At 33.0% G+C, this 72,089-nt stretch overlaps 4 protein-coding genes across 5 annotated transcripts; 3 read left to right on the top strand and 1 right to left on the bottom strand.

Moving 5' to 3' along the window:
- Nucleotides 1-6,006: 6,006 nt before the first annotated feature.
- On the bottom strand, nt 6,007-6,705 carry LOC112795959 (uncharacterized). The gene has a single exon (XM_025838185.2). It carries the CDS (start codon nt 6,703-6,705, stop codon nt 6,007-6,009), a length of 699 nt encoding a protein of 232 aa, XP_025693970.1.
- Nucleotides 6,706-29,681: 22,976 nt separating this feature from the next.
- Nucleotides 29,682-32,087, top strand: LOC112795958 (light-induced protein, chloroplastic). Its single transcript, XM_025838184.3, has 3 exons — nt 29,682-30,824; nt 31,242-31,437; nt 31,518-32,087. The coding sequence occupies exons 1-3, from the start codon at nt 30,400-30,402 to the stop codon at nt 31,827-31,829; spliced, it is 933 nt and encodes a 310-aa protein (XP_025693969.1). The 5' UTR covers nt 29,682-30,399; the 3' UTR covers nt 31,830-32,087.
- A 746-nt stretch (nt 32,088-32,833) lies between these two features.
- LOC112795957 (uncharacterized) lies at nt 32,834-38,301 on the top strand. 2 transcript variants are annotated; one of them, XM_025838183.3, is made up of 6 exons: nt 32,835-33,536; nt 33,747-33,896; nt 33,996-34,103; nt 34,268-34,312; nt 36,669-37,237; nt 37,431-38,301. In XM_025838183.3, exons 1-6 carry the CDS (start codon nt 32,954-32,956, stop codon nt 38,121-38,123), a joined length of 2,148 nt encoding a protein of 715 aa, XP_025693968.1. In that variant the 5' UTR covers nt 32,835-32,953; the 3' UTR covers nt 38,124-38,301. The 2 variants fall into 2 exon arrangements, with proteins under 2 accessions (XP_072090994.1, XP_025693968.1); XM_072234893.1 differs by lacking the exon at nt 34,268-34,312 and having other exon boundaries at nt 32,834-33,536.
- A 248-nt stretch (nt 38,302-38,549) lies between these two features.
- LOC112795956 (pyrophosphate--fructose 6-phosphate 1-phosphotransferase subunit beta) lies at nt 38,550-43,224 on the top strand. The gene is made up of 16 exons (XM_025838182.3): nt 38,550-38,870; nt 38,959-39,114; nt 39,213-39,334; nt 39,615-39,668; nt 39,775-39,881; nt 40,113-40,218; nt 40,780-40,843; nt 41,074-41,162; nt 41,329-41,460; nt 41,603-41,773; nt 41,866-41,981; nt 42,176-42,287; nt 42,398-42,482; nt 42,604-42,648; nt 42,758-42,826; nt 42,934-43,224. Exons 1-16 carry the CDS (start codon nt 38,687-38,689, stop codon nt 43,008-43,010), a joined length of 1,689 nt encoding a protein of 562 aa, XP_025693967.1. The 5' UTR covers nt 38,550-38,686; the 3' UTR covers nt 43,011-43,224.
- Nucleotides 43,225-72,089: the final 28,865 nt, after the last annotated feature.

Below are 72,089 nucleotides of genomic sequence, written 5' to 3'. Positions count from 1 at the left end.
ACTTAAAATTTTTGCTAACTTAAGTATCAAAATCTCTTGCAGGTACCACTCCACCTCCTCACGAAAAATTTGAACAAACGACATCTCGATATTAACAAGTCGGACGCTGTCATACAAAAAGATTTAAACCTTACGTTCCGGTCCAAATCAACATTTTAAGTAATCTTTGAAACAAGTTGTGTCTTTGATTTGGTTGATAAATGTTGCAATAACTCCAAACGATGATATTCAAATACTATTATATGATTTGGTATATTTAATTAAATTAATTGATATAACATATGTTTACATTTCAATTATTCTATTATCTTGAGATGAAAATATCTCCATATGTGTAACCAATGATGCAAATGGATATCAACAACCATAGTGAATCAACAACGGTTGTAATAGAAATTTAAGGTGTATTTAGTTTGCGTTTTTATTTTTTATTTTTAAAATTTTATAAAAAATAAAAGATATTTTATTTTCTAAAATTTATCTCATATTTTTTAATTAAAAATAAAAATAAAAAATAAACCAAACACACCCTATACTTAGCAGCTAGTTGCTTTTTCTCGCACCCTCCTTCCCTTGTTGAAAGTTAAAATCCTTAGTTATTAAAAGTTAGAATAAGTATATGTAATTAATTTTTAATTAGTTAGTATTATATTTTGTTAAATTATAAAAAAATTTAACCCTCATATTTTAGAAAGATTTAAGATTTAGAATTAGAATTTATACTTAAAATTTAAAATTTCAACTCTTACACTGTAAAAAAAAAAATTTACATTTTTAATAGTACATTAGAATTAAATTCTTATTTTAAATACTAAAAAGAGAAAGTATAGAGAAAAATAGTGGAGGAAAAAGACCTCGCATAATTGAAAAGAGCCAAAAAGACTTTGAATGTCTCTCACACGTGTTTAGATACACCGATATAACATGCATGGAAGCTAATAATATGAGAAGATAGAGGCCATTAACTCGAAAGATAATATAATTAAAAGGCCACGACTCTGGTGGCTGAGGTAGTGGTGACTAGTGGTGACTATTGGTTGACTAACCAATAAGATGGTGACAGATGGAGTATGTAGTGATGTCTTTAACTTGTATTTAAATGTTTAAGTACAGTAATTATATTTTGTTTACTGGAAGGATATTTTTGTAAATAAGTAATGTTCCAAAGGATAAGAATGTCAATTTGTGAAATAACTTTGGAGAAGAAATGGCGTGGTCTGCATCGGCCAAAAATTGATGACGAGATGCCCAGCCGACATCGTTGGACAAAATTAGCTTTAAGTGGAGGAAGGATACGTTGGTTATGTGTCGAATGTTGTGACTTTATTCACAGTAGCCATGGCCGAAAGTGAAAGTTGATTTTATACTCAGTGTGTGTTAATGGTTGAAGAAGTGGAAGAAGGTGGCACTGGTCCTTCTGTGAAAGGCGTTTGATAGTTCTCTGTGTTGTAGGATCGGCGTCATCGAGTTTTTCCTGTCTGTTTGAATATCCGAAGCAAAGGGAATAATTGTTGAAAGTGACCGTGGTTGGAGCTCTGAAGTTGTTTTCAGGTTGAACAAGAGTGTCTCCTTTTTTTCTCTGGGACATGAAAGATGGATCTTTGTTGGTTCAAATGGGTTAAGTTTTTTTCTGTCAAAATAAATTTGGGTTTTGGCTTATAATTTGTGATTGATGAGGTATTTGTTTAAACTATTCGAAATAAAGTTGCCTACGCCGGACACGATCGGAAACAGAAAGTGCTATTCAAAACTTCAAGGGAATATCTCTGTGTTGCTTAATTTTTATTGATGATATTTTTTTAATTTTAATTTTCTCATTTTCTTTTTTCATCTAGTTTTTTAATTATTTTTTCATCAGAATAGTCACCATAGCCACAGAACACAACTAGGTACCATAGACAACACCTCTAGAACGCAACCAGGGGAATCGTATGCTCCTCCATGCTAACATGCTTATCTTCTTATGTTTCTCTCTCCATGTGTTCTTGCCCCATGGATTGCTAGCTATTAATTTCCTACAACTTTCAAAGTTTATTTTGAACCATGGGAAAAGTTAGAGTGTATTTGGTAAACACGTTTGAAGTACAAGAAGCACGTTTGATCTTTTTGAACGCTATAATTTTTGTTTGGCTAACTTTCTTTCTCTAAACGTGAACATGGGTTTGAACTCTCATTCACTACTAAAAGTAACAAATTGTAACTTTTGCGTTCACTTGATAAATTAAAAAATTAATTAGTATTCTACCAATTTTACCCATTCAATTTCATTTACAATATTACTTCAATAGATTAATTTGAACATATTTTTTTGTCATTTTTTTTGGACTGGATTGTTCACGTCATCTTAATGTAGATCATATACACATTAGGGGTCAAGTTGTGCATATTGCAATCCCTGAGTCACTGTTTTTGTTGAGAGAAATGATATTTGCGTAATTTTTTAAATTCACTTTTCTTTTACAGCTTTTTTATGGTGTAAAAAAAAGTTATCTTCTCCCACTTCTTATTAATTATTTGTAATACTAAAAATAAAATATATACAAGAGAGATGTTAGATGTATACAAAAGTAGTGTATATAACTTTCCTTTGATGAATGGCAAATGGAACCATTTATGAAAAATGAATACGGGGATTGTTGCATTACCATTATAAGTTTTTTTGTTATTGGTATTTGAGAGATCAAAGTTGATTATTTTTGGTAAGTAAAGTTCATTTTGTTATTTTGTACGTTCCTCTTTTTGGATCCAAATCAAACTATTATGAGGCCAATGTTTCTTTCACTGTTATGTACCGTTGGCCCAGTGTTTGGTTTCCTGCCATACAAAGAAAAGAAGTAGTGTCCCCCAAAAAACAGGAGGAAAAGAAATAGTTTGTGGCCATAAGGCTAAGGCCCAAGTCTTAGTAGTGGATATTGTAGCCTCAACAGAAGTGCACCTTCAGCCCAAGAAAAAAACAGAAGTTCACCTTCAGCCCAAGAAAATAACAGAAGTTCACTTTGGACCAAAACGCCTGTAAGATTAATAAGCAAGGTTATAACCAAAAAAAAAAAGGTAAGGTTTTGAAAACTAAACCGGTCATCAAATCAGTCTAATCACAAGTTTATTGGTTTATTGATTTATTGGTTCAACTGATCCAACCATAATTCAACCAAAAAAATTATTTTATAATAAAATAATAAATAAATTATAAATAAACATTCTAAAACATAATTATAGTCTAACATAAACCTTAAAATAACTTCTAAATTTAAAGCATTACATGAAATATTATCAACCAAAATCTTATATTCTTATAAAAGTACAAATTTAAAAATTAAATAACAAAAAATATCCAAATATAAAATGACAAATTATTCAAAATAACATGAACCTTGTGATTGACTATTGTTAGAATTAGGAGAATTAAGATTTGTAGAATTATTCAAAATAAGAAAATTAGCAATCAAATTATTATTCACAAATATATTATTGTCAACAAATACTTTTTGATTGATACTATTATTAATAACAAATCAATAAATTATCAAGACAGTCACAATCTAAGCATAATTAACTAAGAATGACAATGTTAAATGTTGGATAGTGTTTCTTCCTTACAACAAAGATACATTCACCAGAATGTAATGACAATGTTGAATTAGTTTATGTGTGTAACAATAATAATAATGCATATTGCAATTGCTTAGATACAATCTTTTAATTTTAACAAAATTTATTCAACCCATGAGAGGAACAATAAATTTTAAATCTTCCTCAACAAATTCAAATCATCTATAATATTAAATTGTATCTTCTGAATTTGCAAGTTCTTTAATAAGAACAGAAGTTAGAATAATAAAAAATGAAGAAAGATTAATAATTTTCAACCCAATTTCAACAAAATTCATCATAAAGATTAACAATAAAAAAATACTGAAAGAACAATGACTGAAATGCCATCAGTATGACTGAGACGAGACTCGAATGAGACTGAGAGGCAGAATCGAGCAAAACAACCACGGACGACGAGCAGCAACCATTAACGAGCATACTTAGGGTTAAGCTAGAACACAACAGAGTTGGCGAGGACAGTGGTTGGTAAGGTAGTGGTTGACGTGGTGAAACAGAGCTGGTACCGGCGAAAAGTAGTTGTGTGATGGAGATAGGAGGCTAGACCGGCGACAGTGGTTTCGATTTTCAAAACTTCAACGGCATTAGCTAGACGGCAACTGGATGGAAGTTGCGCCGGTGATTTCGATGACGATGAAAGGAAGGAGAACTGGAGATGCTCGAGGGAGTGCTGAGACTGGGAGATGTGGGACATTAAATAGACATCTGTCCCGTTAATGTAACGTAGACAAGCACCACTACCACAAGATAAACCACCATGAATTCATCCTGTTGCAAAGAACGGAAGACAAATGTCAAAATTCTTTTACCATGGAAGATGTACTTTGATGGTGTTGCTCATAAAAATGGAGTTGCAGTCCTCTTTCTTACTTTTGAAGGAGAAGTGCCACCACACTCCTTCACCTCGGTGCTTATCTTCAATCATAAGATGGTCATATGCCTTAAGCAACATCGGTTCACCATAGATATTAGGGTAAGTATTTTGTACTAGAGATTGAATTAGCACTAAGCGGCTTTTAAGGTGCGCGTTTGTAGACTTTGGAGTAGAGGATTGGATAATGGTTAAGGTTCCACAATGAAAACAACACCATTTCTGAAAATATCCAAAAAGTCGGCTAGTTTACAGTTCGATTTAACCGACTGATTTTCGGCTAGTTCGACGATCCAAGACTGATTTTTCGAATTTCTAATGTTGTCTTCTGTCCGAACCGCATTTTCTATCAATTTGCAGTTTGACTGATCGGTTCGAACTGATTTTCAGAACATTGTTAATAAAATAAATTATTAACCATCTTAGGTTGATTGAGTAGTCAACTTACTCATCCATTTAAATAAGTATTTAGAGTTCGAATCCCATTTATTGCATGCAGCAATTCATTAACCAACGAAAAATCCTTAAATAGGCGAACTATATTTTGAATAAACAAATTTACTATTGTTCATGCATATCATTTCCCATATATATATATATATATATATATATAAACCTTACACCTATAGCATTTCCATTATTTAGGCAATGACCCCATATTTTAAGAATTATCTATATAAGCTGTTATGTGAGGCTCATGCTAAAACTCACCCCAAAAGGCCAAAACAACCAACTCTGACGTCTTCTCCTTCTACCGATGCTACGCGATCCACGTTTTTGTTGACTATTGTGTTCAGAATAATATGCCAATTGCCACAAATGTTGACATTAGTTACATAACGACACGTTTTATTTCCGAATCATCAACATCACTACATCACTTGTATCTGCCATCAACACATTTTCTGCACCAACCATGGCATATAAACAGAATTTCGAAAACAAATTGCATTTTTAATATTCAGATGTTGAAAAGGGTTAGTACAGTAATAATACTTAAATAAATTAGTCACCTTCTCATTCTTATTTTTCCCCTATGTTACAAAATTAGTTTCCCCTAGCATGACCTTTCATATATATAGAATGATCCCAATAATTGAGGCATCATTATTTTCCCTTGAATTAAATACTTTTGTAGCATAGTAGTAGCATTCAATAAAGTATACATAATGCAACAGTTTGATTTGGAAACAATTGACTGAAATACTATTTTATTTTTACAAAAATACAAGAAAACTAATTAAATTGTGTGGAGCCACATCAAGTTTGCTGTCACAGTGCATATAGTATATACAGAAAGAAGAGAAAAAACAATGAGAGGCAACGCATTACACATGAAGAGAGGCTCATATAGCAGTAGTCGTATTACACGTGAAGTATCAAATGGTTTACCAGTTACAATTAATTAAGAAGTAAAAGAAAAAGAAAAAGAAAAAGAAGAAGCTAATAATTGTGATGAAAGAAGAAACTAGTATAGAGTATGGTGAATGATGAAATATGAAACAAGATGATTATGTTTATCTTTTTCAGAAAATGTCGAGAATCTCGAGAATGGAACGATTGCAAAGGGGACAAGAGCCTCGGTTGAGCCACAGCTCCCTTGAACAAACCCTGCAAAAAGTGTGACCACATGGTATGAACGCCGCGCCTTTCTTCCTCCCCATGCACACGCAGCACACCCAATCATTTCCCACACCACCACTTATCTTATCTTCATCCGATGTCTTCGCCGCCGAACTAACCTCTGCATCGCCGCCGTCGGTCTCCTCTAGCAGCCTCATCAGCGACACCCTCCACGGCGTCCTCGGCGCACCTCTTCTCTCACCTCCCTCCGCCTCCTGCGGCGTCCCCCGGAGCTGCCGCTCAGCCGCTAACGCCGCCGCAAGATTCATACCGGAACTGGCAGGAGTCGGAGACACGCAGTCAGGTCCAAAACGGTTCGGATCTCGAGCCTGATTCGTTTCAAGAAGAAGCGGTTGGTGCTGTTGACGCTGTTGCTGTGGTTGTTGCTGTTGTTCTTGGTCTTCGTGCCTGACCGTTATGGACTCAGAACGGAATCGCCACGTGGCACCGCAACAGCCGATGCCGATGAATCCTAAACGGTCCTTGAAGGTGCGCCTGGTCCTGGTGCGTGGCGGTCCATCGGCGGCGGCGTCCATTTGCTCCGTCAACAATCCGAGAATCGTCCTTGGCTCCGTCTGAAGAATATCGCCGAGTTGACTCATTATTGGACACGGCTCGCAAGGGGTAGGAGGCTACAAGAAGAAGAAAGAAAGCGTTCTTGAAGGAGGCATTTGAAGAAGAGTAGTTTGTTGATCGAGTTCAATAGACACAGGGTTCTCGTGAGGAGCTTGAAATTGAAGCGAGCATTTAAAATTGTGAATCAGTGAGTGGAAAAGAAGAAGAGAAAAAGCGTGCGCGATTTCAGAAGTGAAATGAAGTAAACGAGATTAGAGTAGAGGAGGACAAAATAGAAGAAATGAGGAACGGGTTTCTTTAATTCTTTTAATTTTTGTTATTTATTTATGAAAAAGTCTTGGAGTTTGAGACTTTGAGTGAGTGCACGGCTGGACGCACCACATTATTTTAACTCTTCTTGTAGGAAGAGATTAGCAATTACGAATTCAAAATGAAGCACAATTTGTTATATTATTGTATTGGTAGAGAAATACAAACATCTTTGACTTGATACATTTTTAACTATAAGCTAAGAGTGGAGATGAATTTTCACATCTTTACCACACTGAAATAGTGAAATCATGTGTTGTGTTGGTTGTTCATTTTTTAAAAACATAATTAATGGCTTTATGCAGAGTTGCTGGTTGCTGCGGTTATGTGTGCCGGCCTTAGAGACAGGTCAAACTCAAAAGCCGTTAAAGCCGGCACGACAATCAAGGGTTGGCCAAATGGCTCTTCCGCTGGTCTCACTCATTAGGTTTATATCTTACTTCTGTTGCTTACACTTTTGTTTCTTTCTAATTGTAACCAAACATTATATTAAATCACCTTGTTTATTTCATACTTCTTTTATACAGATAATCATTTTGAGTTGAAAAAATATATAGAACCAACTCTAAATCAGTTAAAAATAAAATAATTTAATTAATTATAAATATAATAATTAATTTTATTTATTTATGATTTATCACATTCAAATTAAAAATAAATATGTTTAGTATTATTGCAACTGTGACTGATTTTATTAATTTCCATCTCTTCATCTTTTTTTTCTTTCTAAATGTTTAAAATATGATAAATCAGAAAATAGATTCAGAATCATCCGATTTATAGAAAAAAAATATCCTAATACCTAGTATAAATACCATCTATATAAAAATTTTAAATTTACTTAAAAATATTTTACTAATTTTTTGTTGAAACCATCTTAATTTCCAGTATTATTATTTTGAGTTTATGTATTCTTTTCCTACATTCTCCAAAGGTCCAATCTCACATTTGAATAACTAATTTATCACTCATCTAATATTCACTTAAGAATTTGTGTACCCAATAGACTATTATATATACACAATACATAATTTACACAATACATATTTATTTAAGCAGATGAATTAATTAATTACTTAATCAATTAAAATTAGTTTTTTTTGTATATATATATATATATATATTAAATCAAAATAAATAATCAAATAAATTTTCTTTATATAAAAATAACAATTATGATATAAATATATATTATATTAAATAACTTAAATAAATATATTAAATTATTTAATAATTTTTAACTATTATTTTCACCTAAACATATTTTCATGTGAGGAATTAATATGATTCTTTTGTTATCCTTATTTTTCAATTTCATTCTTATACTCATGTAAATATTATATATAACTCTCTTTTATCTTGAATTTTAACAAAACAACTGTAACATTAGGAAATAACTTAATCATTGCAAAAATTATTTTTATGAACATCTAATCCTCTAAAACTTTTAGAGATCTTTAATTGAAATTCAATTTAGTCATTTTTAAAAGCTACATTTACTATTATGTTGTCGAAATCTCTATAAAAGGTTGTGTTAACTTGATGTTACCAAAAGTTAACTGTGCTTTGGTGTTTTGGAAGAATCATAACATCTTTCAACATGAAAAATCTGAGAGAAGATAAATATTTTTCCAAAAAAAAAAAGTAAAGTGAGGATTAAGTAAATATTCTATTATTCTTGAGATCAGAAGATGTATATCCAAAAGCAACATGGAAACGATGTATATAAATTTGTATAGTTCTAAGAGATTGGTAGGTATAGATAGAAATAAAAATTGAAATTGGAAGTCTTTATATATAGTTCATTCTCATCCTATCCCAGGCAGTGCAACAGCACCTAAATGTCACCTAAACTAAGATTAGGTTTGAAGATTCCAATACCCCGCCCTTCATTAATTAGTTGCACCAATATTACTTATATAATATTCCTTGCGTTATTAAATAGAAGTGAACCTTAGCACTCCTTCGTTGACATGACACCGATATTTATACATACGAGAAAAAAAAAAAAAAGACAATATCTCAATGTGTTGTATGTTCAAATGTATGTTATCGTGTCTATGCAATAATAAATTAGTTAGGATTAAATTTTTTAAATAGAGTTTAGATTTATATATAGTTATTTTTGTATAAAATTAATAGTCGAAAAATTATTAGATAATAATTTTGTTAAATATATCAAATTATCTAATAATTTTTAATTATTATTTTACATCAAGACAATTATATCTGAATTTTTATTTAAATTAATACTTGTTCTAACTAAATTGAGTTTGTTTATTAGTCTACTTAAATAAATTTCGAATGATTCGAATTTTGCTTTGTGCATACAAGAATTCATTAATCAGTGATAAATTTTTAAATAAAATTCAGATCTGCAATAAATTAACTTTTAAGTTGTCGGATTGAAAAATACTATCAATAAAAAAATTAATACTTGTTCTACTTAATTGGAGGATACACAAGAAATAAGAAAAATTGGAGGGCGTTTTATTCATTAAAATGATTCTAAGGATTCTTTACTCAAATGCAACATTTGTCATTCGTTTACATTAGTGTCCTAATTTATTATTATGTAAACCGTGGTAGGTAACCACAATTTTCAATTTATACATAAACCGTGGGAGGTTAGCACGGTTTACAGGCAGAAAACAATGAATATAAACCGCGGTTGCTTATCACGGATTATGCATGAAAAAGGTCGTTAGAAACTTTATGAGGAAAGCTTGTGAGCATAAAACCCTATTGGTTATCACGGTTTATGCTTGGAGTAATATAAATACATAGGAAAAGTATAGGGTACCAACATATTATTTGCCAACTTATTGCCAATAATGATTAGTTATTATATTTTAAACACATATATAAAGAGACACATCCAAAAAATATATCTTTAAAAACACTTTTATTAAACACAGCTATAAAAAAGATATTTTTATTAGACACTTCCATTAAACACAATTATAAATAAGAGTTGGTAGATGTTGGCAGAAATGGTGTTGGTAACGTAGCGGGATTGAAATACATAATCCACGTTAAGTCATCATGGATCTCATTTGTGGCAAACCAAAATTTTTGAAGCTGGGAGGTTAAGAGAGAATTGGGGGAGGCTTTGAGGTTTTGAACCATTTGAGTGGTGGAGCTATGGAGGATGAAGCTCGCATATACCAATTAAATAGCGTTGCGCACGTGACTGGATACATCGACCAAGAGGTTAGTTATACTACCTTATTATTGTTATTATCATTATTGTTATTATTGTTGTTATTACTATTATTGTTATTATTATGAGTTGTTATTATTATTATTATTATTATTATTATTATTATAATTATTATTATTATTATTATTATTATTATTAATGTGATTATTATCGTTATTATTGCTATTGTTAGTGTCGTTATTATTTTTGTTATTGTTTCATTATTGTTATTATTAGTATTAGAGAAAATACTAAACCAATGTGGGTGTATATAATGTTTTTAAATTATATTTGCTATTATTAATATTGCTCGTATGCTGAGGATTTTTTTATCCACATGTTGCAGCCTACTAGGGTTATTAGCGGTGTCAGGAGATAACAGAATATGCCTTTACATGATCGGATTATATCGTATCTGGAGACCGCAGGCTTGTATCACTTGGCTAGGCTGAACAGTCAGTGGTTCTGGATTGACGAGCCTCTACTTAGCGCATTCGTTGAGAGGTAGCGTCCTGAGACTCACACCTTTCACATGTTGTTTGGGGAGTGCACTATCACTTTGCAAGATGTGGCATATCAACTGGGTTTGCCCATCGATGGGGAGACCGTTAGTGGGTGCCTGACTTACTTTGAGAATTTGATGGAGAACGGAAGACCCGCATGGGCGTGGTTTTGCGAGTTGTTTGGCGAGTTGCATAGGCAGCATTCACCAGCATCCTCCTTGCATCTTTACCTTTGAAGCTAAGGCTAAAATTTGCGGCCACATGACGAATACAGAACGCTCGAAAAGCACGTGGAGGCAGCCAACCATTCTCGGGGCCTCAAGGGCATCCTTGATGCCATTATGCCTGTCAGAGATAACAAGAATATCCCCATGTGGCGTCACATGCAATCGTAGGTTGGACAAGAAGAATGACCATGACTCCGCATTCTCTCCCTCCACAAGGGCAAAGGCTATCGGGAGGATGTTCGAGTTCCCATCCTGCGCTATCGCCAACAGTAATGTGCCTCCATACTAGTCATACAAGTGGGTACCGTCAATACTCACCAGGGGCTTACAATGCCGGAAGGCTTCAATGCACGGTGAAAATATCCAGAAAAGACAATGAAAGTACACCGTGGACTCATCCACCTGATCCGTAAGTCAAACAGGAGAGGTCTTCAACACAGTAACTGTCCCGGCCATGGTCGACTGTACCCCTAGCATCCAACGTGATAACTCGGTATACGACTCTTCCCAATCTCTGTATACTTGTGCTACCGCCTTCTGTTTTTCCATCCAAACCTTCATGTAACTAGGCCTGAACTCGTAATTGGCTTCTGTTGCTTGTTGCAAGACCTTTACCGTAACCGCAGAATCCGCCCTAACCAACAGATAAATTCTTGTGCAGATAACGTGGTAATCAACCTGCCGGTGATCACTGGAAATAGAGGTGGCCATGCAAGTGTGTGGACCGTTGTACCTCCTAACCTCCCAAGTGCCCTTTCGTGCACGAAGCGATATGCGAATCAACCAACTACAACCCTTGCCGAACTCCTTACATTTTCCATGATACTTTAGATGATCCGATTCCAAGACTCTGTACTCAACACCTCGACGGATGCTATAGTCCTTCACACTCATAACAGCTTCATCTTTATTCTGGAATGATTGCCCAATCTGAAATTCTGTAGAAGAACCCCCAATTGTAGCACCTCCGTCTGCTTGTTGACCCAAAGCCTCCAAGTTTAGAGTGGAGAAGTGTGGAGGGTACTGCTGTGTGCCAGAACTTGAAGGGTCATGCTGTGTATGTGGATTGGCACCTGTGTCATCATCGCTGTCTCCAATGATATCTACAGGCTCCTGGTAAGAGTCATCATCTCGCATTGCATTCTCTACTCGATCAGGTTCCCCGAATCCGTGAACATCATGAATCATGCCACCACCGGTATCCACCTCAAATGCCTGCTGCCAGACCCCAGGATTGTCCAACGCTACAGAAGCAATTACCTCCGTTCGATCTAAATCAGCCGTAAAGGAAAGGGATGCGACCTGCGGAACAGATGGTCCGGTCGCAGGCATCGAACTATATGCACAGCCTGCGGCAGTCGAGCTATGAACTGGAGCTGATGCCCCAGAACTATCGACACCAACCTCCAACTTCGCATACAGCTCGTGTATTCTGACCTCCGAAAAACTCCTAACACAATGAAACAGAACCCGAATATCTTTCATCGGCCGCTATCACAAACGTATCATACTTAACACCGGTCGACATAACTGCGATGAAAATCTTGTAGAATAGCTTCTTCACCCACTTGCTCCCTAATACCCCAAGCTTCTGCAAGATGCTGTTCTTTACATCTGACAAAGTGCGTTGATGAACTGATAAATACACTCAACGGCAAGGTTCGAAAAACCGGATCGGTCATCAAACCGTTCTAGCTATTGGTTCACTAGTCCAACTGGTCTAACCGGTAGTTCAACCGAAAAAATCGTTTTAAAATAAAATAAATAAATTATAAATAAACATCCTAATGTATAATATAAATATTAAAATAGTTTTCAAATTTAAAAAACTATATTAAATGTCATCAATCAAATTCATACAATCTTATTAATATACAAACTCAAGTTAAATAGTATAAAGAAATTTCAAATATTAAATGTTAACATAAAGATTTATCAATCATCAAAATCTCAAGATGTTCTTGTGAGTTTCTTTTTTTGGGATAATTATTTAAACATATTATGTTATTATGATTGTGATTTCAACTATTGTGCTAAAGAAACCTTCAAGTAACAAGGATATGTTGATGGTGGTGGTGTCTTCTGAGGCATAAATGTCTCCTCATCCAGTCCCTCCAATTTCTTCAGCTAAAGCCATAACAAAAGGAATGGTACCAGAAAATGAGGTAGTTAATGGATCATCAAATGAGAAGCTTTTTGTTATTGCAAGTGAAGATGAATAGGCCAATGCACAAGTTTGAATATAGCAACTTAACAGAACTTAACAGCAACAAAAGTTAAATACCAGCAACAAATAATCACTCTAAACCCTGAAATGAATAACTATTTCAACAAAATTCAAAAACATCATACTTAAAAATTAAAAAAACGGCAACAGCAGCATAACAAATCCATTTTAATCAACAATTTCAACAACAACAAAAATCAATGATTTAATTAATTTCAGATTCAGAAATCACAAATCAGAGTATCAGACATTCAAAACACTAAACCTTCACCCAGAAATTACAAACAAAGCCAGCAAAACCAGCACAACCAGCAACTACAAATCAAAGCCATTAGCAAATTTGAACAAAAAAATTAGAAGCCATAAGCAAAACCAACAATTAAAAAACAAAGCCAGCAATTACAAAACATTAAACCTTCACCCAGCAATTACAATCAAAGCTAGCAAAACCAACACAACCAGCAACTACAAATCAAAGCAAAACCAGCAACTACAACACAATGAAAATAGATATAAAATTAAAAACAGCCCCACAACATAATGAACAATAACAAGTTAGGAGCCATCAGCAATTAAAAATAGGAGCCACAACACAATGATTAATCATATTCTTAACCTAAAGCAGGAGCCATCAGCAATTAAAAATAGGAGCCAAGACCCAAGAAGAGTAAGTTTTCAACATTAACAAAACAACAAAACAGAATAAGTTTTCAGCATTAAAAACAGATATGAAATTAACAAGACCATATCTAAATTCTGCCTACAACATTCAACAATATTGCAAAACATTACAAGTTTCCAGCATTAACAAAATAACAAAACACTAAAACAAAGTAACAGTTACATAATAGAGTAAGTTTTCAGCATATTAGGTGTTCTGGACCAAAACAGAGTAACAGGTAGAATTACAAAACAGCAAAACACTAAATCAGCAATATTAGCCTATTAGGTGTTCTAGATACAAATCACATAACAGAGACAGTTTCCAGAATTAGCAACCAATCTAAACATACATACAAGAAAGACCATAGATACAAGGAATTGAAGAACAAAGAACGAATTTCCACAGCAATCAAAACCATACATACAAGGAAACCGAAGAACAAAGAACGAAGAATGAAGACTGAAGTCTGAAGAACGAAGATTGAAGACCGAAGAAGAAGAAGAACCAAACTTCAAGCCAAGACCCAAGAAGAATTGAAGCAATATGGATAAAAAATTGAAGAAGAAGCTCAGAGAAGATGAAGGCGAGGAGCACTCACCTGGTTCGAGAAGCCAGCAAACACGAAGGGACCTGCTGACTTACTGGGTTCCTGAGGACTTGGGGAGGACGGCGGCGCTGACGACCTCTAAACAGCGGCGACGATGGATGGCTATAGTTCGGGGTTCCTATGGCTAGGGATCGGCGACGATGGAGTCCTTGGAGTGAGCTGTGAGGTGATTAGGTGAATCTGAATGAATAGGGAAAGGGGGGTTGGAGAACGAGTGTTATCGGTTTTTTTTTAAAGTAAAAAACGGCGTCGTTTTAAGGATCGGCCGGTTCTCCGGTTTTTGGACGGTTTTTTCCCAAGCGATTATAGTAGGAGTACTGGACCGCTTGCGTCGCCAGTTCTCAGTTGAACCGGTCTGATCGGCCGATCCAGTCCGGTTTTCAGAACCTTGCTCAACGATTCTCTGTTAGTGAACTTTACACCATATTTTTTGCTTCTTTGAATTTTTCCAGAGCAATGCACTAAGATAAGAAAACTTTCTTCTTCACTTGCCATTGTGATAATGCTCCTCTTCAACAGCTTGAATCTCACTCATATATATAGAATTCTTCTCCTCATAAACCGTGGCAGCTAACAAGGGTTTCTGCGTTTACACATCCCTTCATAAACCGTGGCAGGTTAGAGGATTTTATGGTTAAATTTCTGCCTTCGTAAACCGTGGTTACCTACCACAGTTTATGGTCATTGTTACTCACTCATAAACCGTCCCAACCTACAACGGTTTATGTATAAACTGTAAACCGTGGTTACTTATCACGGTTTACATAATAATAAATCAGGACACGCAGGTAAAAAAATTACAATTGTTACATCTCAGTAAATATTTCTCTCTTTTTATTTTATTCAAGTAAATTGTCTAGAATTGGATACTTTCTTTTTACTTCTTTATATTGATATATTGAAAGAAAAGAACAACTATGGCTTGTTTGATTTGTAAAATATTTATATTTATATCTTTAATATACTATTGTTGTTTTCAGGAGTTTATATTACGAAAAAAAATTTAAATTAAAATTAAAAAAATCATATTTTTATATTTTTTATTACTTATCTTAATAAAATTAGAAATATAACAGCACAAAATAATTTCATAAACCAAACAAATTAGATTTGCACACCGAATAAAATTTCATCTATTTAAAATAAACATAGATATAGAAAATAATTATGTAAAATCGATTGTTGTTGGGCCTGAAGATTTCATGAATTTCTCATTTCCCAATTCATGATAAGATTAAATAAGAATAACAAAACTATTTATGTGTATACTAAAAATTAGTTATCAACTAAATTAATTATTTATATAAAATATATATTAAACATAAAATATATATTAAAAATAAATTAAATAATACATATAATTATATATAAATTAATATAAATGATTTAGTGATAGATTTTTTAGATATTTATGGTATTTTCTTAATAAAATGATAGTATTAAAAAGACAAAAAAATTAGAATTTATTTTATTTAATATTTATTAATTATATTTATTAATTATGATGATAATTAATAATATTAATTATATTCATTAATTATTACAATAATTAATAAATATTAAATAAGATAAATTTTAGGAAAAAGCTCTGCATACAAGCCATTAGGGCTTGTATGCTTTACAAGTTCTTTAACGAATAAACTCGCAAAATGCACTGCAAGGTCTACGTTGAATACACGCGCTATATAAAGATCACGCGTATATATAACTACCAAATTTAAAAGATTTGTTTCCTTCTTCGTTCTCCTTATTTCTAGATTTGTTTCCTTCTTCGTTCTTCTTCTCGTTCTTCTTCTTCTCGTTCTTATCTCTTTGTAACTCCAGCTTCGTTTTCTATCGATTTTTTATTTTCTGAAATCAAAGTTTGAACTCGTTTTGAAGATAATAGATGATTCAACCTCAGATTCTCAGCTGAATCAGGGCGAAGTGGATTATGAATTTGAATCTAACGAAGTTCCTGATGTTTGATTTACATACGATTACTCTGAATTTTCTTGCAGTAATTTGTATAGTATTGTGTAGCTGAATAATTCGTGAACATTGACTGTGAGATTAACGCGTTAACATAAATCTGTGGATTGAATGTAATGTATTAGTTTTGATTGATTATGTGGAATTTATAGCAGACGCTCGGGTGTAGATCAGAACTTTTTTGGGTGTATTTGTTTCGGTGGTGTGGGTGTATTTACAGTTATGGCTTTTTCTGTTATTTTAGCTGAGTTGTTGTCATTCGGGTGTATTATATATCAGACATGATTGGGTGTGTTTTTAGTTTTTGTGATGGTGTATTCTGCAGCATGTGTGTTTACAGCTTATAGCTTTTAATGTCATTTTAGTTGAGTTGGTGTCGTTCGGGTGTATTATATTAGCAATGATTGGGTGTATTTATAGTTTTTGACATGGTGTATTCTGCAGCCTCTCTCTGTTGTTGATGACCAGTTTGTTCCAAAGGTTGGAATGACTTTACCACCCTTGAAGATGTTGAAAATTTTTACAGGAACTATACTAAAGCTGCAGGTTTTTCTATAAGAGTTCGGAGCACAAATAGGAAGGGAAACGAGATTAAGAATCAATTGATTACACGTAGCAGAGAGGGAAAATGGAAATCTAAAATATCTCTGACCGAGAAGACGAATCCGACAGCCGGTTTAAACTGTCCTGCAAGAATTTATATACACACATTGAAGGATGTTGGTGCTTAGATCATTTCAAAGGTTGTGTGGATCATTCACACCCTTGCTATCCAAGTAAAGCAGAGATGCTCAAACAGCACAGGGAACTAAGCATGTCCATTCGTCGTACAATAGAGAATAACGAGGAGGTTGGTATCAGACCAGCAAAACTTACCAATCATTTGTTGCGGCTGCCGGGGGTCACCGCGAGTTAAATTTTATTGAAAAGGATGTGAGGAATTACATTACCAGGGAAGTGCGGAATGTTTCCGAACAAGAAGATGCAAATAAATTCGGGAAATATTTGTTAAGAATGAAAGAGAAGAATCAGAATTTCTTTTTTAAGCATGAACTCGAGGAGGATCAATCGATTAAGTTTACTTTTTGGGCAGATGCAAGAAGTAGAGCTGCCTTTGAGTATTTCGGAGATGTTATTTCATTTGACACCACGTACAATACAAACAGGTAACAAACTGTCCCTTTTTATGATTCTAAATTAATGTGTTTTATGAATCTGCCGCAGAGGTATATATTTAGGTGTTTTTTGGGTGTATACAAAGCATTTGTTGGGTGCACGTATTGATTTTCCATTCTGCACTATGGTAATTTGTTTTAGATATAATTTGGTTTGTGGTTCTTTTGTCGGGGTGAATCACCACGATCAGTCAACACTTCTCGGATGCTCTTTGATGAAAAACGAAAAAATTGAATCATTCAAATGGTTGTTTCAATGTTGGCTTCGTTGCATGGGAGGAAATGCTCCGAAAGGGTTTCTCACCGATCAATGCGCATCAATGAAAATGGCTTTAGAGGCTTGTATGCCAACAACAATTTACCGTTGGTGTATTTGGCACATCATGAAGAAGATTCCAAGCAAATTAAACGGGTACAAGGGACATGCAGATATTGAACAACAAATGAGCGAAGTTGTTTGGAACTCTTATAGCAAAGACTCATTTGATAGGAATTGGAATGATTTTCTACTAAATTTTGGTCTTGTGGACAACAAGTGGCTTTTAGGTAGTGTTGGGTTAAAATCTGCAGCAGAGGTGTAAATTTAATCTTTATCCGGTGTATTTATAGTCTGTGTTTGGGTATATTATGCAGATCTCTATGCAGACCGTCATATATGGGTTCCAATCTATCTGGATCACCACTTCTGGGCAGGGATGAGAAGCACACAAAGGAGCGAGAGTATGCATTCATTTTTTAACAAGTTTATTACCCAGAACTGCTCGCTTATTCAATTTGTCAAACAATATGATAATTGCCTTGGAAGCAGGGAGCAAGCAGAGAGAGAATCAGATGCTGCAAATTTTTATACGGTCATACCGTGTGCAACCAAATCCTCCATTGAAGATCAGTTTAAAGATGTGTACACTCATCAAAAGTTTAGGGAAGTTCAAGCGCAATTCTGAGAAAAGGTGAATTGCATCACTAGATTAACGAATTCTGCTCTAGGCTATTCAGTATATGAGGTTGGAGAACAAGTTTCTAGCTCAATATTCAACAAGTTTGTGGTTACTTACGACTCAATTGCAGCCTAGATAAAATTCCAATGCTTATTATTCGAGTCGAGAGGGATATTGTGTCGTCACGCACTAAGCATGTTAAGCTTTGAACAAGTAAGCCAAGTGTCACCTAGATATATACTGGAACGATGGAGCAAGAAGGTAAAGAGGCGACACACACACATCAAGAGCAGCCACGACGAGCCACTGTTGGAGCCAAGAAGCAAGAGGTTTGACCAATTGATTTTTCGTTCGCAAAATATTTGCAAATTTGCATCCGAATCGGAGGAGCTGACTGCAATTCTGCACCATGCGTACGATAACGTCATGGCTGAGATGGAATCATTGAAAGCCAAAAGAAAGGGCACATCTTCTTTATCTCACGAAGACGCCAACTTGGATCCATTAACGAGCTTCAAAGCCCCCAAGGATTCGAACAAGAGGACGTCCAAAGAATAGGCTAGGTTCAAAGTTGGACAAACAGATTGCAAATGCCATAAAGAAGAAGAAAACGAAATTTTTAAGCGAGGTAAAAGTGATGTTCTTTAAATTTGTGGTGATTAAGTTTATTTTATTCGTTAATAGTTTAGCTAATATGTGAGTTTGTTATATTCAGATAAACATGTTTGATGTTGCATCAGTGGTGCATTCAAATTCCAGCCAATATTAAGGACATGTTATGAATTATCAGTTCAGGGTACCAGCAGTAGGGGACAACTCTTTGGGTGTATAGTTACAAAATATGGGTGTAAAATCAATATTATTTTGGGTGTATTTTTGTGAATTTTATTGTAATTCACATTTTACATATAGATACATATATATACTTCAGAATCTTCTGTTTGTTTTTTTTTTACAATGGTTTAATGGTTTTAGGTATTAGGGTTTAGGGTTTTAGGGTTTACAAGTTAGGGGGTAAGGATTTAGGTTTTAATTGTTTAGGGTTTAAGGTTTTAGGCACAAAGCATCAGGGGGGATAGATTTAAGGGTGTATATTCAACTTTCTTTGGGTGTAAAAAATGGCAGGTTATGGGTGTATATTTGATTTGATATTTTCCTTCATATTATGGTACCTGTAATTCATACATTTTGAACACAGCACACAGAGTTTAATAATTGAAAGAAATTTCACAATAAAATGCATTATAATTGTCAAATATTTACAACATGTCTTCCATTTGTTACAAGACTATATAAGATTTATATTAAGCAGTGTCAACATCCTGAGAATCTATTACATTAAGCAGTGTCAACATCCTCAGAATCTATCTGACAATATGGACTCAATAACAACGAGGATGGCTTGAACAGTCTTATTGCATTACTTCCCCTAATGGCTTCATGTTTGTCTAGATTCATGTCATGGAATAGAATCTGGGAAGCATATTCTACTCTAAAGTGGTCCACCTCATCCTACAGTAAAAAAGAATATTCTATTTAATCAACCATGTTAATTGAGTAATGTAATACAGAGTTATTTAGTTTTAAACATATTTACCTGAGTCCAATTGTCCCACTCATACTTTCGCTTCTTAATGTTTACGGGCTCAAATATCTCAAGCCACTTCATTACGTAGATAGCACAGTCATAGTTGAAAATAGAAAAATAAATTATAAATTACATATAGAAAAGTTTAATTTTCAGAGTGAAAGATTTATACCTTGTCTTTTGGCCCGAGATGTGAAGGTATGGTGCTACAATTTTCCTGTCCTTGTCCTTTGATTTCAGAGGTGCCCCCAACATATACTTTAATTCGTGATATTACGTATCCCTTAAAACACAAAATAAATGAATAATTTCAATAAAAGGATACACCCAAAGGAGTTAATAGTTACCCCTTATATTAAACAGAATACACCCAACTATATATATATATATACAGAACACAGAACCAACATACAACAAATGTATTCAGCACAGTTCTCTCTTCGGTAGGAGATTTGTTGTGTACTGGATCGACTATATAAAATTTCTTCTTTCTTGTATCAGCGATCCATAACCACCAATGGTCTGAATGGCAAACAGGTGCAAAAATCTGAAATATGTTCAGATTGAACACTGTTTTAATTTATTTGGCACATAAGTAAAAAATCGTAATAAGAAGTTTTTGAAATGAAAACTTACATAACGATGTGATGCTAATTTTTTAAGGTCCAAGAAGGGTATAAACATTGGGTAGTCTTCCACCCTGAATGGCCTATTAGTTTTAGCGTTTAAGAATACTCCCTTTGGATGATTTATAATCGCCATGTTCTGCAAAAATTGAGAACAATCAAATGAATCCAGAAAATACACCCAAACAAATAAACAACTCCCACCCAATTGAACACAGAAAATACACCCAAATGAATAAACAGAATACACCCAATTTAAGAAAAATAATATATCCTAAGGAATGCAGAAAATACACCCAAAATTTGTTGAAGCAACCCTTACCACAATATCAGGGGGGAGACAGTATACTTCTTCTTGAAACCTTTGAATATTTTGTTGGTTTACGATGAAGCACATGGCAGAGACAATCTAGAAAAACAGAATACACATCAATCAGGATTGTACTTAATTTTGATGATAAAAAATTAATATTGTTGTGATATTACCTCAGCTTCTATATGCGTTTTAGGCGCAAGTGATGCAAGGTGGAATTTTGACAGAGAGTATATATCTCCAGCTTGGAGTTTGCCGATGTCGTCAAACTCATTAGTTCGTTCATATGAGTAGGATTTCACTCGTATAGCCCAGTGGTAGCGTTTATGTTTCATGTCAGTAGTATCTAAATTCGGTCTGACAGGAGTTTCAAACTTCTCGAAACTCTCTGCCGCACTCTCCTTTGGAATTTGTGAACTTTTTTCTTCTTTTGTCACCCCACCACTTGCAATTTTATGTACCAGATTCTCTAATTGTTCTAGCAGTGTTAGGGTTTCTGGAGTTTTTGCCACGTGTTCATCTTGCGTTGACGCCCCCTCCTGCGTTGTTGTTTCTTCTTGGCTCGAATCAGTGAAGCCAAGGCTGAATGATGGCAACTGATCTTTTTTAGGAACGTACGATGCTGTCCGTGCCATCATCATCAACGCAGCAGCGTCTTCTGGGGCTGGATTACTGTGTGATCATGTATAACATATTATAAAAATAAGAATATACGGATGATAACCAAAACATTGATTTTACTCTAATGAACTTACATTTTAGATGGAGCTGGGGGAAGTGTGGGTGTGCTTTCTTCAAGTTCTTGGGGGGGTTCAGGAGTGCTGCACGGCACATAAAATTAATTATGACGTAAATAAAACTATTCAGGGGCAATATACACCCAAACTGTAACCCAATATACACCCAAACTGCAACCCAATATACACCCAATAATATTTCTTACGTTTTTGTAGTTTCTTCAATTTGTAGTAGAGGGGTTGGTTCCTATTTTGTCTCAGGTGTTTCTTCAAATTCCGGCACAGCGGTTGTTTGGGACACTGGTAGACAAACTTGAATCGGAACTCTAAACAAGAAGAAAAATGAAAGGTTAACAATGCCTTTGAAAATAAAAAGGTTATAAGAGTGAAATATTCTTGAAAAACTCACATTGCAAGAGCTTCGGACGGTGTCTCTTTCCTCACAACCATCATATTCAAATCAGCCGGCTCACTGGCTGACTCTTCAACCAGACTCATTCTAAAATACACCCAAAGAAAGTCAAAAATACACCCGAACAATTCAAAAGAAAAACAGGCTTTGTTTTTTGAGAACTTACATAATTGCAGTTTTTGGTTTTTTTTTCCTGCCTTTTTTTTCTCGAATAAAACAATAAAGGGCCTTTTTTTTCTAAAAAAAATATACAGAATTAGAAGTAGAAGGTAATAAAAGAACAAAAGTAATAGTTATTTGAAAGAGAAATTACATGCTGTCTGTCGGTCTGTTTACGCTACTTTGTATTGTATGTCCTTCAGAGGAAGGATCATCACTTCCCAAGTTTACGTCCGGTATTCTAAACAGAGTTCATGTTATTCAGACAAAATATCATACAGTTAAATCATGATAACAAGATTTTATTAAATAAAGCTTCTTACGTTTCAGAGGAGACATAGTGACCTTCCGTCGATCGCAGGTCAGCTTCATTCTCCCTGCGAAACAAGAAACAGTTATTAACAAAGAAAACACGCTAAAATCTGAAATATACACCCCAACAAGACATACTCCTATGCAGCAGAATTTTTATTGTTTTTCCTTAAGAATTCATCTAGATCTTCACTTCCTATTTCAAATCTGTCAGTACATTCATAAAAGAACATATTAACAAAATTAATAATGATGATAGACGGTAATATAGCTTACAAAGTACTGTACCCATGATAGGATTGATCTTCTTCAGGAGATGAATGCTCAACAACAACCTTTTTCTTTTTGGATTGTGTTCTGGGTGGAAAAAACAAGTATGAATCAGAAATAAAAAATTAATTTTATCACAAAATATTATCGAAAGAAGTGCTTACTTTTTTGGTGTTCTTTGGGTCTTTTTCTTTTCTTTTTTTTTGCTTCTTCACCGGTGATGATTCTTCGCTTCTATAAGTTTTTAAGAGACACTTCTGTTAATACATAATATTTTGATAATAAATCCAAAAGAGAGGAGTAATAATTTCAGAACATTACTCATCAGTTGATTCAGATTCTGCATTAGAATCTTCTTGACTCTTCTTTCTTTTTTTGGAGTTGATTCTCGAAGGCAAACAATCATTATTTAAAACATAGTAAAGATATAAAATACACCCAAATGAATGCACAAGATACACCCAAATGAATGCACAATATACACCCAACACAATAAACAAAATACACCCATTTTAATAAACAACATACACCCAACTTGATAAACAAAATACACCCAAATGGTTCAACAAAATACACCCAACTTGATAAAGAAAATACACCCAACTATGGTACTTACTTTTTTCCTTTTTTGCTGGGATGTTTTCTTGGTGAATCTTCTGAATCTTCTTGAGTCTCAGACTCAGAGGTAGAACTGTCACTATCAGTTGTTTCTGTCTCCGAAGACGATGTTGAACTTGCCTTCCTTTTTTGTTTTTTTATTTCTTGTTTTTTTTCTTTTTCTCTATTTTTTTCATTTTCTTTCTTGTTTCAGCCATCTTTACAATCCCCTGAAATATTAGAAATTTTAGTTAGCAGCACACAGGTAAATAAAATACACCCGACATATTATGTTCACTTACCATATTTTCCTCTATTTTCGCCCTCATTCTTTCGACTAACTGCTCCTTACTCCAGTTTGCAATCCAGGGTTTTGGAGGTCTTTCTGCCCTCTTCTTGTCCTTATTTTTAGAAAGATAAAAGTAAATTATCATCAGGGCAAAGAGGCAGCCATCAATTGCCTTTTTCTTTTTCTCCTTGTAATCAGTTATGCCCTTGATGATAAAACTCAAAATATGCCCTCCCCAGTTTCGCTCTGTTATGGTGTCCATCTCAAAAATTGGGGCCAGATGCACAGGTGAGATTTTGTTTATTGTCGTTGGTAAAAGGAATGCCATCTGTATATAGAGGATGAAAATCCTCTTGAACATTAGGCGATCCTGTTCGTTACCAACGCCAATATCCATCATCTCATCTGTAAGATTTTTGAGGGTCTTACCCTGAAATCTTCTAAAAATTTTTTTATCATCCTCAGAAAGTTTCTTATAATTGACTTTCTGAGGAAATAGATCCCCTACAAAAAGGAAAACAACATAGTATGAAAATCAGTTCAAATACACCCAAGCATAAACTTAAATACACCTAAGAATCAGTTAATATACACCTATAATTTTTAGTGAGTTACCTGATGCGTTGATGCCAAGCGCATCACCTATTATTTTTGGACTTATTTTAAAAGAACCGTATCCAGTTTTCAGTCTGTGCTCCCCTAATTTGAAGTTGTTAGCCAACTCCCTTAATACTTGGTGATGCACCCTTAGTGGCGGGATGTGCATCAAGCCACCGAATCCCAAATCCCTCACAATCGTTTTCTTCTCCTCACTCATGTTTCTGAATTTCTCACTTAATAAATGTGTTGCACACTTAAGGTCTTTGGTTTGCTGTAAACAAAAACAAAATTATAGTCAGATATATTTCTATTATATACAACTGATTTCATCTAAGACATATATTTGTTCTTACATTTTTTTCAGCTTGGTTTCTTGCTGCCATTTTTTCTGAAATGAAAAATACACCCATAGATATCAGTATGATACACCCATAGATATAAGTCAGATACAACCATAGATATCAGTAGGATACACCCATAGATATGATTCAGATACACCCATATATATCAGTAATATACACCCATAATTATGATTCAGATACACCCAACAATTTATGTCATATACACCTAACAAATTACTCCATATACACCCACTAAATTATGTCATATACACCCAAGGACAAGCAATATTACAAGGACAAGCAATATTAGAATAGTTGCAACAGTTGATTATATTACACTATATCAGTTCAGAAATTTACATCCAACAAATTATGTCATATACACCCAACAAATTATGCAATATACTCCTAAAAATCAGTTACGAGAAGAACTAGAACAAGAAGAACAGTAAAACCTAGGATAACTAAGAAGAACAGTAAAACCTAGAACCAAGAAGAACAGTAAAACGTAGAACAAAAAGAATATTAAAAACAGTAAAATGAGAGATAGAACAAGAACAACAGTAAAACCTAGAAGAACAGTAAAACCTAGTTCTTCGATTTCAAAATGTGAAAAATCTACAAGATGACTAAAATAGTAACGTACCTTGAGTAATATTTCTTCGTTTTTCTGAAAATTGTTGATAGAGAGTTCTATCTTTTGTTGATGGTTTTTGCTAATTTTCGCGACGAGTTCTATCTCTTCAGTTTGGAATGTTGCTCGAAGGTTGACGGTTTGTGTTTTCTTCGAAGGAGAAGTGGAAGAGTGCACCATAACGAGCGCTTTTTTGCGATGCGTAACGGTTGAGTGACACGTGTGACATTGACGCTCTATTCAATGGGAATAAGTGCGTGTGTAGTATTATTGGGTTGGGTCAACTTGTAACGCTTGTAAAGAATTTTTACTTGTATGTATAGCAGTTTAACTAGAATTTAATATTAAATAAGATAAATTTTAATTGATTTTAACTAGAATTTTTTAGTTATCAAACATTTTTGTTAATCTAACTATTATCAACGGAATGATATTTTGGACATTTAAAGGGAAAACCAACTATATCATAAATTAGAAGAAACATAGATGTAGAAAAGAAAATGAAAGGAGAGGACAAATAGAAACTGTGGTTTGGTGGTGGGTGGGACTAGTAGGTCCTAAGTCCTTACATCGTTACATGGTCACACCAATTATCTGATCAGTGTTCAGACCTAAATCAAAGTAGTTAACCATTCATGTTACGCTCATCATCATCACAATCATCCCCTCCGTGATTAAAGCTACAATTATTTAACTTATCAATTTCCATAAAAAAAAAAGCTTACGTAATACTGCGGAGATTTAAAATTATAAAAATTGATTTGGATTGAATCGTAATAATGAAAGTATATTTTGTTAATTATGAGTTTGATAGCATTTTAGTACTATTTTTCATGCAGCCTTTTTTTTAAAAAAAAGTTCAATGATTGGCACGAGTTGGTCAATGGAGTCCAACCAATCAATAACGTGGCTCAGAATGTGGACGCCATTAACAATATCTGGTCACTTCCAAGAATGCAATGTCACCATATTAGCGTATTTATGTTATAATAATCGATCATACAATTAATCTTTGTTAATTATTTGTGTATATAATTATACAAAAATACTATATGTACAAAAAAATTAATAACTAAATTAATTATTATATATTTATAAATATAAATATATATTATTTTATTTATTTTTTATGTACATTTTATATTAGACAAGTTAGGTATATAAAATGTTTGATTGTTTGAAAACTAAATTTACTAGATTATAAATTTTTAATTTTGTATACGTTTTTGTAATTTTTTTATATCTATAAAAATTATTACAGGGTACAGCAGTTTCACAATTTAACGTAACGCAGTTTAATGGGTTTTTATACTAAACAGAAAGTGTTACTGGGTGTAGCAGTTTTTGAAAAAACTGTAAGATGAAAAAATCGCAATTGACTATAGCGGTTCTTGAAGACTTGTAACTTTGCACTCTTGCAGGTGATGGTGAATTTCATTTAAATCTCTAACCAAAAGAGTATTTTTTTTTCTGTGCAAAAATCTGAGGATTACTTCAATTCAATTAGAATGGTTATGGTTTTAAAAAAGTTCTCACTCAAAAGTTTTTTTTAGTGTGTTTAATAAATTTCTAATGATAAAAATAAAAATACTAAAAGAATAAAAAAACATTTTTTTTAAAAAATTATAATTTATATTTTTTTAAAAAATTTTACTTAAAAAAAAGAATATTTTTTACATAATAAATGAACAAAAAAATATTTTTATCCAAATATAATTGATAAATTAAAAAATATTTTTATAAAAAATATCCAAACATAAAATTATTTTTATTTTTATAAAAAATCTTTTAAAAAAATATTATTTTAAAAAAATATTTTTTAAAAATAACATCCAAACAAGTCCTATATATAATTTAACTTTGATATCACATGTTAATAACTTAATAATTAATATATTACCTAAGATCTTAGGCTTCTGTAATATATTATAGAAAAAATTTTAAGTGTACTAATAATTTTAACTATTAATCTCAATTATAAAATATACATAATATATATTATTTAAAATCAACTATTGAGATTATTAGAATACCGAAATTTTGGATATGTTTGAAAACTTTTCATACTATACACAAGTATACATGAATTTTTTCTTTTTTTTGGTTATGATACAGTTATACATCATGAACATTTTAGATTCAATTTTCACATATTGGGCCTGTGTTAACGAAATTAAACCCCCTATCCTCTCCTCCTTTTTCGGCTGAACCAGATAAACAAAATACAATCCAAATTTAGGGCGAGAACATCAATAAGGAAATTCCCTTTTTTAGTTATCTGACTTTGACCCTTTTTTAAATTTTTTTGTTCAAGCTTGGTCCATTTTCTTTAGGTGGATACGTACCAATAATAGAATATCCTTTATTTCTTTTTTTATTTTGGACAGGGAATAATTGAATATCCTTGATCAATGTCAGGTATGCACGTGACTCTTGGGCTTGGCAGGAGCTTGATTCCAAATTTAAGGGCCCAAAATGCCTGTTTCATAGAAATTGACAACAGATTTTTGGGTCTAATCTCGCATAAGTCTTTCTTTATTGGATCAAACAATATTAGCAGAGTCACACGGAAAAAAGAAATGCTACGAATCGGAGTGAATGTTGATGTTGGATTGAGCATAATTGTTGTTTCTCTTTAATTTCTAGGATATTGTGTAATCTAAGTCTAAATATCTAATAAGACTACTACAAGATGAACATGAGCATTGCTTAATTTTGCCAGAAATCTCGGTTTCTCGATGCACGGACACGAATACGGATATAGAACATGATACGATACGGGATTATGTCAACACACAAATTTTAAAATCTTATATGACACCGGGATACGCATACATATAAAATATAAAATATTTTTTAGATAAATTATAATGATATTTTGATATTTTATTGATATTAAAATATAAATTAAAATTTTTAGTTATTTTTAATGCCTTATTTTAATTATATCAAGTATTTAAAATATTTTTTATTTTAATAAATAATAATATATATTATATCTAAATCTATTTTAAAAATATATGATAAGAATAAAACTGGACACGCTGACACGTGATGGTATTTAGATGTGTTTAGACATGTTCGAAAAAAAATTATATTTTGTAACACGTAAATAAATATCGTGTTCAAAATGTGTCCAACACGTAAACACGATAACTCAACAAAATATCCGTACTTCATAGTTTCCCTTCATGTCAACTCACTATCGTGGTGAGTGGTGACAATGATCGGAAAACATGTGAAACTATTAAAAACTAATGTGCCTATAATTATAGTCCGACCAAATTAAAGCAACAATGTGGAAGTAGCAGCAAAGGTCTATATTATTACTCTCTAAATTACATGAATATATTTCTTTTTAAGATATATACTCACAGCTCACAATGGCAAGTGAGGAAGAGTACATCACTTGAAACCAGAAAATATACACCAATTTCAAATACCCCTGCATTGAATAATCAAATCCCATTTATGAGTCTAAAGTTTGGTTGGACCTACTCAATTTAAATATATAAAGTGACTTGGATATATAATTTGGGAAACTAAAAATTAAAAATCTATATGATATTGTTTTAAGAGTTAGGTCGTCTATATAAAAAATACCACGATACAAAAGCATATTTTTTAAGTAGAAAAAATATAGAAATAAGTAGCACATTTTTATGTTTAAAAAATGTTCATTTGTATTCATTCAAAAATTAGAAATAGTAAAAAGGACTAATATACAGTAACATTAAAAAAAAATAGTTCATACTTCATAAAGTAGTATTGATGTCCAATAAAAAAAGTGAACCGTTATTCTTTCTTTTTGGTGTGTGAGAGAGATACATTACAGAATAGTACCAGAAGAGAAGTATTTTAAATTGTTATGAATTACATAAATTTGTGTCTCTAATTTTTTTGTATTGTTTTGTTTTTTAAATAAACAATCACAAATCGGACTATTCCATTTGTGTTTTTAAAAATTAAAAAAAATTTAATATTAAAATCAGACCGTCTAATTTTTATTTTTTTAAAAAAAGTAAAAGTATAAATCGGACATTTTGATTTGTAATTTATTTTTTTCTTTAAACATATTGGACCGTCCGATTTAAATAATACCAATTAAAAAATATCATATAAAAAAAACACATAATTTTTCAATAATAACGTATTAGACATATATTTAATCAATATAAAAAAAATTAAGCAAGTGAATTAGCACCGAAAGAAGATTCTAGAACAGAGGCATGCACGACGACAAATCCTTTTGCGTTGTTGTGTTTGTGTTAAGTGTCCATGGTTCCATGCACATTTGATAGAAAACGTAAACTAGCGGCCTATGTCACACACATGATCCCTATCAATCTCTCTTTTGTTTTGTTTTTGTCAGCCTCCTCCTCTTCTTCACTTGTCGCAGATTCAAATAACTCAAATATCCACCATTCTGCTTCCACCTGTAACATTTACGAAGGGACCAATTTATGTGACCGATAAAACGGCCTATTATGCATTATACACGTCTCTCTTTTCTGTCTTCTTTGCCTTTTATTCAAATGCCCATATTATCCTCCTTTGCCCATCCACTGTGAGTCAACCGCAACTACCAATACCATATGAGTGAATGGGAAAAGCTTTTGCCTAGCATAACATACACGATTTTTTTTCCCTAAAAATTAAAATGATAAATCGAATTTATGGTAGATAAATTTTTTTTTTTGGTTAAAACCTTGAATAAGAATAACCTTGCACAAGTAAATTATGAGGCAAAAAGGAAAATTAGGCAGGGAGAAAAATGTAATTTAAGAGGAAAGACACGCTCTTTTGGTTTGACAACTTTCCGTCTACTATTTGGGGTCAGACAAACGTCACCGAGTCTGATACTAATCAAAATCGTTGGTTGTGATTTCCTCTTTTAACTCCTCTTCCTTCTCTCCCTTTCTTATAACTCTTCCCTTCCTTCAATCTCTTCTCATCCAACAACAAACACTCCAAATTGAAACTCATCACTGAAAACCAACCAAAACAACAACAACAACAATGGCTTCTTCTTCCTCACTTTCTCAGCTTCGATGCAGAAACCTCTCCTGCTCCCTCGCCCCTATCCCCTCCTCCTCCTGCCTCGTTCCCACTCCTTCCATTCTCCATCTCGGAGTATTCACCAAGCCCGTCGGAAAGCCCATCGTCGGGGTCTCTTCGGATGCCCCGAGGGCGGTGTTCTGCGTGAGAGCCGTTACGAACGAGGAGGAGGGCGGTTATTCGGGAGTGGCGGTTGTGGAGGAGACGGAGGCTGGGCGGCTGAAGAAGGCGCTGGTGGATTCGTTTTACGGGACTGATCGTGGATTGAAGGCTTCCAGCGACACGAGAGCTGAGATTGTTGAGCTTATCACTCAGCTCGAGGCAAAGAATCCTACCCCTGCTCCCACCGATGCGTTGACTCTCCTCAACGGAAAATGGATCCTCGCGTAATTAACTAACTTCCTTTCTTTTCTTATTTTTATTACTTTTCAATTCGGATAAAATTTTGCTTATTTGTTCTAAAAACAAAAATTGCAAGAAATGCTGGATAGGTTAGGCTGGCCTAGTACAAAAAATTTTAGTTGCATTAATGTGATAGCGATAATCTGTGTACTTTGTGGATCGCTAGAGTCTGGTCCTACTGTCCTAGGAACTAAGCTAAGCTAAGTGGTTGGTGGTTAAAAGTTGCAAGTCACTTTATGCGTAATTCTTATTTTTCTAATTGAACTTTTAAGTGCTGTATTGGAGATCTAAGTTATGATCTTATTATGGACTTAGTCACATCAAAGTGAATATCATAGCCGCAACTTTTGTTGACAAATGCAACAAATCTTGCTTATGTGTAATTACTTTTATCTCCTCAGGTATACCTCCTTTGCAGGGTTGTTCCCGTTGTTGTCAAGCGGAACACTTCCATTGGTGAAGGTAGAGGAAATATCTCAGACCATTGATTCCGAGAGTTTCACCGCCCAAAACTCCGTTCGCTTTGCCGGTCCCTTGGCCACCACCTCCATCAGCACAAATGCAAAATTTGAAGTCCGCAGCCCAAAACGTGTTCAGGTCTGCGTTTGGTTTTTCATCCTTACTAGTTTAGCACTTCCCCAATGCAAAAATGACAAACTCCTTGTGTTTTTTTATAGATCAAGTTTGAGGAAGGGGTCATTGGCACTCCACAGTTGACAGACTCATTGGTTATACCAGAAAATGTGGAATTCTTGGGGCAGAAGATTGATCTCACACCCTTCAAGGGCATACTCACCTCTGTCCAAGACACGGCATCTTCTGTCGCAAGAACTATCTCCAGCCAGCCTCCGTTGAAGTTCCCGATCTCCTACAGCAACGCTCAGTCGTGGTTGCTCACCACCTACCTGGACGATGAACTTCGCATCTCCAGGGGTGACGGTGGAAGTGTCTTCGTTCTTATCAAGGAAGGAAGCTCTCTCTTGAGCTGAAGCTTGTTTCTTCGCATGTTCGCCATTATTATCGTCACTATATATATAATAAGAAATTTGTATGAGAAAGGAAAGCCTTAGTGCTGTGGCATCGTATGTTTTATCTTAAATTTGTCATCCTTGATGTAATAAGGATGTAAAGTACTGTTAATGATATAACTTAGTTTAGAGTTGGGTTCAAGATCCAATCTGGTTCTGCATCAATATTGTCCCTGACGAACTAAGGATATAAAATCTCTATTTTTGTGGATTTACCAATTTGAATGACCAATCAATAAATGCCATACCCAAATAACATATAAGAATGGTAAGTGTGCGTGCTGGGTTTGGCGTTGGGAACAGGAACACTCAAAAGAAGGTTTGAATCGGAAGCATAACTGGAATTTTGTATGAACTGGCTAGGAAGGATGAAGAGAATAAGTGTTTTTACCTGATGGTTTTTCATCTCATACTTGGATGATTTGGAATTTTGGATCCACTAGCATTAGTATGGTTGGTTATTTTCTACAGGTGGCACACTGGCAGTTTCCACAGGCGGGAAAACTTGTTATTTAACTAACTTTAAGAACATACATATTACATAGCACAATTGGATTCACTTGCACAGTTATTCACCATTTTCTTCAATCACAAGCCTCTTATTTCAAACTACTAACCATCATTCATACTTTCAACACATCATGTTCTCATTTTGGGCCAAAGAATAACCAATGAAGCATATCCATCCTTTTGTTATTCCGATTCGATGTAGTAATATTTTAAGCAAAGAATAAGAAAAAGCATGATGCATTTACTGACAGTTTTTATTTCAATTTACATTACGAAGAATGCTAGGGACCAGCAGAATTTGTAATGTTTAGTCATCAATTAGCCATCATCAATATTTTCAATAGTGTAAGATGACATCTAATGGTATAAGATTAATCATTTTCTTTTTTATGGTTAAGTGCTGGCCAGATTTCAACAAAAGTGCTGGCTCCTAGACTTTTTCTTATATGCCTAGCTAAGTTGGCAAGTAAAGGTTCAAATAAACTGATTATGTAAAATTGAAGCCTATATCCACCATATATAGCTAAGACAAGACTTGAAGAAAGCAACAAATTAGTTAGTTAGTTTAAGGGGAAATGGGTGAGGAATCAGGGTTGAATGTAATGGACATGGAAGAAGCTCAACGAGCGGCTTTATTCAGAGACTGGGAGAATTTCAAGAAATTCTTCGCAAATTACAACCAGGCCTTGCTTAAGCCTATGGATATGGGCTTAAACACGGCCTTTCACGTTGCCATGGCCTTAGAGTCCACCCGCGACGCAGAACTACTGAAGGAGTTGCTGGAAATGGTTGGCGAGGAAGAGAGGTGGCAGGCGCTGAGAAAGGCGAATGGCGATGGGGACACGCTTCTCCACGTGGCGGCCGCAAGTTGCAAGGAGCTTAACGCAGTGGAGTTGGTGCTCGACTACGAGAAGAAGGTGCAGGCGCCGCTGGAGGATGAAGAAACAGAGGGGGATTGGAAAGAGAAGAAGATATCGTTGGTGGAACTGAGAAACGACTATGAGGAAACCCCGATTTTCACGGCTTCTAAGGAAGGGAATCTCAAGATGCTCCAGCACGTTGCTAAAGGTGTAGGCGCTGCTGACTTGCGAAAGCATTTCTACCGAGGTGCTGACAAAACTTCCATTCTTCATATTGCTATAATTGGACAACACTTTGGTAAGTTTGTAATTCATGTCAACTTATCTTAGGTGGAAACTCTGCGTCGAAGTCACGTGACTGATAGCTGAGAGCCGTTAGATAATTTGATTGATTTGACTAAATTTTCATCTAATGATTTCAGCTATCAACTTCACGTGAAGTGGACCACAGTTGAGTTTTCACCTTTATCTTATATTATATATAAATGTTCCCCTCTTTTTGGCGCAGATGTTGCGGTTTGGTTGCTGGAAGTGGATGGTAGTTTGGCTAATGAAACGGACGATAGCAAATTTACGAGTCTTCAACTGTTAGCCAAGATGCCTTTTGTGTTCCCAAGCCATTCCCAATTCAGCACTCTCAAATCTCTCATATATTATTGTATTTAGCTGTTTTTTTTAATCCCTCTGCATTTCGATTTTAATACATTAATACAGTTTATTTTAATCCATTGATGGTTCTTACTAATTTGATTAACAGTGCTTCCGGAGTACGAGTACCAAGATTTTGATCATGAAAGCATACGGGTTCTCAGGCAAGGGACAGAATCATCAAATGGAATTGGAAATGGAAATGCACACACCTCAGGTACTTTTTGGAGAAGAAACAGAGCTGTATTCATTTTATATGGAATACAAAATTGATGGTTAAAAGTGTTAAGAGTTCATATTTTGAAAACGAATTGTCTGATCTGTTGCATATGCATGCTCAATTCTTATTCTTGATAATGAATACGCCAAGTTACATTGCAGTGTTTACAAGAATCAACCGTGCTATTTGGAAGTTTCTTGCTGAAGGTGCGAAATACTGCTAAGTGCTAACCTTGTTCCAAGCGCGATTCAATTCAATTTTATGCGTGCCTGCTTTAATCCACTTGCATAAATTTTGTTAGGAAAAGTATAGGCTACCGTCATATTATCTGCCAACTTCTGCCAACTCTTATTTATATTTGTGTTTTATGGAAGTGTGTTTGTAGATGTGTCTAATAATTAATATATTTTAAATACATATATAAAGAGACACATCCAGAAAATATATCTATAAAGACTTCTATTAAACACAGTTATAAAAAAGATATTTTTATTAGATACATCCATGAACACACTTTCATGAAACACAATTATAAATAAGAGTTGGCAGAAGTTGGCAGATATGCTGTTGGTAACGTAGCGAAATGCCGATTTTGTTAATTAAGTTCCAATATGTTCTTGATAAATCCAAGTTACACTGTTTATGTGGCATACCCTTGTAGTATAGGGTACCAACATATTATCTGCCAACTTATTGCCAACAATGATTAATTATTATATTTTAAACCCATGTATAAAGAGACACATCCAAAAATATTTATAAAGACACTTCTATTAAACACAGCTATAAAAAAGATATTTTTATTAAACACATCCATAAAGACACTTCTATTAAACACACTTATAAATAAGAGTTGGCAGATATTGGCAAAAATGAGATGTTGGCAAAAATGTTGTTGGTAACGTAGCGGGTACGTTACCAACAGCATATCTGCCAACTTCTACCAACTCTTATTTATAATTGTGTTAATAGAAGTATCTTTGTGGATGTGTCTAATAAAAATGTCTTTTTTATGGCTATGTTTAATAAAAGTGTCTTTATAGATATATTTTCTGGATGTGTCTCTTTATATATATGTTTAAAATATAATAATTAACTATTGTTGGTAATAAGTTGACAGATAATATGTTGGTACCCTATACTTTCCCTTAATAAAAATACGAAAAATATTTAGGCCATTAAAATTTATTATTTTTTATTATTATTTTTAATCATCAATTAATTAATCTTTCAGTTTAATTATTCAACAACATAATTTTAATCCACATTTTTAAACATTAATAACTAATTAATAACTAACTAATTACTAATAACAATAAATTATAATAATCTTTTAGCTTTTCTTGTTATTTTAAAAATTAATAGTTGTCTAATATATTAAATTTTTAACTTTCTATTAATAAAAAAATATAGGTAAACAACAGTCAATTTTAAATAAATATAATTAATAATTATTAATTTTGTTTTTTTTTTTAAATAAAATTTAAATAATTACTAATTAATAATAATTAATTAATATAAAATATAATTTAAAAATATTTGTTGGCTTATTATTAACTAAATTTTTATTGGTTACTTAAGGAGGTTGTTTATTAATTTTTGCATATGCATGATAACCTACACACATGAATTATATATAATAAAAAAATTGAAAAGGATGAGTAACCAATGAAATATTTGTATAATGTGTATAATGGAGGTTTATGGAGTATTAGAGATATAACAATTAGTGTTACCTTTTTTCATCAGCTGAAACTTTTGGGATGAGTGGTATCATGACATGGTATTAGAACGCTAGATCCGAAAAGTTAAAAGTTAGATCCTTGGTGAACCCCAAAATCAGTTTAATAGTTTAAGTTTTCGGGAAGATGTTTATTATCCCTAGTACTTGGATGGTTATTCTAGATAGTACGAGGGATGTTCATTTTGTAACTCAATAGCCCATTATATACATTATACAAATAGTCAATTGTAATAAACAATTGTTATTCGAGATTTAGATTGTCCTTTTATTTTTATTATATTTGCTTTAAGTTTTAATGTTTGGCATTATCATATTAACAATTAAGGATATTTAGATACATGCCAATGAATAATAATTTAAATGAGTGAATGACATAATCTTTTCATATTCACTTAAGAGATTGGAGATTCAAATTTTCTATCTTTGATTAAAAAAAAATATTTAAATACATATTAACCAAAAAAGCCTTCTAATATTTCTCTTTACTAATAATTTGTAAAGCAAAAAGTTAAGTGTGCATTAAAATTAATTATTAATATATTTATATATAAATATATGTAGTTTAATTTATTTTTAATATATATTTATATTTTAACACATATTTTATATTAGTAACTAATTTTAATAATTGATTATGTTCTATACAGATCATATTCATAAATATATACATATATTATTTAATTTATTTTTAATATAAAATTATATTAATAATTAATTTTGATTACTGATTTTAGTTTGCTTATAAAGCCTTCTAACAATACACTTTCTTTGTCTCTCTAAAGTTGAGTTTTTCCATTTGAATGAATCCACTGATGCAGAATGGATGGTGATACATGACATTTGGCAGACAAAGAAGCAGCACAAGTTAGTTATGCATCTAACCAAGTCATTAGTGCCAAAAGACTACTCATGGCGAGAAACTAACATTCATGTTACTAGTCAACGGCAACGAACGGTGGCTGTTTTTCCAATTTTTGAAGTCTCCGTTCGTCAAAGATTGATCCAAAAAAAGAGGGACAGCAGACAGGATGAGAAGGGTGGGACGCAAAAGGTAGATGCCACCAGTTATAGCCCTACGCCATTGCTCTTAGCAGCTAGCACCGGAATTGTGGAAATCATTGAGGAAATAATCGAAGTACACCCAGATGCCATAAACCATGTTGGTGTAAAAGAGCTTGATGTGCTTCAAGTTACAGTCATGACACGACAACTTGAAATTTTTCGATTCCTAAAGACTTGCTGTGGCACTTCAATGATGAAGAAATTGGCGGGTCGAATCGGTAGAGAGGGTCGCACCTTGTTGCATTACGTTGCACCGATGAAGTATAAGAGAAAGCACGAGGCCGGCGTTGTATATGAACTACAAGAAGAGCTCCGTTGGTTCGAGGTAAGCTAGCTAGAATTTCAAATTTCTTATAAATAAGGTGAAAACTCAAATACAATCGACTTCACGTAAAGTTGATATCTTCTGTTAGATGATTTGATTAAATTTTTATCAAATAGCTCTCAAGTCTGCACCTAAGTTTCCAATTTCCATCTATAAATAATTCCACATAAAAACACTTTTATGATGCGTGCAGCGTGTGAGGAACATAACCCCTTCATACCTTCACATACATTGCAATGATGAGAAGAACCAAACGGGAAAAGAACTATTTGAAACGGAGCATGATGCTATGCTAAAGAGCGCACAAGAATGGCTGAAGCAGACATCTCAATCATGCTCAGCAGTGGCTGTGTTAGTGGCCACCGTTGTGTTTGCAGCAATTTACCAAGTTCCAGGAGGAACTGATAACAATGGCGTCCCCAAACTGATAGGATCTTCCGTTTTCTGGTTCTTCACGATCATGGATGTTTTGGCACTTGGGAGTTCTCTGTCTTCAGTTGTGATGTTCCTCTCCATACTCTCATCTCCATTTGACATGTGGCAGTTCCGTAGCTCACTCCCTCGAAGGCTCTCGATAGGCTTCACCATGCTGTTCTTCGCGTTGATTACGACCATGATGTCCTTCACCGCAACCATTTTGCTCACCATAAGTAGGAGCCTGAATTCAAAAAGATGGAGCGCCAATTTGTTGTATAGCGTTGCGTTTATACCTGTCACCATATTTGCATTGATGCAGTTCCCACTCTACATGACTTTCAAGAGAGCCGCCACACAAGTTTGGAGCATGTTTAAGAGGTTGGTTCCAAGACGTGTGATCAAGTCAACTAGAAGGTCCGGGAAAAGAAGGTTTCGTCGCTCTGTTGTCAAGAAATTTCAACACTCCTAGCTATTTCGCCTTATATATTCACTTGTATTCACACTCTTGTACGTATATGCATATTATTACAGTTATTTACGGTCGTAGATAGATATGTGATAACATATTTAAAAAGATATTTTATATTATTATTTAAATCAATTAAATCATTATTATTAATTCATATATATGATTATAATGATTATTGGATAGATATTTAATTTAGTCAATTAAAAATGTAAGTTATTTTAATTTTTTTTGTCTATGATATTTACTAGTTCGACACTAGTTCGACAGACTAGACTAAGAATTAATTCGTGAGGAATTTAAACTTCTTAATTTTATAAAAGAAAAAGGTGCACATTTTGTTTGAGGTGAATATTGGGTAGGTGGCATTAGTGGCGGAACTGTGGAAGAAAAGATATTGACCAAAAAGCCCAGAGGTATATTCGGGGCGTTGTGTTAGGTCAAGAGGTTCAGCTGTCCTTTTTGTTTTTCAAACCTACTTCTCCGCTTTTTTACTCCACAGTCTCGCTACTCTCTCTGTACTCCAAACTCTACACCAGATTAACGCTTCTCTCTAGTCTCTTCCAATGGCGCCATCTTACGTACCTAACGGCAACCTCTCCGCCGGTAGTTCAGTCACCGGCCGCTTTGCCAATGTCTACAGTGAGGTTCAGAGCAGCCGCGTTCACCACTCTCTCCCACTCCCCTCCGTTCTCAAGACCTCCTTCTCCCTCGTCGACGGTCCCCGGAGCTCCGCCGCCGGCAATCCAGGTAAGCCATTTCTATCCATTTCCACATTCACTGCTCTTTGATCTCTTTCTGTGTCTCTCTGATCTGTTCCATGTGTGTGCATTTGCAGATGAGATCGCTAAGCTGTTTCCTCATTTGTTCGGACAACCGTCTGCGACGTTGGTCCCTAGCGAGACACCGCTTCCGGATCAGAAGTTGAAGATCGGCGTGGTCTTGTCCGGAGGTCAGGCTCCCGGAGGCCACAACGTTATCTCTGGAATCTTTGGTATGAATCATTCTTTTTCTTATTCAGCTCAATCGGTTCTTTGTTATCTTTTTCAACTGTAAATTTTGTTTTTATTTGTTATTTTGTCCTGGCGTTAGATTACCTGCAAGAGCGCGCAAAAGGAAGCACATTGTATGGTTTCAGGGGTGGTCCTGCCGGCATCATGAAATGCAAATACGTTGAACTCAACTCCGACTATATTTATCCTTATAGAAATCAGGTACATTTTCATACTTATAGTTTTTATTTTACTCTTTTGGAGCTGAAATTGAACAATGTCCTTGTTATTTGTTAAGCTGTGTTTTGAAAATGCTTTATCTATAGTGTTCGCTTTGTTTATATTCCCCTGTATATCATGATTTATGAATTGTGAGGCTTAGCGTCGTGAACTTTTAATTAAATAGATATTTAATATTTTGGTTTGCAGTGCTCGTGGTTCTGTTTCCTATATCAGTGATGCCAAAATTTTGAGATCTGACAGTTGCAATATCTGTTGGCAGGGTGGCTTTGACATGATTTGCAGTGGGAGGGACAAGATTGAAACTCCAGAGCAGGTGCGGTGCATAATTGCTCTGTGATTAGTTCATTTGAGTTCTTATTTTGTCTTAAGTATGGACAACAATAGAATATAAGAATATTTTGATTTACTTATGTGTATAGTTCAAACAAGCTGAAGAAACAACAAAGAAGCTAGACTTGGATGGGCTTGTTGTTATTGGTGGAGATGACTCAAACACAAATGCATGCCTACTTGCTGAGAACTTCAGGTTTCTTAGTCACTTTATTGTTGAAATGATCCAACTTCTTGGAAGCTATGTTAATTAAATGCTGTTTTTATGTTGTGTCATGATTAACATTAAAGATCATATTACCATTCCATCTATATATAATTATTGTAATTGTCTCTATATGAATATAAGAGAAACAATTTCCATTCATGAGTATGTGAAGTGATACTGTTTATTTAACTATTTTTTGTTTGATGTGGATTTATGCAGAAGCAAAAATCTGAAGACTCGCGTGATTGGATGTCCTAAAACTATTGATGGTGATTTAAAGTGCAAAGAAGTTCCTACCAGTTTTGGTTTTGATACCGCATGCAAGGTAAATGAAGCTAAATAACAAGTCTTCAATCTGCCTTTGTAATTTTGAATTGGTCTAGTTCTACATGTTTTTAACATTTCAAATAAGTAATTTTATCTTTTGATCACCAATAATTTTCTAAGCATGTAGTAATATTTAGGAACCATTTTTTTATTTTTATGTGTTGGAATGGGAGTGTTGAAGTGTTTGAGGATGCTTTTCAGAGCAACAGCTGTGTTTCAATTTCTCTAGCAATATTGTGAACATATTTGATAAAATATTCGTGTTTGGAACCATCACATTATCCATGGAACTCTACACAACTTGTCATGTTCCACAACTTTGTCAGGATTTGCACTTGGTTTATTCATGATTGCAAATTTGCTATAGCATTATGATATTCGTGAATCTTGTTTCCTAAAAGAAAATTTCTAAATATTTAATTGGCCATGTATATTTTCCATTGTTGCCCTCATTTGTGCAAATTGCCAAAAGATGTTGGATAGCATGTGCCTGTTTGGATGCATGCTGAATGATCCGGAGAACTGACCCTGTTCACATGTATATGTTGATTTAATGCAGATATACTCTGAAATGATTGGAAATGTTATGGTAGATGCCCGATCAACAGGAAAATATTACCATTGTGAGTATTTAAATTGAACAACCTCTTAGAAGAACCTTAGAAACTGATTTGTCACCATTCTGTACTGGTTCCTATGTTCTCACTTCTTACAGCTTTGTTTGCTTCACCATTAAACAATTTTGCACTTCATAACTGTTGATATCATTTGATATTGATGTATCTTTGGAATTTGGAAGATTTGAGGTTATATTTCCAAGCATCAATAAAAACATATGATCATCTGTCTGCAGTTGTGCGGCTTATGGGGCGTGCAGCTTCACACATTACACTGGAATGTGCTTTACAAACCCACCCAAACATTACTATTATTGGAGAAGAGGTTTGTAATAAATTTGATCATCTTGTACATTCTAGCATGTGATGAAGTTAATTTGATATTCTCACACATTGATTTTGTGAAGTTGTGATTAACATTTGCTACTCAGACTGTACCTTTTTTTTTTTTATCAAATATACTTGATTTGACCTGTAAATACATATTTCAGGTTGCTGCCAAGAAGTTGACACTGAAAAATGTCACAGACTATATTGTAGATGTTATTTGTAAAAGAGCTGCAGTTAATTACAATTATGGGGTCATTCTTATCCCTGAAGGTTTAATTGATTTCATTCCTGAGGTACATAGCAATCAGCACAAGAAAATTTTTGCCAGTGTTTCTCTCTGTGTGAACTTGTGATTTTTCCATTAGTGTGTAAATCAGTTTGTATGCTCATACTTGCTGATGATACTGGTTGTACATGCTGTTTTGCGATTTTCAGGTCCAGCAACTTATTGCAGAACTAAATGAAATTCTGGCCCATGATATTGTGGATGAGGGTGGATTATGGAAGAAGAAACTCACTGATCAGTCACTGAAGCTTTTTGAATTCTTACCTCAAGCAATTCAAGAGCAATTGATGCTTGAAAGGGATCCACATGGAAATGTTCAGGTGCCTAATGGCGTTATAATGCTATCTTTTATTTGTTTGTTTGACCCATGATGCATCAAGTCAATGTCAATGGTTCTATCTTCCAAGTTTAGGTTGCCAAGATAGAAACAGAGAAAATGCTTATTCAAATGGCTGAAACTGAGTTGGAGAAGAGAAAGCAAGAGGGAAAATATAGAGGCGAATTTAGAGGGCAATCTCACTTTTTCGGGTATTCTATCAAATTTCGGCATCATTATTTTGAATTATATATAAATTCTAATTCGAATATATGCTAACATGAAATGCCAAAAAGAGTGTAAAACAAAGATTTTACGAAAATGTTTTGTTTTTAAACTGTATATTTGCTAGTTTGCCTTATTTTTTGAGAGTTTATAGTTACCTATACTTATTGGAAATATGCAGTTACGAAGGGAGATGTGGATTGCCAACTAATTTTGATGCTACTTATTGCTATGCTCTTGGTTATGGTGCTGGAGCCCTCCTTCACAGTGGGAAGACTGGATTAATATCATCAGTTTGTGGCCTCTTATTATGTCTTGACAATTGAGTGTGCTTTCGAAGTTGTTTGTTTTGTAACATTGAAGCAGTCAACTGAATTTCTTGAATTCACTCTATGCTGACCAGGTTAGGAATCTCTGTGCACCTGTTGAAGACTGGATTGTTGGTGGAACTGCACTCACCTCACTGATGGACGTAGAGAGAAGACATGGTAGATATCTGCTACACTACAATGGATTCGTATCCATACCATTACTTTTTCTTTTCCAATTACTATTTGAATGCTTTCTTTCGTATGGTTTATATGAATATGTAATGTAATTTCTTTGCAGGTAAGTTCAAGCCCGTGATCAAGAAGGCAATGGTAGAGCTTCAAGGTATAACTGACATAAACCGTTAACAATTTTGCCTTTATTACCGTTCTGGCATCAGCTCTAATTTATATATTTGCGGTACTAATGATTATTATATATCATTTTCTTTCAGGGGCACCCTTCAAAAAGTTTGCCTCCTTGAGGGATGAGTGGGCCCTAAAAAATTGCTACGTCAGTCCAGGTACGTATCATTGTATAATGGACCCAACCAGCCCAATTAGTAAGATCCACTTAGTATAGCAGGAATTAATATATAGATTCAAGTTTTAATGATGATGTTCACTGTAGGTCCAATTCAATTCTCTGGTCCGGGATCTGATGCAGTTAGTCACACCCTTCGTTTGGAGCTTGAATCACAAGCTTGATCTACTTTTCCGTAAGGACATTGTTTTGAGATTGGCGATTCATTTGGGATTTTAGGGCCTTGAAGTATATTTATTTGATCTGTGACTTGCTAGGTTTTTGTAATAACGTTTGGACTATAGCAGTTGAATGTTAAATTCTTATGCTGCCATTCAGCATCGGCAAGTTATGTTCATGATTATAATTGAATAAATGTTTGACTTCCGAGTTGGTTGATATTGATTGGTTAATCATTGAATTCCATGTTAACCCTTCTACTAAGAATGTTTCCCTTTAGCCTTTTATTTAGATCAAACTGAAATAACGCCAGTGGATAACTAAAGATAACTGAAGAAAGGAAAGTTTTAATACAAAATAAGTCAATTGAAAAGGTAAGTTTTTCTTTTAACACAAAATATTGCTGTTAATTAGAGAGATAGAAGGAAGGAAGGAAGGAAAAAGAATAAGAGGGTTTTGAAATTGTCATTTTAAGAGAAGGGAAAAAACAAGAGAATACTCACATAATGATTTGAGTGTGTTAAAATAATAGTTTAGATAATGACATGTATTATGGTAAACAATTTAGGACTAGTTTGGATAACAACTTAATTAAGTTTTTTTGAAAAAAGAATTTAAAATATAAGAATTTATATTAGAAGTAGTTTATAAATAGGTTATTTTGTGTTTGGAAACTTATCATAGAAGTATTTGTTTTAAAGTTGTATAATAAATAAGAATGATAAAATAGCTTTTGAGAATAAGAGAAGTCAAATTTTTTTACTTTTTCAAAAGCTCTTAAACAACTCGAAAAATTAAAAGTATATTTAAAAAACTGTACCAAATACTATTAATATGACTTTTCATAAGTCAAAAGTCCTAAAAAAATAGCTTTTGAAACTTTTCAAACGAAGCCTTAGTAAAATATGTCAAACTATCTATCGATATTTAACTATCATTTTTGTAAAAAGACATCTTCATGTGAATAGTAATAAAAGAAAGAACCAAGATATATGGGAATAATAAGTAATGGTGAACTAGGGAAGAAAATAAAAGGAAGGGGAGGGGGACAAGCAAAGTTTTAATTGACAACAAATCATAAGTTTTTTCTTACTTGGTGTAGGTGATCATATGAATCAAAATTATAACCCTATAATCTTATATTGCACATCATATCCATAAGGATTTAAATGATTCTAGTTTCACTTATGGTTTTTCCATCTTAGGTTTCTCATCTCTACTAATTATTGAGCTACAGGTAAGTTACCCTCTGTTTGATCTACCCTACTTATTAAATTTATTATAGCAGGCCTTCTTCAATAATGATATATGCCAGTAATAACTGCCTTAATCTCTAATATCACTCAGATATGAAGTTTCAATAGATGAAGCTAAGTAGCTAACCATTTTGATCAGATAAAAACGTGAAGTATCATTATAGGACTCAATGAATTTTCAATGTCATGAATAAATAACACATATATCTATCTTTGTAGGGAGATAGATGTTGACCATCAATGATTATAGGGATTGGAGATGGGGTCAAGGGAGGAGGAGAAGGGCTTTTCCACCACTGCCAATGTATGTGACAAATCAACTATAAACTTTTATGACATTAGGTCATAGTAAACTCACATCAACACACATACATGGCTGAAAAATAAATGAATTTCTGTCAATTTTCTTATAAGACATTCACGGGGGACTGAAAAGAATGCTAATTGATTCAGTAGCAATATTGTACGTCTGCATGTGTATATCAATCATATAAATTTGAAGAGGCTAAATGGCTAATGACACACGTAAATGTTCAGTGGACCTTAGTGTATTGAAACCTCCACATGATATGAATTTATGTCTCACCAATGTGGGGGTTGGAGTTGGGTTGGGGTTGGGCTTCTGTCAATAATCTCATCAAGCTTATATATGTTGTGTGTGATGTTACATGTCACATAAATAATGACTCATGCATACGAATTCGGATCGAATAAAATAAGCGCAACTATACAAATCTTGCAATTCTTATCTTTCGGCCTTTGAGGGGTGCTTTTTATATCCATAGGTAGCGTTTGGTTACTGAGACATAGACACTGAGATATATAAACACAGTGGTACACGGTGACATATGTCTGTTATTTGGTTTGGTGAGACACAGATTTTCGAAGGACACGGAGACACTAAATTTGTGTACCTCCAATTTGGTGAGACACTGAGACACAACTTGTGAGACACTAATTTTTTACTTTTTTACCCTTATTGAGTTTTTAAAATTTGACCTCTTATCTTTTCAAATCTTTTTTTTCTCTTTCTCTTTTAGATTCTACAACTAAATTTACTTTTCTATTTTTTTCAAAAAAAAATTTGTACATTTAATTTTTTTATTTATTTAAATTTTGATTAATCTTTGATAAATTCTGAACTTTAATTTTTTATTTTTTTTTCAAGAACAATTATATATTTAATATTTAAATGATAATTTAAGATGGTATTAGAAGAAATAAAAAATTATTAGAAGAAATAAAAATTTAATGGTGATGACATGCATTGTTTGGGATAATAGGTGTATTGTAATGGTGGTAAAACTTGTGGTTGAATAAAGGATAATTCAGTGTTTTTTTAATATATGTATCTTGTTTCTTATTTTTATCAATCACAATACATAGACACAAATATTTTATGTTTATATCTTTAATGTCTGTATCTATATCTCATCAAATACATCAACCAAACTGAGCCTAAGCTCCTTCTCTCACATGCTCTTCTTAATTGCTCTTTTTTCAATTCTTCTACTTACCACGTTATGGAATAGCGCCTGAGCCTGACAACTGTAGAATCCTATAAATATCTATGGGTGTGTTTGTTTTAGCTTGGAGGACGATTATGATTTCTTTTGAAGGATTAATACCCATGTCAATTCCTGAAATTTAGTTTGAATTCAAAAAAAAAAATAAATTATCATTTGTATTCATGAAAGATATAAACGTTGACAAATGTATTCATATAATAATAAAACGATAATTGCATCCACAGAAAATAGCTTCCGTGTGTCAAGAATACCTAACGGACCAATTGTGTAACCAATGTCGGGGTACTCTTGCCACACAAAAGTCATCTTTGGTGGTTATAATAGTCGTTTTATTCTTGTATGGGTACATTTGTCAGCATCTGTATCTTTTATGAATATAAATAGTAATTTATTCAAAAAACAATTGCATCAAGTTAGTATTCAATGTTTTTTTGATGAATTAAGTTTAATTTTTTCTGAAAACTTACCTTAACGGTACTTGTGTAGATTGTCAAGGATAAACTGTTCATCCAATGGCTATAAAAAAATTGTTAAAATTAGAATCTTATCTTATCTTATATATGCAGTATTTTATTGGCACTCGACCTAAAAGACATTGATTTTTTCTTGTGAGTTATTATTACCACCAAAACAATCCTGAATTGCGCTTTCATAAACTCAATCAAATATATAGGAGGAAAAAGGTTAACGATGGAATGGGGAGAGAAAATGTCATGATATAACTAATCAAAATCAAGAGCATTATGATGGAGGGAGTGAAATTGAAGTGCTGGGAGTCAACAGCAATGTCCATTAATCCATTTATGCAGGACTATTTTAGGCTTGATAATTTGATCATATTGCCTAATAATGCTTATTTTGCTATTAAGCTAAATTAGTCATATTTTTTATATTATAATTAAATTAATACACATTTAACAATATTAGAAAATATATAAAGGATAAAGCTAGAGTCATCACAAGTTATTTTATTTATTAGTAGGTTCGGATTTCTTCTTATTTCACGAGTTTTGGTTATTGTATTGTGTTTGTCTATTGGACAATTTTTCTCCACACTTTGTATGGTTAATTAACTAACATTTATATTTTAATGAACCTTCATGGAAAAACCCTTAGTTGTTAATAATAAATTATTATTCAACAACTATGAAACGGAAAGTTTAGGCACTAGATTAGCTTACCTTAATTTAATTTGATCACTTTATAACTTTACAACTCACACAAAAGTGGCTAGCAAGATCCTGGTAATCATAAGGGGATACATTCTTGATGCTTTCTCCCTTGTTCCTATGAGTACCTAATTGAGAGGATGGAGAGGGGACAAAAGAAAGTGATTAGAACCTCAAATCCACATGATTGCATATAAAATTCATCTAGATTAATAAAGTATTGTTGCCCCAAAAAAATTAATTAAAAATTCAAGCACTAATCAAGCATCTACTATTATGGGGTTGCTGATAGAGTAACAACTAACAAGTCGCCAACAACTAAACATTCAAAATGTTTATTTTTAGAATTAGAAATTTTTTTTTTCTAAAAATACTATTTGTACACTAAAATCAATTATCAATATATTTGTGTATAAATATATATATTTTAATTTATTTTTAATATGTATTTATATTCCAATATATATTTTCTACTAATAACTAATTTTTGTGTACACATAATATAATTTTTTTTTTTTTTGCAACCCCTAAACATTGTCTATCTATACCAAATAAAATTTAATTGATAATTCGTGCAGAGAAGGGAAAAGAAGTTGAGAGAATATGTGTGATTCTCACATATTTATCGGAAACTTTAAATTCTTGAAACAGCACAGCAATTTAAATCTTTTTTTTTTCCTTTGTAGTTTTATTATCCATTAAATAATACTTTGTATAAAAATAGAAATCTTAACAATCTGTTTACTTTGTATCGAGAACTAAAATCCAATACCTTTTGTCTCTGAAGTAGGTGGAATATAATGAACATGGTGTATTAAAATTTTGTGTAATGTTTCAACCAAAACGAAAAGGGTGCACTGGGATTTATTAACATAGTTAGCCTCATTGCTTGATCTTGTCTGAGGATTCTTATAAAAAATTTCAACTTGTTAAAGACATGTTTTTCAAGAATCTCCACAAAGCTCATAGCCTCGTACTAAAACAAAACTGTACAAGCAAAACACATTAACACATCTGCTTGGAATTTAATCAGACTCCAAACCAAGATAACTACTATGCGATCTATACCCGAGAGAAGGAGACAAGTCACATCTAAACAATTAAGAATTCCATATATATACACATCTTCTTAGAGTTTTTCCACATCTCAAAAGGTACTGTTATTATTTATGGTACATTCACATGCTACATAATTTGAAAATAAAAAATGTTATAAGTAGTTCTATATAATTTATAATTATTATATATTTTGGTTTCTCACCTAATTTGGCAAGTTAAGGATTCATCCGTTACGAATGGGAGCTTCATCTAATGGTTTGTCGCTGACCAATGAATTGCTATATATACAAGGTAAGATTCGAAATCCCGCACGACGTTTACTTAAACAGGCTAGCAAACTAACCATTAGACTAACCCAACTTGATTTAAAATAATTATTATATATTTATACATATTAATTTATATATTGTTTTAATTAAATATATAATAATAAGATATACAATATACTAATAACTAAATTTATTTATAATAGTATAATAAAAGTTTTTATACAATGCTTAATACATACTTTTATATACAGTGGCTGATTTGTAACTTCTTTTTTAATATTAGTAGTATTATTGATTTAAAATTTTTGTTTTTGGTTTTTAAATGCTATTCCTTTCTACGTCAAATAATTTGCCACTTTGAACCGAACAAATATCTTAAGATAAAGAGAGTAATTGGATGTGACATTAGTATAAATAAAGTTTTCTATGTATATTGCTACCGGAATATTATATCCCTTTTTTTGAAAAACTTTATGATAGTTAATTAAAAAAAGTACGTTTTAAATTATCTTATTGTATATCTAAATCATGGGGTCCACTCTCATTGTCAACTAGTCTGGGTCCCACTCTCCCCTTTTTTCCAACGGGCTTTACCTTAGGCCCATTTATTTACCTTTGGGCTCTTCATGCCAAGTCAAACTGATAACTCTTAGATTTTGACTAGCATATATGCTTGATTTGGAGATGTTTGAAAACCAATAAAATTTATTATTTTTAGTTAATAATTAAGCAATAATGTTTAAAAATATAAGTTAAAAATATATTATTAAATTGTTAAACTAAAAAAATTAAATTAATCATTAAAATATTAATAAAAATAATAAATTTTATTAGTCTTTGAATTCTTTTATAATTATCAATTATTATTTTGTAGTGTATTATAATTGATTTGTTGGTGAATGCATTGTATTTTATATTTGATAAATATGAAAACTCAAATTTTATTGATTTAATATTCTTTTTTTTTATTGTAAAATTATTTTTTAATTTTATTTTTGAAAAATTTAAAATTTAGAATTTATGCTTTAGTTGATTCATAATTTGCTAATATTGAATAAAAAAAAGTTAATTCACTAATTGATCTTTTTTATACTTATATCTTTTGGTAATGAAAATTGGCTTTATAATAATTCTTCTAAAATAAAAAAGAAGAAAGAAGGCGATGAAGATTGAAAATGGAAATAAAGCTTGGGAGCATAGCATATAGCATCGTGTGTAATAAATTAATATCTCATGCAAAAGTCAACACGCTCACTAGTTAGGTAGTCACATTTTTTTTTTTTTTGTAATAAAAATTTCTCATCTTGTGCATGATATAGATGGATGGCATTGTTGGGCTGACATGTTTGCATATAAATGAGACTTGCAATTCAATGTGTGATGTGTGTGGTTCAACCCTCACTATCGTCTATTTTCTTGCAAAATATACCCTCACTCTACTCATTATTACACCTCTAAATTATAGCATGGTAAACTAACAAGAGTCATATTTCTAATAGATTAAAATAAAATTATTTGCACGGAAAATGCTATTTACATTTTTGCACCTTACAATTAGGGGTGGCAAACAGAAAAATTCGTTCTATTTCACCAGAAATTGTTTTTTGGCAGACTGGCCCATCCTATTTAACTGCGAGATAATAGATTGGCGAGTTAAGCCTGCGAAAACTCCTTTTTTTATTATTATTAACTACTAAATAATATATATAATTTCACAACTATATTAATAAATTTATATTTTTTATATTCACAAACATCAAAATCTTTGTAATTATAAATATCTAATAAATATAATTATAAATCAAATTTTCATCTAAAACATAATTATAAATATTGTCTTTAAAGCAAAATAAATATAATTCAAAACATAATTATAAATATTATTTTCAAAGCAACATAACCATAATCCAAAACACTCAATTTTTATCTTTATACTCTTGTAAGTTAGGTTGGGAGAAGTTGAGTTTTGACAAAAAAAATTGTAAAAATATTCCTTTACAAAAAAAAGTCCGACGAAAAAAGCTCACTCCACTCTGTCAAAACCTGCAATTTAAGCGGTGCGAATTAGAAAACCTTTTGCTTTTTGACAGTCCTAATTTTTTAACTTATCCGACAAATTTAAACTCATTTGCTACCCCTACTTACAACAACAATTATTTACAGATACATCCCGTAGAGATAGATAGACATGTTTAAAGTTTGGTTGACTAATTAAAGAGTAGGCTGAGGCTTGAGCCATGAAAAACATGACTTGTTTAGAAGTTGATTAATTTGCGTCCTTTCAAATAATTATGCAGGTTTGAGTCCAACATACATAAGTTAGTTCATTTTTGTTCCTTTTTGTTTTGAATATAGAATTTAATTTTAATATATTAAAATAATTTTATAAATATATTTAATTATATAATATCATATCAATAAAAATAATTACTTTTTATTTTGACTATGAAAATAATTATTAAAAATTAATATAATTAAATAATTATATAAAATATTTTATTATATTAATACATTAAAACTAAACTTTTAGATATATAAGCATAAATACTAAACACTGAATTTACGTATTTTAGTATGAAAATATAGAATTATAGGATGAAACTTATATAAATGTCTAGATAAAATTATTCAGATCTTTATTTTTCTTAAGAATTTTTTTATTTAAAAAGTAAAAAATTAAATATGCACTAACTAGTTTACTTTGTTAATTCAAACTAATCACATAATCATTATCCAAATTCATAAATAACAAATCAACTCATTATTTTTCTAATTTTGATTCACAATTCATAATAAGTATGTTCAACTTACTCGTCTATTAAATAAATGTCTTTAAAAATAAAATAAGTGTCATAAAAGTATTTAGAATAATGAATTTTAGAAAAAATAAATTCTATATTTTGTATATTTGCTATAAATATAATATTGTCAATATTTTTTTTATATATTTTTTTATGAATTTAATTTTGATATACTAATAGTATAAAATAATTTATACATGCATCTAATTATATAATACTAAAATAACAAAAATAATGATCTTTTTTATTGATTGCGTAAATAAAAATATAAAAAATAGATATAATTATATGATTATATAAAATATTTTATACTGTCAGCATATATATATATATATATATATATATATATATATATATATATATATATATATATATATATATAGAGAGAGAGAGAGAGAGAGAGAGAGAGAGAGATAGATAGATAGATAGATAGATAGATAGATGGGTTAACTAATATGTGTACATGTATGCTAAAGTTTTAATTAAAAAAATGTTATAAAAAATATATAAATTTAATTTTAATGTATTGATACTATAAAATATTTTATATAGTGTGTAATCATAACTATTTTTTTGAATAATTATTTACGTAGTTAATGTAAAAATAATTATTTTTACTAATATAATAATGTTATATAATTAAATGTATGTGTAAAACCGTTTTATACTGATAATATGTTAAAATTAAATTAAAAAATATATATATAAAGTTAAAGAGAAAATTTTAAAATTTTTATATATGAAGTAACTTTAATATTATAATATAGCTCCTTAAACCCGGATATGCCCATATTCAATAAACCCGGATCTATATGCATATTCATAAGGTTCTTTACACGGAATGTATGTTATTATGTTACACATGCCTAGTTTGAGGTAGCCTAAAGCCTTTGACGCTTCTTTTGTGAGGGTCGGCGCTATAATTAATAGCATATGAAAACATATATATAATGAACATAATAATACGCAGAAGAATTTATGATCCATAACATATTTGTTTGCTTTTGGTAGCAATCATATATGTGTTCGTAGTAAAGGTTGCTTATGGTATTTAGGATTATAACAATTATTTAAATTGTTCCTCAAAATTTTAAAATACTATTTAATCCCTAAATTTACAATTTCTAATTTATTTTGATTGTTTAATTTTCTAGACAAACGAACACTACTAATAATATAATCCATAACAGTCATCACCAATAATAACATCTTTCTATAAAATAATAATTTGATTTGAAGTTATATATTTTGTGATTTATTTTGTGGTTTTGCACAAACAAGCATTCTAAACAATATTATGTTATATGATTAATGATCGATCATCATCACCCTCAGTAAGATTGATTGAAATAGCAACGTGAATTGAAAAATTAAATTGCTGTCTTTTTTCTTTTATTTATTAATTTTGTATACCGGTTTAAGTTATCAGCAGAATAAAATTAGTACTTTTTATTATTTTTTGTCTGATATATGGCATCATGAAAGGTTTTGAATACTGTATCCTAATTGCAGATTCATTTGGTCTTGATTACCTTGTAGTACAGTACTTAATTCTTAATTAATTAATTCCATAACCACCATATGAAAGCCCCCATAGCATGTGCATCCCACGGATATTCACAACCGCAATTATCTGCATTTGTTTTCCCCCTCTGGAAACATAGGCACGTGTAAATTAAAGCTGCATATCGAACTATATATAGATTTTTTTTAATTTATTATATGTATACCAAAAATTAATTACCAATTACCTACATATATAATATATCTTTTTTTTAAGTAAAAAGTGCTCAACACAATAGGGTGGAGCAACAGAATGTCAAGTAACAAAGACAACTCAAAGTACAACCCGTCATTAAACAATTGGTGCACGAAATTGAAAATCACAATTTTTGTCACAACTTTGCACAACTAACCAGCAAGTGCACTGGGTCGTCCAAGTAATACTTTACGTGAGTAAGGGTCGAATCCCACGGAGATTGTTGGCTTGAAGCAAGCTATGGTTATCTTGTAACTCTTAGTCAGGGTATAATATCAATAATAATTTTTAGTTTTAATTGTAAAAAGTCAAAGGGCATAAAATAAATAATTGTTACTCAATAATGGAGAATATGTTGGAGTTTTGGAGATACTTTGTCTTCTGAATTCCTGTAACATAATGCTTCCTCACTTTCAAAAGTGCAAAGTTCCTTCCATGGCAAGCTGTGGTGTCAACGTTGTCAATGGCTACTTCCCATCCTCTCAGTGAAAATGGTCCAGATGCTCTGTCACAGCACGGCTAATCATCTGTCGGTTCTCGATCATGTCGAAATAAGATCCATTGATCCTTTTGCGTCTGTCACTACGCCCAACACTCGCGAGTTTGAAGCTCGTCACAACCATTCAATCCTTGAATCCTACTCGGAATACCACAGACAAGGTTTAGACTTTCTGGATTCTCATGAATGCCGCCATCAATTCTAACTTATACCACGAAGATTCTGATTAAGAAATCTAAGAGATATTCATTCAATCTAATGTAGAACGGAGGTGGTTGTCAGACACACGTTCATAGATTGAGGAAGGTGATGAGTGTCACGGATCATCACCTTCTTCATAGTGAGGCGCGAATGGATATCTTAGATAGAAACAAGCATGTTTGAATGAGAAACAGAAATAATTGCATTAATTTATCGAGACGCTGCAGAGCTCCCCACCCCCAACAATGGGGTTTAGAGACTCATGCTGCCAAAAGGTACAAATTTCAGATCTAAAAATGTTATGAGATACAAAATAAGTCTCTAAAAGTTGTTTAAATACTAAACTAGTAACCTAGGTTTACAGAAAATGAGTAAACTGAGATAATTGGTGCAGAAATCCACTTCTAGGGCCCACTTGGTGTGTGCTGGGGTTGAGACTTAAGCTTCTCATGTGCCTGGGCTGTTTCTGGAGTTGAACGCCAGGTTGTAACGTGTTTTTGGCGTTGAACTCCAACTTGTAACCTGTTTCTGGCGCTGGACGCCAGACTGCAACATGGAACTGGCGTTGAACGCCAGTTTACGTCGTCTATCTTCGTGCAAAGTATGGACTATTATATATTGCTGGAAAGCCCTGGATGTCTACTTTCCAACCCAATTGAGAGCGCGCCAATTGGACTCCTGTAACTCCAAAAAATCCATTCCGAGTGTAGGGATGTCAGAATCCAACAGCATCAGCACTCCTTTTTCAGCCTAAATCAGATTTTTGCTCAGCTCCCTCAATTTCAGCCAGAAAATACCTGAAATCACAGAAAAATACACAAACTCATAGTAAAGTCCATAAATATTATTTTTGCTTAAAAACTAATAAAATTCTACTAAAAACTAATTAAAACATACTAAAATCTACATGAAATTACCCCCAAAAAGCGTATAAAATATCCGCTCATCACAACACCAAACTTAAACTGTTGCTTGTCCCCAAGAAATTAGACAAATAAAATAGGATAAAAAAATTAAGAAGCAATAATATCTCAGAGTTTTAAGTGAAGCTCAGATTCTAATTTAGATGAGCGGGGCTAGTAGCTTTTTGTTTCTGAATAGTTTTGGCATCTCACTTTATCCTTTGAAATTCAGAATGATTGGCATCTATAGGAACTCAGAATTCAGATAGTATTATTGATTCTCTTAGTTTAGTATGTTGATTCTTGAACACAGCTACTTTATGAGTCTTGGTCGTGGCCCTAAGCACTTTGTTTTCCAGTATTACCACCGGATACATAAATGCCACAGACACATAATTGGGTGAACCTTTTCAGATTGTGACTTAGCTTTGCTAAAGTCCCCAATTAGAGGTGTCCATAGTTCTTAAGCACACTCTTTTGCCTTGGATCATGACTTTAACCACTCAGTCTCAAGCTTTTCACTTGGACCTGCATGCCACAAGCACATGGTTAGGGACAACTTGATTTAGCCGCTTAGGCTAGGATTTGCTTCCTTGGGCCCTCCTATCCACTGATGCTCAAAGCCTTGGATCCTTTTCACCCTTACCTTTTGGTTTTACGGGCTATTGGCTTTTTCTTTTTCTTGATCCAATGATTCCTTGTAATTTTTTTTCACTGCTTTTTCTTGCTTCAAGAATCAAATTCATGATTTTTCAGATCATCAATAATATTTCTCGTGTTCCTCATCCTTTCAAGAGCCAATAATTTTAACATTCATAAAATTCAAGATAAAAAATATGCACTGTTCAAGCATTCATTCAGAAGACAAAAAGTATTGCCACCATATATAATTAATTATAATTTTTCTTATTAAGAACTCGAAAGATATAAATTACCTCTTTATTCTAAAAATCTACTATTTTATTCATGTTTGATGATGATGAGAAAAATAAATTATAACTTAATTGAAAATAAAATCAAAATAGATATACTAATTACGACTACTCCTATATAACTTCTAAGGTAAATTCCTATAGTAACAAATATCACAGAGTTAAAGCTAAAATTAGAACTCAACAACCTGTATTTTGGGAAGTGGATGTTCCTCTAGTCTGTGAGGTGCTTGGTCCTTCAAGGATTAATTTCTGACGCTTCAGCTCCCTCAAGTCACGCCCTTGCTCTTCTTGTTCCCTAAGCAATTTGCAAAGCATGCTATTTTGATTATTCTGTTCTTCCTTTATTTGGTCCATAGCTTCTTGCAACTTGGAAACAGATGCCTCAAGATGCTCCCAATATTCAAATTGAGAGATTTCTGGGAGGAATTCCTGTGCTCTCCTCTTGATGGGGTCATCCTGCAACTGTTGTTTTTCCATTGATATTTTAGTGATTGGCCGTTCAACTGAGATATACTCAGTTATTCCCATCCTCACTCCAGCATCTTTGCAGAGCATAGAAATTAAGCTTGGATAAGCCAATTTGGCATCTTTGGAGTTCTTGTTTGCTATTTTGTAAAGTTCACACGAGATTAGTTGATGAACTTCTACTTCTCTTCCCAACATGATGCAGTGAATCATCACTGCTCTTTTAACAGTGACTTCAGAGTGGTTGCTAGTGGGCAATATAGAACGCCCAATGAAGTCCAGCCAGCCTCTGGCGACTGGTTTAAGATCTTCTCTCTTGAGTTGATTGGGATGCCAGTGGTGCTGGTGGTCCACCTGGCTTCGGGGATGCATATATTCTCTAGAATCTTGTCAAGGCCCTTGTTTGTTCTCATCATTCTCCTATTAAAGGAGTCTGGGTCATCTTTTAGCTAAGGCAGCTTAAAGATCTCCCTGATTTTGTCAGGGTGGATGTGAACAATTTTTCCTCTGACCAAGGTCTGATAGTCATAAAGGGCAGTTCCAGATATTCTCTGTCTGTCCGTTTGCCACAGATTAGCATAGAATTCCTGAACCATGTTCATTCCCACTTTTGTTTCAGGATTAGCTAGGATTTCCCAGTTCCTGTTTCGAATTTGCTCTTGGATCTCCGGATATTCATCTTCTTTCCGATCGAACTTGACTTCCGGGATCACTGATCTTAGACCCATTATTTTGTAGTAATAGTCTGAATGTTCTTTGGTTAAGAACTTCTCTTGATTCCAAAGTGGTTTTGGAATACTCTCTTTCTTGCCTCTTGAAGTGGGTTGTTTTCCTTTAGGAGCCATGATCTTAGTGGGTATGGTTTAGTGATCACGGATAAACACATCAAACTTAGAGGTTTGCTTGTCCTCAAGCAAAAGAAAAGAAAGGAGAGGGATAGAAGGAGAGCTAGTGTGGAATGGTGGATGAGAAGAGGGAGGCCGAATGGGGATTTAAAAGGGATGGGGTGGGTTTTCGAAAATTTTTAAAAAGATATAAGATAAAAGATATGATTTATAAAAGATAAATATGATAAGAAAAAGATATAATTTTAAAAAAATTGTGAATGATATTTGTAAAAGATAAATCTGAATTTTTATTTTGAAAAAAAGATTTAAAAAGATAGTTGAGTTTTGAAAGATTTGAAAAAGAGTTGGATTGGATTGGAAAATGATTTGTTCTTATGGATTAAGATGCATTTGATATTTTTGAAAAAGGGATTTTAGAAATTAGGATTAAAATTTTTGGAATTGAGGGATGAGATTTTGTAACATATTTATGCAAGAAATCATGAATTGAAACATAAAAATTTTTTAAAAATTTGTGAAGTGAAAACGAATTTACCTCCTCCCCACCATCCTGGCGTTAAACGCCCAAACGCTGCATGTTTTGGGCGTTTAACACCCATGTGCAGCTTCTCCTGGGCGTTCAACGCCCAGCTGTTTCTTCTTTCTGGCGTTGAACGCCAGGAAGTCCTTTGTCACTGGGCATTTTTCTGAATGCCCAGGACGCTGTCAATCTGGCGTTAAATGCCCAGAAGGTGCTTCTTTCTGGTGTTTAACGCCCAGAAGATGCTCCTTTCTGGCGTTTAACGCCCAGATGGCTATCCTTACTGGCGTTGAACGCCCAGTAGATGCTTCTTTTGGGCGTTGAACGCCCAAAACAGCTTTTACTGGCTTTTTCGCACCAGTGAGCATCCTTTTTGCTGTTTTATCTTGCGAGGCCTTCTGTAACTCTGTGAACTCATGTGATTGCCATTTTACCTTGAAGAAAATTAATATGAATATAAAAAAATCAATAATTGAAAAATAGACTTTGTTCATGGCTGGGTTGCCTCCCAGCAAGCGCTTCTTTATTGTCTTTAGCTGGACTATTACTGAGCTTTAATCAAGCCTCAGTTTTGAGCATTCTTGCTCAAAATTGTCTTCAAGATAATGTTTGACTCTCTGTCCATTAATAATGAACTTTTTATTAGAATCATTATCCTGAAGCTCTACGTATCCATATGGTGACACGCTTGTAATCACATATGGACCTTTCCACCGGGACTTCAATTTCCCCGGGAATAATCTGAGCCTAGAATTAAATAGCAGAACTTTCTGCCCTGGCTCAAAGACTCCGAATGACAATTTCTTATCATGCCATCTTTTTGCTTTCTCTTTGTAAATTTTTGCATTCTCGAAAGCATTGAGTCTAAATTCCTCTAGCTCATTTAACTGGAGCAATCATTTTTCTCCAGCTAACTTGGCATCAAGGTTTAGGAATCTGGTTGCCCAGTAGGCTTTATGTTCCAGTTCCACTGGCAAGTGATAGGCTTTTCCATACACAAGCTGGTATGGAGAAGTTCCTATAGGAGTCTTGAATGCTGTTTTGTATGCCCACAGAGCATCATCCAAGCTTCTTGCCCAATCCCTTCTGCGGTTAATCACAGTCCATTCCAGGATTCTTTTAAGTTCTCTATTAGAGACTTCAGCTTGCCCATTTGTCTGTGGATGATATGGAGTGGCTACCATGTGGCTAACTCCATATCGAACCAAAGCAGAGTAAAGCTGTTTATTGCAGAAATGAGTGCCCCCATCACTGATTAGTACTCTAGGAATACCAAATCTGCTGAAGATGTGTTTCTGGAGGAATTTCAGCACTGTCTTAGTGTCATTAGTGGGTGTTGCAATAGCTTCCACCCATTTGGATATATAATCCACTGCCACCAGAATATAAGTGTTTGAGTATGATGGTGGAAAAGGCCCCATGAAGTTAATACCCCATACATCAAACAACTCAATCTCCAAGATCCCTTGTTGAGGCATGGCATAACTGTGAGGCAGATTGCCAGATCTTTGGCAACTGTCACAGTTAAGTACAAACACTCGGGAGTCTTTATAGAGAGTAGGCCAGTAGAAGCCACATTGGAGGACTCTTGTGGCTGTTCGCTCACTTCCAAAATGTCCTCCATACTGTGATCCATGGCAGTGCCAGAGGATCTTCTGTGCTTCTTCTTTAGGCACACATCTACGGATTACTTTGTCTGTACATCTCTTGAAGAGATATGGTTAATCCCAAAGATAGTACTTTGCATCCGTGATCAATTTCTTTGCTTGCTGCCTAATGTACTCTTTGGGTATGAATCTCACTGCCTTGTAGTTTGCAATATCTGCAAACCATGGCACTTCCTGGATGGCGAAGAGTTGCTCATCCGGAAAGGTTTCAGATATCTCAGTAAGAGGGAGGGACGCCCCTTCTACTGGTTCTATTCGGGACAGGTGATCTGCTACTTGGTTCTCTATCATTTTTCTGTCTCTTATTTCTATATCAAACTCTTGCAGAAGCAACACCCATCTGATGAGTCTGGATTTTGAATCCTGCTTTGTGAGTAGATATTTAAGAGCAGCATGGTCAGTGTACACAATCACTTTTGATCCTACTAAATAGGATCTGAACTTGTTAATGGCATAAACCACTGCAAGTAATTCTTTTTCTGTGGTTGTGTAGTTCTTTTGTGCGTCATTTAAAACACGACTGGCATAGTAAATGACGTGCAGAAGCTTGTCATGCCTTTGTCCCAACACTGCACCAATGGCATGGTCACTGGCATCACACATTAATTCAAATGGTAATGTCCAGTCTGGGGCAGAGATGACTGGTGCTGTGACCAGTTTAGCTTTCAGGGTCTCAAACGCCTGCAGACACTCCTTATCAAAGATGAATGGCATGTCAGCAGCTAGCAGATTACTCAGAGGTTTGGAAATCTTTGAAAAATATTTTATAAACCTCCTATAGAATCCTGCATGCCCCAGAAAGCTTCTGATTGCCTTAACATTGGCAGGTGGTGGTAATTTTTCAATTACCTCTACCTTAGCTTGATCAACCTCTATGCCCTTGTTCAAAATTTTGTGCCCAAGGACAATTTCTTCAGTCACCATAAAGTGACATTTTTCCCAGTTTAAAACCAGGTTAGTCTCTTGGCACCTCTTTAGAACAAGTGCTAGATGGTCAAGACAGGAGCTAAATGAGTCTCCAAATACTGAAAAGTCATCCATGAAGACTTCCAGAAAATTTTCCACCATATCAGAGAAAATAGAGAGCATGCACCTTTGAAAGGTTGCAGGTGCATTGAACAGATCAAATGGCATCCCTCTGTATGCAAATACTCCGGATGGACATGTGAATGCTGTTTTCTCTTGATCCTGGGGATCTACTGCAATTTGATTATAACTTGAATATCCATCCAGGAAGCAGTAGTATTTATGACCTGCCAGTCTTTCTAGCATCTGGTCTATGAATGGTAAAGGAAAATGATCCTTTCTGGTAGCTGTATTGAGCCTTCTTTAATCAATACACATACGTCATCCTGTAACTGTTCTTGTAGGAACCAGCTCATTTTTTTCATTATGGACCACTGTCATGCCACCTTTCTTAGGGACGACTTGGACAGGGCTCACCCAGAGGCTATCAGAAATAGGATAAATAATTCCAGCCTCTAGTAATTTAGTGACCTCTTTCTGCACCACCTCCTTCATGGCTGGATTCAGCCACCTTTGTGGTTGAACCACTGGCTTAGCGTCACCCTCCAATAGAATCTTGTGCATGCATCTGGCTGGGCTAATGCCCTTAAGATCACTGATGGACCACCCAAGAGCTGTCTTGTGTGTCCTTAGCACTTGAATTAGTGCTTCCTCTTCCTGTGGCTCTAAGGTAGAGCTTATGATTACAGGAAAGGTATCACCTTCTCCCAAAAATGCATATTTCAAGGATGGTGGTAATGGTTTGAGCTCGGGTTTAGGAGGTTTCTCCTCTTCCTGAGGGATTTTCAGAGGTTCTATTATTCTCTCTGATTCCTCCAGATCATGCTGAACATCTTTAAAGATATCCTCTAGCTCTGATTCGAGACTCTTAGCCATATTGACTTCTTTTACCAGAGAGTCAATAATATCAACGCTCATGTAGTCATTTTGGGTGTCTGGATGCTGCATGGCTTTGACAACATTCAACTTGAACTCATCCTCATTGACTCTAAGGGTTACTTCCCCTTTTTGAACATCAATAAGGGTTCAGCCAGTTGCTAGGAAAGGTCTTCACAGAATGAGAGTTGCACTCTTATGCTCCTCCATTTCCAGCACCACAAAGTCAGTGGGAAAGGCAAATGGCCCAATCTTGACAATCATGTCTTCAATCACGCCTGATGGGTATTTAATGGAGCCATCAGCAAGTTGGAGACATATCCGGGTTGGTTTAACTTCTTCAGTCAAACCTAGCTTTTTGATAATAGATGCAGGTATTAGGTTAATACTTGCCTCAAGGTCACATAGAGCTTGCTTGGTACAAGTACCTTCTAATGTGCATGGTATCATAAAGCTTCCCGGATCCTTAAGCTTCTCAGGTAAGCTTTTCAGAATGACTGCACTGCATTCTTCAGTGAGGTAAACTTTCTCAGTTTCCCTCCAATCCTTCTTATGACTCAAGATCTCTTTCATGAACTTAGCATAAGAGGGTATTTGCTCAAGTGCCTCTGCAAATGGAATCTTTATTTCAAGAGTCCTGAGATAGTCTGCAAAGCGGGCAAATTGCTTATCCTGTTCCGCTTGGCGGAGTTTCTGAAGATAAGGCATTTTGGCTTTATATTCCTCAACCTTAGTTGCTGTAGATTTATTGCCTACAGATGTGGGTTGAAAAGCCTTTTTAGAGGGGTTGCTATCAGCATTTTTATGTGTCTGATCTCCCACTGGCGTTTGAATGCCAGGGGTGGAAGCTGGAGTGGTGTTAGACACCAGCTCCTTACCTGTTTTTGGCGTCTGAACGCCAGAACTGTGCTTCCTTTGGGCATTCAACGCCAACTCCTTGCTTGTTTCTGGCATTGAACGCCAGGACTGAGCATGGTTTGGGCGTTCAACGCCAGCTTTCCACCCATTTTCTGGCGTTTGAGCGCCAGAATTATTCCTCTCTAGGCTCTGATTGTCCTCAGAGGGATTTTAGGTAGCAGTATGTTCATTTCTTGGCTTCCTGCTGCTTTGAAGTGAGGTATTTAATGTTTTTCCACTTCTTAATTGAACTGCTTGGCATTCTTCTGTTATTTATTTTGATAACTGTTGTTCTGTTTGCTTCAACTATATTTCCATATTCATATTAGCCATTCTTGTTTCTTGTAGTATCTCCTTGAATTCGGCTAGCTGTTTTGTTAGAAAATTCAGTTGCTGATTGAATTCAGTAACTTGTTCTGCAGGACTGAGTTCAGCAGTTACTATTTTAGCTTCTTCTTTCATGGAAGGTTCACTGCTTAGGTACAGATGCTGATTTCTGGCAACTGTATCAATGAGCTCTTGAGCTTCTTCAATTGTCTTTCTCATGTGGATAGATTCACCAGCTGAGTGGTCTAGAAAAATCTGAGCTTTTTCTGTAAGACCATAATAGAAGATGTCCAATTGCACCCACTCTGAAAACATTTCAGAGGGACATTTTCTTAGCATCTCTCTGTATCTCTCCCAGGCATCATAAAGGGATTCATTATCTCCTTGTTTGAAGCCTTGGATGCTTAGCCTTAGCTGTGTCATCCGTTTTGGAGGAAAATAGTGATTCGGGAATTTTTCTGACAACTGTTTCCATGTCTTTATGCTGTCTTTAGGTTGGTTATTTAACCACCTTTTAGCTTGGTCTTTTACAGCAAATGAAAACAGTAATAATCTGTAGACATCCTGATCTACTTCCTTATCATGTACTGTGTCAGCAATTTGTAAAAATTGTGCCAGAAACTCTGTAGGTTCTTCTTGCGGAAGGCCGGAATACTGGCAACTTTGCTGCACCATGATAATGAGCTGAGGATTTAACTCAAAACTACTGACTCCAATGGAGGGTATACAGATACTACTCCCATATGAAGCAGTAGTGGGGTTAGCATATGACCCCAGAGTACTTCTGGACTGTTCATTTCCACTTAGTTTCATGATGGAGCAAGGGAGATGATATGGATGTAAATTTTATTTATTTTATTATATATAAAAATTTATTTTCGAAATAAAATAAAATAAAATAAGATAAAATAAAAGCGAAATAAAAATAAAAATAAAAAAATTGAAAATGTTTTGTGAAGATTTTCGAAAAAAATTGAGGAGAGAGAAGGTGGTTAGGATATTTTTGAAAAAGATAATAAAATAATTTTTTAAAAAAAAAATCTTAAAAGGATAAGATTTGAAAAATTTTGAAATTGAAATCTGAATTTTTATAAAAAAAAAAATCGAAATAATTGCTAAAAAATAGTTAGAATAGATATTTTTTTGAATTTTGAATTTTATGATGAAAGAGAAAAACACACAAAAGACACAAGACTTAAAATTTTTAGATCTAATGTTCCTTGTTTTCGAAAATTTTGGAGGGAAAACATCAAGGAACACCAAACTTAAAAATTTTAAGATCAAAACACAAAGAAGACTCAAGAACACTTTGAAGATTCACAAGAACAATAAGAACAAAAGAAAGAACACCAAACTTAAAATTTTTAGAAAACTTCAATAAAATTTTCGAAAATTATAAAAAGATTAACAATAAAACACCAAACTTAAAGTTTGGCACAAGATTCAATCAAAGAAAAATTATTTTTGAAAAAGATTTTAAAAAGAAGATACCCAATTACCAAGAACATAGACCAACGCTTTAGCCAATTGGGCAGTAAAGGTAACACTTGTTTTGAAGAGGTATATATTTTTTATCCCTTTTGAAGACTAATGCTTTGGAAAAGAACAAGAAAAACAAGAAAAGACACAGAACAAGAAAAACTAAAAATCAAACAAGAAAAATAAACAAGAACAACTTGAAGATCAAAGAACACAAATTCGAAAATTTAAAAGGAAAATATAAAATATGCAATTGACACCAAACTTAGAACAAGACACTAACTCACGAAAAATTAAAAATTAATAAGGAAAAGTAATATTTTTGAAAAATTTTTGAAGAGAAATTAAAGGACTCAAATTTAATGACTCTATAGCATCAATACTCTATTCCTAATCTAAGCAACAAAATAAACCTTTAGTTGTTCAAACTCAAACAATCCCCGGCAACGGCGCCAAAAACTTGGTGCACGAAATTGGAAATCACAATTCTTGTCACAACTTCGCACAACTAACCAGCAAGTGCATTGGGTCGTCCAAGTAATACCTTACGTGAGTAAGGGTCGAATCCCACGGAGATTGTTGGCTTGAAGCAAGCTATGGTTATCTTGTAACTCTTAGTCAGGGTATAATATCAATAATAATTTTTAGTTTTAATTGTAAAAAGTCAAAGGCCATAAAATAAATAATTGTTACTCAATAATGGAGAATATGTTGGAGTTTTGGAGATGCTTTGTCTTCTGAATTCCTGTAACATAATGCTTCCTCACTTTCAAAAGTGCAAAGTTCCTTCCATGGCAAGCTGTATGTAGGGTGTCACTGTTGTCAATGGCTACTTCCCATTCTCTCAGTGAAAATGGTCCAGATACTCTATCACAGCATGGCTAATCATCTGTCGATTCTCGATCATGTCGGAATAAGATCCATTGATCCTTTTGCGTCTGTCACTACGCCCAACACTCGCGAGTTTGAAGCTTGTCACAACCATTCAATCCTTGAATCCTACTCAGAATACCACAGACAAGGTTTAGACTTTCCGGATTCTCATGAATGCCGCCATCAATTCTAGCTTATACCACGAAGATTCTGATTAAGGAATCTAAGAGATATTCATTCAATCTAGTGTAGAACGGAGGTGGTTGTCAGACACACATTCATGGATTGAGGAAGGTGATGAGTGTCACGGATCATCACCTTCTTCATAGTGAGGCGCGAATGGATATCTTAGATAGGAACAAACATGTTTGAATGGGAAACAGAAATAATTGCATTAATTCATCGAGACGTTACAGAGCTCCTCACCACCAACAATGGAATTTAGAGACTCATGCTGCCAAAAGGTACAAATTTCAAATCTAAAAATGTCATGAGATACAAAATAAGTCTTTAAAAGTTGTTTAAATACTAAACTAGTAACCTAGGTTTACAGAAAATGAGTAAACTGAGATAATTGGTGCAGAAATCTACTTCTGGGGCCCACTTAGTGTGTGCTGGGGCTGAGACTTAAGCTTCTCACGTGCCTGGGCTGTTTCTGAAGTTGAACGCCAGGTTGTAACGTGTTTTGGCGTTGAACTCCAACTTGTAACCTATTTCTGGCATTGGACGCCAGACTGCAACATGAAACTGGTATTGAACGCCAGTTTACATTGTCTATCCCCGCGCAAAGTATAGACTATTATATATTGTTGGAAAGCCCTGGATGTCTACTTTCCAACCCAATTGAGAGCGCGCCAATTGGACTTCTTTAGCTCCAAAAAATCCATTCCGAGTGCAGGGAGGTCAGAATCCAACAGCATCAGCACTCCTTTTTCAGCCTAAATCAGATTTTTGCTCAGCTCCCTCAATTTCAGCCAGAAAATACCTGAAATCACAGAAAAATACAAAAACTCATAGTAAAGTCCAGAAATATGATTTTTGCTTAAAAACTAATAAAATTCTGCTAAAAATTAATTAAAACATACTAAAATCTACATGAAATTACCCCCAAAAAGCGTATAAAATATCCGCTCATCAACAACTCAGAACGTAGAGCACCCTCTAGTCATCTTCGACATTGTCATCAACAACTAAAAGGTTCACTACCAATCCACTCATCCGAGAGCATAAAGGAGCTGTTTATAATATTCCCCACACTTGAGCCTTGATTATTGAAAACTCTATCATTTCTCTTTTGCCAAACTGCCCAGATGACAGCAAAAAATCCAATCAACTACCACTTCCTCTCATTCTTTCATTATGAAGCATTCGTCCAACTCTCAAAGTGCTGCTTTAGTGTACCTGGCATAGTCCAATTCTTTCCAAGAGCGAACAGCCAAGCACACCACACCTGTCAAGTGAGCTCACAGCCAATAAATAGATGAAAAGCAGACTCAACAGTCTTACAGCATAAGACACAGATATTATCAAGCTGGTCAATGACACCTAATCTGCACAATCTTTCCTTAGTATTTACCCTCTCAACCAATACAAACCAAGCAAATAACTCAACCCGTGGCGGAACGAAACCCCTCCAAATAGCACTAGTGAAACTATAGCTTGTTATTTCCTTTAGGAGAACTGCTGCCTGCATCACCTGCACAAAGGAGTTAGTCGTAAAAATACCAGTTTTATCAAATTTCCAGATCACCCTATCCTCTCTCTCATGTATTAGTCTGACTGGCTGTAAGACTTCATGGAGCTGGTTTAAAAGTTCCAGCTCCCATTGAAATAACTCTCTCCTCCATTGGAAACTTCATATCCACTTTAATCCATCCCAAAACCCATAGTCCCCTATAATAGATCCTTTCAGGTTTGGGACCAAAAAAGTCTTGGAACGTATCTTGCAACCTACCACTAGGTAACCAGACATCCTCCCAGAACCGAATTGTTCTACCATTTCTTACATCCATAGCCAAACCTCTGATCATCATCTCCCTAATTTGTGACTCCCTGATTTGAAGCTGACAGATATCCTTCCAAGGACCCCCCCTTGTAGGAATAGGCTAATCGCACAACATCTCAAAAGGATTCATGCTATTACAAGAGCACACAACTCTCTTTCATAAAGGGCAGTCCTCTTTCGAAAATCTCCACCACCACTTAAATAGGAGAGCTGTATTTCTGATCACTGCATCTCCCACTCCCAATCCACCCGCCTTCCGAGGAGCCATCACGACCTCCCATCTCACTAGTGACATTCCAACCTTTCCATCCTCATTACTCCACAAGAACAGTCTTTGTAACGAGATTAACTTCTCCGCTACTGTCTTTGGCATCTTATACAAGTTGAGATAGTATATAGGTAGGTTATTGAGCACATATTTAATGAGTACTAACTTACCCACTTTATTGAGCGTCTTAGCCTTCTACAGACTCAACTTTTCTTCTACCTTCTCAATCACTGATTTTCAAATCTTAACTAATCTCGGATTCGCTCCCAAAGATATGCCAAGGTACCAGATTGGTAGAATGTCTTTCTTGCATCCAACAAATGACACAACTGCTGCATCCATCTTAAAAATACATATACTAATACCTGCTATAATGGAGAGAAAATATGATGAAAAAAATAAAGATTTTTTTACAAATAGTGAAATATTTATTTAAAAAAATATATTATTTTATTTTTATTATTTTTTAATATCGATTACATACTTTTTTTTATTCTCTCAATACAAAAATCTTTTTATCATAAAATTTACATGTATATTAATTGATTTAGTTGCTCAATTTTAACATATATATATATATATATATATATATATATATATATATATATATATATATATATATACCAAAGAGATTCGAATTCGCAACCTCTTAATTGAGTATGAAAAGATTATGCCATTTGAGCTATATATATATATATATATATATATATATATATATATATGGTGCTTTTGAAAAATATTTCATCAGACACTGGAAATTAGACATGTTAATATTTATAAACGATATTTCACAAATTTTTTAACAAAATAATTAACTACTTTAGTAGTCAAATTTGTCATAGCTGAATAATGGTTTTGCATCATAATCAAGATTATTTTAAAATACCAAATATATATTCTTATATAGTGGTTAATTAGTGATTAATTTTTATGTGTATGTAGTATATATATGATTATTCTCTTTATTTGGATGAATGTATTTTAAAAACTTATTCATAAAAAAAAATTATCAAAATAGTCACAATATATTTATACATATTTATACGAGATTGATACGTCGGATTGTTTTTTTTTTTAAATAATACCTATTTTAATACCTAAAATTGAACAAATGACTTAATTTGATCGTTGACTTTATAAAATGACTAACTAAATCTCTTGAAGAAATTTGATGACAAAAACATCTGTCTTACACCTTTGTGTGGTAGTGATAGTTGAATACCACTACCATAAGACTAAAATAATTGATAGAAACAAATTTTAATTGTTGTTATTAATATATAATATTCGAAACTACGTCCTACAAATTTAAAAGTTTAGGACGCTTTCTAACTTTGAGTTGTAAAAACTTGTCTTAATTAGTTGTATATATAATATGGCATCGGATTCGATAGTCCCAGAACGTTTAGACCATTAAATGATCCTATAACAAAATATATTTTTTTAATTTTTTAATAACAGCTAAATAGTCTTTATTTAATTTTAAATACAAATTAATTTTTTATATATTATTTAATTATAAAATTTATTTTTTATTTTATAAATTATTATTCTGATCACTTATTATTCCAAGAATTATATTTTTATTATTCTGAATCACTTATTAGTTTATATGAGTTTTTTTTATCATTTACTATACTGTGTTTTTTATATATATTTTTTTGAAATCTTTTTTATTTTTATTTGGCTTTGTTTATATAATTTTTTACTTATTTTTATTATATTTTTTTATTCATATAACAAATATCATTGATTTTTTTATTTTTTTAGTACTCTAATCTCTCAGGTATTTTATTAATTTTATGATATTTTTATTATTTTTTATTCATATGAATTCTTTTTTTATTTTTTATTGCACTACATTTATGTTTTGTATGAAAGTTTTTTTGTTATTTGATTTTATTCATATGAATTTTATTTATTTTTTATTGTTTATTTTGTTCATATGATGTATGTTGTTGGTTTTATATAATTTTTATTCTTTCTTATTTGTATGAGTTTTTCTTTTGTTCTTTGTTGTATTTTATCTTTGTTTTGTATGAATTTTTTTATTTTTTATTTGGCTCTGTAAAATTTGTAATTATAATTCTTATATACTATGTTTATTATCAAAATTTTGTATAATATGAATTATGATCTTATCAAAAGGATAAAATAAATAAAAAAATAATCATAAGTAACAATAAAATCATAAATAATAAAAATTTATAGTCCAAAATAATAATAAGTTAAATAATACTAAAAAAATTAAAAAATATTTTCTTTTTGTTTGACATTATAAAATTTGTAATACTTTCATTCATATTTTTATTTTTTTATTGTATTTATTTTATTTATATGATATATATATATATATTTTAGTATTATGATTTTTTATGTATATTATTATTTTTTGGACTTCTTATTATTTCTTAGTTCATATGAACTTTTTTTTTTCATTTAGTATACTATTCTTTATGTCTATTTTTTAGGAAGTCTTTTTTACTTTTATTTGTCTTTGTTTATTTTAATTTTTTGCTTTTTTTATTATTGACTTTTTTTATATTATTTTTTTAATGTTCTGATTTCTTAGGTATATTATTAATATTTTATGGTATTCTTATTATTTCTTGTTTATATGAATTCTATTTTTTCTCTCATTTACTACAAAACAATATGATAAGACTCAATTAAAAAATAAGTAGAACAATATTAGGACGGAATGGTCAGTATAGTATAAATTTTTTGGCAAAAAAATTGGATTTTGAATGAAATTATACTAAACACACTATTGATGCATCAAATGAATGGTGGAAGAGAAAACAATTGGTACGTAGTAACTTATTATTAAGAAAAAAAATTTAAGTTTATTTTTGGTAATGAATGTTGTGTTGATTAGTTGTACACATACAGAAAAATCTCTTATATAAAAAATTCAAAAATAAAAGACTTTCTTTTAAAGATGAGTTAACTATATTATTCAAAGATGTTATGGCCGATGACAAATTTGCTTGAGCTCCTTCATTTAGGATTTTACCTAGTGGCATAGAAGAATATAGTGATGGATATCGACCATACTTTGAGGAAGGTCATGTTAATATAGAAGAAGGTTCTGGAGATAGTGAAGAAGGTATAGATGCTAGTACAAGAATTAGTACTGAATTTCAACAAATAAATCTTAGTTCTTTTAAAAAATAATAATGATCAAAAGAGTGGAAAAAAGAAAGAGAGATGTGGTTTGTGAAACAATAAAAAAAAAAGAAAAATTTTAAGGCCCTCCCTCAAAGCGATGCAATAAGTAGAATTGTTTCTGCATCTGAATCATGCTCAACTATTATGTCCACATTTTTAGTACCTGGTGCATCTATTGGAGAAGTAATGGCTAAGATTTAGAAGACAGAAACTATCACTAGTGATTTCGATTTATATAATCGTTGTTGTCAACTAATGATATTTAAGCTTACTAGAAAAATGTTTGTATCCTTAAAATGATATTGTGTAAGGATTGTTGATTGATCAAATATGCAGCTTATAATCTACTACCATTCATGCAAAATTAATTAAGTTATTATTGTACTTTATTTTACCTGGACCATGAATTTCTTGTTATGCTAGGATAAGCCAATAGAAAATTTTTGTGTTGCTTATGTGTTATTTTATAATAAATTATTTGTGGTACTTAATTATTGTTCTTATTATATACAATTTATTTCTTATCTTGGTATTGTTATGTTCATAATAATTTATTTATATCTCTATCTAGGACTAAATTTTTGTTAATTAATTTGGAATGAACATGGAGTATTTGTTTTAAGATTATGAAAAGAACAAAATGAATAATCAAGATTATTTTTCATTATAGAAGAAGATACACATGAGATTAAAAATGTTATTGCGTTGATTGGTCAATATGCAGTCAATTATTTATATAAAGAACTATGCAGGACTAGTGAACAAACGGATTATTTATGGGTACAAAAAATTCTATGTGACAATGGCATTCTTGTTATGAAATATTTTGGATGAAAAAACATATATTTTTTTTAATTTTGTGCTGAATTAGTTGAACATGAATTAAAATACATAAGGCGGATGGGAGTTCAGGAAATGGTTGTAATGTTCTTAAATATGGTTGGTCATGGATTGGATAATAAGATTATATAAGAAAAATTTCAATATTCTAAAGAGATAGTAAGTAGACATTTTCATGAGATATTGGTTACTTGCTTGAGATTGTTTATAAAATATATTAAACTATTGGATCCTAAGTTTTAGAATGTTCATAGCAAAATAAAAACGACCAACTGTATTGGCCATTTTTTAAAAATGCTATATGAGCAATTGATGGTACTCATATCTCATGTGCAATTAGTTCAAGTGATCATCCCAAATTTATTAGAAGAAAAGAATATCTAACACAAAATATAATAGTTGTATGTGATTGGGACATGTGCTTTATTTTTGCTTTACTTGAATGGAAAGACACTGTGCATGATGCTTGTATATTTGACAATGCTATTATAATTTCTATCATAAATTTTTCATATCCTCCTCCAGATTAATTTTTATCATATTCTTACAAATAAGCTATATTTACTTAGTTATCATATGATATGTAACTAATTTTATTGTTCATTATGTAAATATTATTTGGTAGATACCGGTTATTCAATATCAAAGGGATATATTGGTTCATATAAAAGTGAACACTATCATCTTGTAGATTTTAGTCATTTTCTGGATTTATAAATCATAAGAAGTGTTTAATTATTATCACTAAAGCTTAAGATGCATAATAGAAAAGACTTTTGCAGTGTAAAAAAAATAGATTTGCTATCATGCGATACATGCCTAAGTTCAAAATTGAAATTCAAGTGCACATAGTGTGTGTAACTGTAGCTATTCATAATTTTATTAGAAGACATTTTGAAACAGATACTGAATTTAATCAATATGGCACATGCAAATATTTTTTATGTGAAAGATAATAGTCATGTTGGTGAAAATTCTGATAAACTTTAACTATTAGCTCTTTTGTAGAAATAGATCGTATTCGAGATTCAATTAAGGATCAAATTATTAATTACATGCAGTAGAAATAATGGTATTGTTATGTACTAATTTTGTGTAAAATATTATTTTTTATGTATTTTATTAGTGTTTTATTTTTTAATTTAATATTTATTTACATTAACATATTAAACTATTAGTTTATTCATATTATTTTATTTTTAGTATAAAATATATTTTACTAATTTTTATATGTTACTTTAATTTAGTAAGTAAATATTAATTTTATTATAAAATTAATTAGAAAGATCTGTTTAAATATCTACATTAAAATGATAGAATAATATAAAAAAATTATTTAAATTGATGTCTCTTTTAGTAATTTTTCATCTAAAAGTAATTTTAAGTAGTATAATCTAAACAACATTTATTTTATTATAATCCATTTTGATATAAAGATTGCCA

The sequence above is a fragment of the Arachis hypogaea genome, chromosome 4 (genome assembly GCF_003086295.3).
Source record: "Arachis hypogaea cultivar Tifrunner chromosome 4, arahy.Tifrunner.gnm2.J5K5, whole genome shotgun sequence".
NCBI lineage: Eukaryota > Viridiplantae > Streptophyta > Magnoliopsida > Fabales > Fabaceae > Arachis > Arachis hypogaea.
The sequence above is the reverse complement of the archived record's forward strand: the minus strand, read 5'-3'. Positions and strand labels throughout refer to the sequence as shown.

Bases quoted from the DNA above. Each gene is read 5' to 3' on its own strand.
- LOC112795959 (XM_025838185.2), bottom strand. From the start codon at position 6,705: ATGAGTCAACTCGGCGATATTCTTCAGACGGAGCCAAGGACGATTCTC.
- LOC112795958 (XM_025838184.3), top strand. From the start codon at position 30,400: ATGGCTTCTTCTTCCTCACTTTCTCAGCTTCGATGCAGAAACCTCTCC. The intron at 30,825-31,241 runs GTAATTAACTAA...TTATCTCCTCAG, and splicing joins AACGGAAAATGGATCCTCGC to GTATACCTCCTTTGCAGGGT. The intron at 31,438-31,517 runs GTCTGCGTTTGG...GTTTTTTTATAG, and splicing joins GCAGCCCAAAACGTGTTCAG to ATCAAGTTTGAGGAAGGGGT.
- LOC112795956 (XM_025838182.3), top strand. From the start codon at position 38,687: ATGGCGCCATCTTACGTACCTAACGGCAACCTCTCCGCCGGTAGTTCA. The intron at 41,982-42,175 runs GTATTCTATCAA...GGAAATATGCAG, and splicing joins GGGCAATCTCACTTTTTCGG to TTACGAAGGGAGATGTGGAT. The intron at 42,827-42,933 runs GTACGTATCATT...TGTTCACTGTAG, and splicing joins AAATTGCTACGTCAGTCCAG to GTCCAATTCAATTCTCTGGT.
- LOC112795957 (XM_025838183.3), top strand. From the start codon at position 32,954: ATGGGTGAGGAATCAGGGTTGAATGTAATGGACATGGAAGAAGCTCAA. The intron at 34,104-34,267 runs GTACTTTTTGGA...GTTACATTGCAG, and splicing joins TGGAAATGCACACACCTCAG to TGTTTACAAGAATCAACCGT. The intron at 34,313-36,668 runs GTGCGAAATACT...CCACTGATGCAG, and splicing joins TTGGAAGTTTCTTGCTGAAG to AATGGATGGTGATACATGAC.